The sequence below is a fragment of the Bubalus bubalis genome, chromosome 2, assembly GCF_019923935.1.
Source record: "Bubalus bubalis isolate 160015118507 breed Murrah chromosome 2, NDDB_SH_1, whole genome shotgun sequence".
In the NCBI taxonomy this organism is placed as follows: domain Eukaryota; kingdom Metazoa; phylum Chordata; class Mammalia; order Artiodactyla; family Bovidae; genus Bubalus; species Bubalus bubalis.
In genome coordinates this window covers 50086877-50158965 of record NC_059158.1, presented here as the reverse complement: position 1 = coordinate 50158965, position 72089 = coordinate 50086877, and positions in this window count along the sequence as shown.

Below are 72089 nucleotides of genomic sequence, written 5' to 3'. Positions count from 1 at the left end.
TTACTTAAAAGATCATAACTATAAAAGCAAATCTCTGTTACTGGAAGCTGGGACAAAAGCTGTCAGAGAACAGGATAGTAAATAGCTCTGAAATTGTTTTCTCTGCTTCATATCAAAAGCTTAGGGCTAACAATGTTTGACCTTTTACAAATGGAATAGTTTCCTGCAGGTCTTGGTGCTGCGCTGAATGCTGATGGTGGTGTGAGCTTGATGCAGTCATCAAGAATCGTGAATATGCTCACCACCGTGCAGTCTTCTGCATCAAAACATTTCTCACTTAGTGACATTTGCCGGTTCCCTCTAAGAAAAGGCAGAGTGATTCTATTTTCCCTTAAACGTTTTCCTTTAGTGTGTCTCTCAACCAAGCAGGGCAAGGAAAATTGTGTAATTGTCCAGAATGACTTCATATAACTTAGTCAGAGGGAAATAATATCAGGTTGAACAAGGAGGTATTTTATTCAGAACATCTGGCATCAACCTGCTATCAGTTTTTGCTCGTTAGTAATAGAAAACATTACAATATATTTGAGGATTATTGAGATTTGTTGCCTTTTGTCAATTTTATACTAACATAATCTTAGTCTCTGTCTTTAGACTATCTGACTTAAAGTTTCAAATATTTGGATATTGATCTATTAATGTAGGATGATCTGTGGGCCATTTTAAAAGTATCTATCAGTTCAGTTCTGTTCAGTTGCTCAGCCGTGTCCAACTCTTTTCGACCCCATGAATTGCAGCATGCCAGTCCTCCCTGTCCATCACCAACTCCCAGAGTTCACTCAGACTCACGTCCATTGAGTCAATGATGCCATCCAGCCATCTCATCCTCTGTTGTCCCCTTCTCCTCCTGCCCCCAATCCCTCCCAGCATCAGAGCCTTTTCCAGTGAGTCAACTCTTCGCATGAGGTGGCCAAAGTACTGGAGTTTCATCTTTAGCATCATTCCTTCCAAAGAAATCCCAGGGCTGATCTTCAGAATGGACTGGTTGGATCTCCTTGCAGTCCAAGGGACTCTCAAGAGTCTTCTCCAACACCACAGTTCAAAAGCATCAATTCTTCGGCGCTCAGCTTTCTTCACAGTCCAACTCTCACATCCGTACGTGACCACAGGAAAAACCATAGCCTTGACTAGATGGACCTTTGTTGGCAAAGTAATGGCTCTGCTTTTGAATATGCTACCTAGGTTGGACATAACTTTCCTTCCAAGGAGTAAGCGTCTTTTAATTTCATGGCTGCAGTCACCATCTGAAGTGATTTTGGAGCCCCAAAAAATAAAGTCTGACACTGATTCCACTGTTTCTCCATTTATTTCCCATGAAGTGATGGGACCAGATGCCATGATCTTCATTTTCTGAATGTTGAGCTTTAAGCCAACTTTTTCACTCTCCACTTTCACTTTCATCAAGAGGCTTTTGAGTTCCTCTTCACTTTCTGCCATAAGGGTGGAGTCATCTGCATATCTGAAGTTATTGATATTTCTCCCAGCAATCTTGATTACAGCTTGTGCTTCTTCCAGTCCAGCGTTTCTCATGATGTACTCTGCATGTAAATTAAATAAGCAGGGTGACAACATACAGCCTTGATGCAGTTCTTTTCCTATTTGGAACCAGTCTGTTGTTCCATGTCCAGTTCTAACTGTTGCTTCCTGACCTGCATACAGATTTCTCAAGAGGCAGGTCAGGTGGTCTGGTATTCCCATCTCTTTCAGAATTTTCCACAGTTTATTGTGATCCACACAGTCAAAGGTTTTGGCATAGTCAAGGAATATAGATTTTTCAATATTAAAAAGAAGACACTTGGAGTGACAAAATAAAGATAAGTCTGAAATCTATGTTTTATAATATCTAAGATCATATTTAGCTTCTATAGTGATATTACAGCATAATATCACTTACTTCTGAACCTCTATTATGTATTAGACCCTGTCTTATTTTAGATACACATCTGTAAGATAATGGTCATCATTTCTCTTTTTATAATTGAAGAAGCTTTGGCACACACAATACACACAATTGCCTGGGTCATATGAAATAGTAAAGAAAGTGGAGACCAGTCTTTCTGAACCCAAGCTTCCTTACAGGAATGTTTGCAACTATATAAACTTGCGTGTATGTCATTCTAAAAATGGAAGGCACATTCTTGAATTATATTTTGTCCATTTTGAAATAAGAGATTTATTAGGAGAAAATGTGTTCACAAGTTAGGATCCCTCTGAGCAGAGCCTTGGGTAACTTTCAGAGGATGATTTAATATTGAACAAGTGCTAGCAATGCACTGACCTTCATGTTAAATGCTTCTCATCCATAATCTCATTCATCCCTTTACATGAGGAGGATATGATTATAATCCCCAATTTACAGAAAGTAAAATTGATGATGAAGGAACATCTCTGTTCTCTCCAGATCTGCTGTGTACATTTTTCTGCCCCAGTCTACACCCTGACGGTCTGACCTCTCAGGACTACTTTTCTTTGTCTCCATGACCCCTTGGCTTGTTGGGTTTGGCAGTTGGAAGAACCAAGAGGGATGAAGTCTGAGAGAAGAGACCAGAATATCTGCTCACCTGCCTAAGGTTCTGGCAGAGGATGTCCTTCTCCATGATCACAGCTCAGATCACTGGTACCACCTGTGTGCCCCCCCACCCCCAAATTGTAATCTTCTATCCTCTTCTTTCCCCATCAGTCTTCAGGTGAAGACCATTTCTTGCTGTTGCCAGTGCTGGCTCTTCATTGCATTTTGCTCCTTTGGTAACTCTGCACACTCCTGTTAGGTGCTCTTCAATTGCACTCTGGATTGTGCCAATCATTGACTGCTGAAATCTTGACTGACATGAAAAAGCGAAGTAAGTTGCCTGAGGGTTTCTTGATTAGGACTTGGCAGAATTGGAGTTCAGCTCAGGCTTGTTTGATGCCAGCACCAATTACTCACAGACTAATCACCACAGGAAAGAGCCTGGATTGTGTCTCAGCCCTTAAGGACATTGCATTCATTTCAGGGTTGATGACATTGAAGACACTGATGTTCAGGGAATGTGAACAGGCCCTCCACAGGCCATCAAAAATAGCTTAAATCCTGAGGATCTAGTCAAGGAGATGGCTGTTGAGCAGGTAGACCAATCTTTTCAATGTTAAAAGGCAGCAATATTACTCTTACAGTGGTTAAAGTGATTACTGCGAGGAACCACTGATATTACAGCCATATCACAGATCCAGAAGACTCCAAAAGACGATGCGTTGACCTCAGTCCCAGATACTGTTCTGTTAATTCCTCAAGCTCCATATCACACAATTTGAGTCATTCTTTAGCTCATCAAAAATTATGCATAGAACTCCTACTATGGATTAGACACTGTGCTAACTGCAAGGCATATAAAGATGAATAAAACAAGGCTTTACACAAAACAATCACAGAGTATATATGCAGTCTCAGGCACAGTCTAGACTCCAATAGTTATCATAACTATAATTGAGGATTATATATGTTGCTGTGGAAGAAAAAGGGTATTTTTCACTCTTACCTTTTGACTAGCATCACTCAGTTTTGTCACCCAGCCACACATTGCTTTTTCCCTAATGCCTATAATTCATAACCCAAACTCTAAGCTATAAAAGTTTTGTTGGCTATAAAAGCTTTGGGGACTCACATGAAGTAATCAGCACACATACACACTGAGCACTCAACAAACCATCAGCCCTTTCTCAGTTAAATATCTCTCACAATGATGACTACATTTTGGTCATAATTAATAGAATATTCTCTGACTTTTTTTTTTCACCCTCTAAGTCCACATAGCAATTATTTAGACAATATTTTTCCTTATCCTTTTTAATTTTTTTTTCATTTTCTAATTAATGTTTTGGATCATAGTTACTTTACAATGTTGTCTTAGTTTCTGCTGTATGACAAAGTCAATCAGCTATATGTATACATATATTCCTTTTTTTCCTTTCTTCTGATTTCCTTTCCATTTAGGTCATTACAGAGCATTGGGTAGAACTCCCTGTACTATAGAGTAGGTCCCATTAGTTACCTATTTTATATTTACTAGTGTATGTATGTCACTTTCAGTATCCCAATTAATCTCCCTCCTTTCCCACCTTGATGTCCATATGTTTGTTCTCTATGTCTGTACCTCTATTTCTGCTTTGCAAATAAGATCATCTATACCATCCTTCTAGATTTCACGTATATGTATTAATATATGATATCTGTTTTCCTTTTTCTGACCTACTTCACTCTGTATGACACTCTCTACATCCATCTACATCTCTACAAAGGACCCAATTTCATTCCATTTTAAGGCTGAGTAGTATTCCATTGTGTGTGTGTATACACCACATCTTCTTTTGCCATTGCTCTGTTGATGGACATTTAGATTGCATCCATGACCTGGCTACTATACCCAGAGACAACCATAATTCAAAAAGACACATGTACCCTAAATGTGTATTGCAACATTATTTACAATAAAAATATTTTAAATAATAGATGACTAATCTTGAAGTTTATTTAAAATATTTTTATTGTAAATAAAAGTTGGAGAAGGAAATGGCACCCCACTCCAGTACTCTTACCTGGAAAATCCCATGGACGGAGGCCCTGGTGGGCTGTACTCCATGGGATCACTAAGAGTCGGACACGACTGAGTGACTTCACTTTTACTTTTCACTTTCATGCATTGGAGAAGGAAATGGCAACCCACTCCAGTGTTCTTGCCTGGAGAATCCCAGGGATGGGGAAGCCTGGTGGGCCACCGTCTATGGGGTCTCACAGAGTCAGACATGACTGAAGCAACTTAGCAGCAGCAGTCTTGAAGTTCTGGCCAAGAGGAGCAACACCACCTCCAAAGAGCGGTGGCTGCATGAACGCAGGAGGGCCAAGAGGAGCTATGCCACGTTCAAGGTCAGGAGGGGTGGTTGTGAGGAGATAACCCTCGTCCAAGGTAAGGAGCAGCAGCTGTGCTTTGCTGGAGCAGCCGTGAAGAGATACCCCATGCCCAAGGTAAGCGAAACCCAAGTAAGATTGTAGGTGTTGCGAGAGGCATTAGAGGGCAGACACAAAAACCATAATCACAGAAATCCAGTCAATCTAATCACATGGACCACCAGCTTGTCTAACTCAATGAAACTAAGCCATGCCGTGTGGGGCCCAACCAAGAGGGACACATCAAGGTGAGGAGGTCTAACAGAATGTGGTCCACTGGAGAAGGGAATGGCAAACCACTTCAGTATTCTTTCTTTGAGAACCCCATGAATAGTACAAAAAGGCAAAATGATAGGATACTGAAAGAGGAACTCCCCAGGTCGGTAGGTACCCAATATGCTACTGGAGATCAGTGGAGAAATAACTCCAGAAATAATGAAGGGATGGAACCAAAGCAAAAACAATACCCAGTTGTGGATGTGACTGGTGATAGAAGCAAGCTCTAATGCTGTAAAGAGCAATATTGCCTAGGAACCTGGAATGTCAGGTCCATGAATCAAGGCAGATTGGAAGTAGTCAAACAGGAGATGGCAAGAGTGAATGTCAACATTCTAGGAATCAGTGAACTAAAATGGACTAGAATGGGTAAATTTAACTCACATGACCGTTATATCTACTACTGCGGGCAGGAATGCTTTAGAAGAAATGGAGTAGCCATCATGGTCAACAAAAGAGTCTGAAATGCAGTACTTGGATGCAATCTCAAAAACGACAGAATGATCTCTGTTTGTTTCCAAGGCAAACCATTCAATATCACAGTAATCCAAGTCTATGCCCCAACCACTAATGCTGAAGAAGCTGAAGTTAAACGGTTCTATGAAGACCTACAAGACCTTCTAGAACTAACATGAAAAAAAAAAAAAAAAATCCTTTTCATTACAGGGGATTGGAATGCAAAAGTAGGAAGTCAAGAAATACCTGGGGTAACAGGCAAATTTGGCCTTGGAGTACAGAATGGAGCAGGAAAAAGGCTAATATAGTTTTGCCAAGAGAACGTACTGGTCAAAGCAAACACCCTCTTCCAACAACACAAGAAAAGACTCTACACAGGGACATCATTAGATGATTAATACTGAAATCAGATTGATTATATTCTTTACAGCCAAAGATGGAGAAGCTCTATACAGTCAGCAAAACAAGACTGGGAGTCAACTGTGGCTCAGATCATGAACTCCTTATGGCCAAATTCAGACTTGAATTGAAGAAAGAAGGGGAACTCTCTAGACCATTCAGGTATGACCTAAATCAAATCCTTTATGATTATACAGTGGAAGTGAGAAATAGATTCAAGGGATTAGATCTGATAGACAGAGTGCATGAAGAACTATTGATGGAGGTTCATGACATTGTACAGGAGATAGGGATCAAGACCATCTCCAAGAAAAAGAAATGCAAAAAAGCAGAACGGCTCTCTGAGAAGGCCTCACAGACTTAGCTGTGAAAAGAAGAGAAGTGAAAAGCAAAGGAGAAAAGTAAAGATATACCCATTTGAATGCAGAGTACCAAAGAATAGCAAGAGAGATAAAGAAAAGCCTTTCTTAGTGATCAGTGCAAAGAAATAGAGGAAAACAATAGAATGGGAAAGAGATTTATAGATATCTTCAAGAAAATTAGATACCATGGGAACATTTCTTGCAAAGATGGGCACAATACATGTCAGAAACAGCATGCACCTAACAGAAGCAGAAGATATTAAGAAGAGGTGGCAAGAATACACAGAAGAACCATACAAAAAAGATCTTCATGACCCAGATAATCACGATGGTGTGATCACTCATCTACAGCCAGACATCCTAGAATGTGAAGTCAAGTGAACCTTAGAAATCACTATGAACAAAGCTAGTGGAAGTGATGAAATTCCAGTTGAGCTATTTCAAATCCTAAAAGATGCTGTGAAAGTGCTGCATTCAATATGTCAGCAAATTAGGAAAACTCAGCAGTGGCCACAGGACTGGAAAAGGTCAGTTTTCATTCCAATCACAAAGAAAGACAATGCCAAATAAAGCTCATACTACCCCACAATTGCACTCACCTCACACGCTAGTAAGGTAATGCTCAAAATTCTCCAAGCCAGGCTTCAACAGTACATGAACCGTGAATGTTCAAATGTTCAAGCTGGTTTTAGAAAAGACAGAGGAGCCAGAGATCAAACTGCCAACATCTGTTGGATTATACAAAAAGCAAGAGAGTTCCAGAAAAAACATATATTTCTTCTTTATGGATTATGCCAAAGTGTTTGATTGTGTGGATCACCACAAACTGTGGAAAATTCTGAAAGAGATGGGAATACCAGACCACCTGACCTGCCTCTTGAGAAATCTGTATGCATGTCAGGAAGCAACAGTTAGAACTGGACATGGAACAGAAGACCGATTTCAAATAGGAAAAGGAATACATCAAGGCTGTATAATGTCACCCTGATTATTTATTTAACTTATGTGCAGAATGCATCATGAGAAACGCTGGGCTGGATGAAGCACAAGCTGGAATCAAAATTGCCAGGCAAAATATCAATAACCTCAGATATGCAGATGAGACCACCCTTATGGCAATAAGTGAAGAAGAAGTAAAGAGCCTCTTGATGAAAGGAAAGTGAAAAAGATGGCTTAAAGCTCAACATTCAGAAAACTAAGATCATGACATTTGGTCCCATCACTTCACAGCAAATAGATGGGGAAACAGTGGAAACAGTGACAGACTATTTTGGGAGGCTCCAAAATCACTGTAGATGGTGACTGCAGCCTTGACATTAAAAGACACTTACTTGTTGGGGGGAAAAAAAAAAACTATGACAAACCTAGATAGCATATGAAAAAACAGAGACATTACTTCACTGATAAAGATCTGTATAGTCAAGGCTATGGTTTTTCCATTAGTCATGTATAGATTTGAGAGTAGACTCTAAAGAATGCTGAGCGCTGATGAATTGATGCTTTTGAACTGTGGTGTTGGAGAAGACTCCGGAGAGTCCCTTGGACTACAAGGAGATCCAATGTGTCCATCCTAAAGGAAATCAGTCCTGAATATTCATTGGAAGGACTACTGCTGAAACTGTTACTCCAATACTTTGGCCACTTGATGCGAGGAGCTGACTCATTTGAAAAGACCCTGATGCTGGGAAAGATTGTAGGCAGGAAGAGAAGGGCACGACAGAGGATGAGATGGTTGGATGGCATCACCGACTCAATGGATGTAAGTTTGAGTAAACTACGGGAGTTGGTGGTGGACAGGGAGGCCTGACGTGCTGCAGTCCATGCAGTCACAAAGAGTTGGACACGACTGAGTGACTGAACTGAACTGGACTGAAATTGAACTAACAATAGAATGGTCTTACCAGACCCAGGTTCACAGGGTACATTTTAAGAGAACAGGATTAGTCAGAATTTTCTAAAGAAGGAGATATTTGTCCTTGACCAAGATACATTGTAGATATATAATTATTAGTACAGAGTTTAAGGAAAAACATACCCTTGAGCAAGATGAGTTGTTTTCTTGTGGTAATCATTAGTTCTTGGCTTAAAGAAAGAAGGTTTTATGTGACTAAGGAATGTAGAAAAAAATGTTTGTCCCTTTCTCCTCCCTCACAGTCCTGTGCTTCTTTCTCTGTGAGGGCCCTGGACTCCTTATAAATCTATGTAACAATTACCTCTCTCACTATCCAGGGTCCAGATACTGGGTGAGGCTAGTTGAAATATACCAAGAAATAGCCACCCAGTTGAAAGATACTGGGGAAGGAGAGCTGGTTGAAAGATACCAGTTTGCTCAGTTGTAGGAGACTGACTTCTTGGCTGAGCGGTTCGGTGAGAGACTCATCTCATGTTTTTCTCCAGTTCATCTGCCTTAATAGAATTTGTTGGGGAAAAAAAGTGAAGATATTACATGAGAGTTTTGCTCTGAAGAGCCAAGACTCCTTCTAGGCAGTTATGGTTTTCTCAGCTGAGAAATTTATGGGAGTGATGGAGACAAAGTCCTCATACTGTGCGGTGATCCCACAGGGACCACTCATTAATTAAAACACTTGCTCACTAGGAGCAAGTAAGAATTGACTATTCAGTGATCTGAGCACCTGTGGTGGTCTTAGATTGCCAGAGGGAGAAACTGAGACACATAAGAAGACTTGAAATGATACTGGGGTGACGCCTGGAGGAGTTAAGCTCACAAGTAGCACACAGGCCCATCACACAATTTCACTAGTAAATTTTATCCCTGACAAATTCAACTTAAAATGAGAAATGCTGCTGCTGCTATTGCTAAGTCGCATCATTTGTGTCCTACTCTGTGCGACCCCATAGACCGCAGACCAACAGGCTCCTCTGCCCCTGGGATTCTCCAGGCAAGAATACTGGAGTGGGTTGCCACCTCCTTCTCCAGTGCATGAAAGTGAAAAGTGAAAGTGAAGTCATTCAGTCGTGTCCAACTCTTGGCGACCCCATGGACTTAGCCTACCAGGCTCCTCCGTCCATGGGATTCTCCAAGTAAGAGTACTGGAGTGGGTTGCCATTGCCTTCTCCAAATGGGAAATAGAATCTCTCAGAAGCAGAAATGAAGGGTGACAAAAAGCCAGCAGGTGACTAATACCCCATCCAGATTCAGGTACAATACAAATAGAGTGCATATTTGCAAGTATACAGTTAATTGAGGGAGTGTATACTAAAGGTGATCCCAATCTAAAATGGCCAAATTTAGGTTATTTAGATATTTCAAAATTGATATTTTTGCACACACAATTATAAAAAGCTGGCTGTAAGATTAAACAGGCTGAATGTAATGCTTACTTTGGTATCTAGAAGCTTCTAAAAGAGAAAATGATAAAGTAACTTTTCTGCAGGAAACCAACAAGCAAGTGCTTGAAACTATATCAGAGCTAAACAAGGCCACTAGCACTGACTGTTTCTCCCTCTGCTTCCCCTCGTATCCTCTTTGATATGAACTGCCTGGCACAGCAGCTTTGTCCTTTAAGTCTTCTCCTGCTCCCCCTTCCCCAGCAAAGGAAGACAAAAAATCAAAAGTGACTATAGGTCTCTTTAGGATTAAAAAAACAAAACAAAACAAACAAACAAACAAACAAAAAAACTATTACAAGGAAAGGCAAACTACACTCAGTGCTCACCTGTATACCCTGGACCTGAATAGAACTTAGAGCCTTGGCTAAAGAATTTCTGACCCAAGTCAGGAACCATTGGGGATTTGAATTAACCATATGGACCTACAAGCCTAAATTTTTAGATCTATATCAACTGATATAGCAATCAGTCTCTGAAAGCAAAGCAAGGGAATGGATAAAGAAAGCAGGATGGAAATGCCCCTTAATGGACTTTGATCACATAGTCTAGAGGCTTACATTGAATGAAAGGAATTAGATCAGAAATTACTTCATCTTTTCCCAGAGGATTTTCCTAAAACCATAGACTGGACAAAGATTCAACAATTTAAGCAGAAATTGGATGAATTAATTCTGGACTATTATGAGAGATCTGAAAAAACTTTTAAGCCATATTCTGGTTTGACACCTGAATCATTCTCTAACCATAAAGATGACCCTCTGCTCAACTCCACCTTTTTAGAACATTCAGGTGAGTATTTGGCCACTCTGGTCAAAAAACACAATCTAGATTGGCCTGCATTGCATACCAATGTCCTTTTTTACACTGGCAAATCAACTTTTCAAAAGCATTAAGAAGAAAGAGAAGGGGATATCTACCAAAATCATGAACCTTCAACTGTGCCAATTAAGCACCCAACATTACTCGAAGGTCAACTGACCCCCCAGTTTAATTATTAACTGAGAGCAAAACAAAAAATTTGCTTTTACTGCAGAAAACCCAGGCATCAGAAAATGAACTCTAAGAAGCCTAGATGGAGAACTGAATTTTAGACCAGAATTTTGAGTTAAACAAAACATGACTGCTTCAAGGAAACCTCGAGGGTCTTTCCCATTTATCCTCTCTAATGACTTGGGGGAAGTAGAAATGATTATACAAGGAGAAACAATTAAAGCCCTAATAGACACAGTGGCACATTTTCAGTTTTGAACCCTACAAAAACTAAAGGCTCTCTCCTTCAAAGTATATTACTTAGTACAGATGATAAGGATTTCTAATGCACTATTAAGGCTCTTGGGATTCCCAGGTGGTGCTAGCAGTAAAGAACCTGCCTGCCAATGCAGGAGACATAAGAGACATGGGTTCAGTCCCTGGGTTGGGAAGATCCCCTGGAGGAGGACATGGCAACCCACTCCAGTATTCTTGCCTGGAGAATCCCACGAACAGAAGAGCCTGATGGGCTATAAGTCCAAAGGGTCTCAAAGAGTCAGACATGACTGAAGTGACTTAGCATGTGTGCACAAACACACACACACCCACATACATGCATGCATTAAGGCTCTTAAATCATTACCTTTAGAATTCTATTTAGGTGAACTTAAAGAAAGGCATCCCTTTATCCTAGTACAAAGTGTTCCTGCTCCTCTGAAAGGTAGAGACCTATTAGAAGCTTATGAAGTCCATATTTCCTTTAATCCTAGGACAGAAATGTTTCTAGATACAAAGGATTATATTAAATGTTTGTGATTTAAGGATTACATTAAATGTTTGTAACTCATAATGAGGATGACACTTGACAAATTGCTAGGCTTGGTACCAAAAGAATTATGGGTACTTGATTCTACTGACATGGGAAGAATACATTCTGCATCCTTTATCAAAATTAGATAAGGATAAGCCACTGTCCAGTATTCATCAGTATCCATTAAGGCAGGAGACCATAGAAGGAATAAAACCTCATTAGAGGTTTTATTAATATTAATTAAGTTAATTAATTCATATTAATTAACTTACATTGAGAAACAACTTATTGTGCCTTGCACCAGACTTCATAACACTCCCATTTTGTAGGTTAAAAAAATGTCAAGGGTTGGAGGTTTGTATAGGACTTGACATCCCTGGTGACTCAGATGATAAAGAATCTGCCTGCAACGCAGAGGACCTGGGTTCAATCTCTGGGTTGGGAAGATCCCCTGGAGAAGGGAATGGAAACCCCACTCCAATATTCTTGCCTGGAGAATTCCATGGATAGAAGGCTACAGTCTATGTAGTTGTAAATTGTCAGAGAAGACTGAGCGACTAACGCTATACTACACTATAATATCTATCAATGCTATTATTATCCCTCAACATTCTGTAGTTCCAAATCCTCATACCTTACTCTCTTAAATTCCCAAAACAGTGAGTTCTTTTCTGTGAAAGATCTCTGCAATGCAGTTTTTAGTATCCCTGTACATACAGATGATTGGTATCTTTTTGTCTTTGCTTGGAATGAATGGCAATATACACGAACTGTAATGCCACAGGGTTATACTGAAAGCCCTGTTTACTTCTCACAGATATTAAAATCCAGATGATCTGGGTTTTCCTGATAGGTGAGTTTTAAAATAATATGTAGATAATCTGTTACTGTGTTCAAATTTCTTGAATAACAGTCAGCAAGACACCCTATATTTACTTCAGAAGCTAACCTTAAAGGGATATAAAAAGTCCAAAGAAAAATTGCAGTTCTATAAAACTAGTGTAAAATGTTTAAGACATAGGATCTCTAAAGGAGTACTTTTACTTGATCTAGATAGAATGAAAGACATTCTAATGCCTTTATCCCTGTCCCAAAGATAAAAAGACAAAGGAAGTTTTAGGACTTTCAGGCTACTGTAGGAATTGGACTCCAAATTTTTCCTTAATTACACACCCAGTATATAATCTCAAACAAGGCCAACTGGAATTTCTTTGCTGAAATACAGAACATTCTGAAGCCATGGAGACCTTAAGAAAATTCCCACCAATTTCCCAATCCCAGGGCATCCAAATTATAATCTCTTCTCCTTTGTTCATAAAATAAAGGGTCTGTACTAGGAGTACTTACCCAGCAACATAGTGGTTTCTACTGACCAATAGGATATTATAACCAGTTAGATCCAATTGCTTAGGGCCTCCGCTCTTGCCTCCAGCCTGTCATGGTGACAGAGGTGCTACATCAGACCATAGGAGAGATAGTCATGAGTCACCCTTTTACTTTTTATGCTCCTCATTCTGTGGAAGCATTACTAAACTCTCATCACACATAACATTATTCCGCAAGTCAGTTAACTGTCCATGAGATTGTCTTGCTTTCACCAAACATAACTCTTTGCAGATGCAACAAGCTTGATACAGACACCTTGTTAACAGAAGAATCAGATGTCAGTGATGGAAAACATGATTGTATTGTTTTAATTGACAATTTTTTTTTTATCTCCCATGATTGATCTCCAAGAAAGCCCTATGGATAATCCTGATCTTATATTATTTACTAATAATTCATATCTGAGAGGACTTCATGTACCAGGCTGGTTATGCTATCATTTCTCCAGTATCAACCCTTGAGTATGGTCTCTTATCTAACATCTCATCTGCCCAACATGCTGAATTGATAGCACTAACAAGAGCCTGCCAATTGGCAAAATGGAAATCTGCTAACATTTATATTTATATAAGCTATGCTTTTGGGGTAGCACTTGATTTTAGCATACTTTGGAAAAAAAGAGGATTTCTAGCATTCTCAGGGCAGCCTATTAAAAATGGAAGACAAGTTGTAGAATTACTGGATATAATTCTGTTGTCAAGTGCATTAGCTATCATTGAGATATCAGGGAATTTAAAAGTTAACACCTCAGAAGCTAAAAGGAACTCCTTAGCTGATCACACCACCAAAGCAGCAGCTCTGCAAAATGATAACAATCAACTAACAACTACTTTCTCTTTTCAGCCTCCTAGTAACCTTACTGACACTCTGTTAAATTTTCACGAAATGGCACCAAGTGGAGAAAAGGATATCTGGAAATAAAAAGGAAGAATACTTGATTCTAATGAAGAGCTGTGGATAGGTAATGGAAAACTTATCCATCTGTTTGGAACTCAATACCCCATTTTACAATATATTCATTAGTTAACTCATAGGAACCCAGATACTATGGTACTGTGGGGAAAACAATATTTTTGGAAGCCTTCCTTCACTGTAGCTCAGAAAGTTCACTCTACACACACCACCTGACTGAAATAAAACCCAGGAAACCCATTACATAGATCTCAGGGAAGCTTTCCATTACCTGTTGGCCTTTTGAAATTGGGTAAATTGATTTTGTCCAAATGCTCCCCTCTCAAGGTTACCCGTATGTACTTGTTATGATTTGAAAGTTTTCATATTGGGTTGAGGTATTCCCATGCAGAAGGGCCACTGAACTGCACAGTCAGTAGGCAAATTAATATTAGAAAGGGTGATCCTTATTTTGGAATTCCTCTAGAAATATATAGTGATGGGGAACACATTTTACTGAAGAAATTGTCAAAGAAATTTGCAAAATCTGGCCAATTATACAGCATTTCAATTGTGCTACCATCCCCAGTCCTCTGGGCTAGTAGAAAGAACAAAGAATGTGAATGTGAAAATTGTTCAGTCATGTCCAACACTTTGAGACCCCATGGACTGTCTGCCCCCATGGACCCTTGACAGGTTCCTCTGTCCATGGAATTCTTTAGGCAAGAGTACCAGAGTGGGTAGCCATTCCTTTCCCCAAGAGATCTTCTTGACATAGAGAACAAATCCAGGTCTCCTGCCTTGCAGGCAGATTCTTTACCATCTGAGTCACCAGGGAAGACCAGAAAGAACAAATGAAACCTGTGGCAGATTCATGTTGATATATGGCAAAACCAATACAATAGTGTAAAGTTAAAAATAATAATAATAATAAAGTAATAAAAAATAAAATAAAATTAAAAAAGTAAACAAACAAAAAAAATCCATTGGTTAAAATTGTAGATGTTTATTCCTTACTCTGGACAAAAACCCATCCATTGGCCCTCCTCAACCTAAAATCTATTCCCTTTGGGAAACATCACTTGCTCCTTTTGAAATTATAACTAGGAGACCAATGAGACTAGATGAATAATTGTACAAACATATTATTAAAAGTGGACATGATACATCATTGCAAAAGCTTAATAAAACTCTTAAAAGAGCATTCAAAGCTTGTTTCTGAAGTTTATGGTAGTAATCTATCTCTGAATGAAAATCAGATATCACATAATCTGCAACCATATGTCCATTGAAAAAGACATCGATTAAAGGACTCAGTACAACCCAGATGGAAAGGTCTTCATCAGTTCAGTTCAGTTCAGTTCAGTCGCTCAGTCGTGTCCGACTCTTTGCGACCCCATGAATCGCAGCACACCAGGCCTCCCTGTCCATCGCCAACTCCCAGAGTTCACTCAGATTCACGTCCATCGAGTCAGTGATGTCATCTAGCCATCTCATCCTCTGTCGTCCCCTTCTCCTCCTGCCCCCAATCCCTCCCAGCATCAGAGTCTTTTCCAATGAATCAACTCTTTGCATGAGGTGGCCAAAGTACTGGAGTTTCAGCTTTAGCATCATTCCTTCCAAAGAAATCCCAGGGCTGATCTCCTTCAGAATGGACTGGTTGGATCTCCTTGCTGTCCAAGGGACTCTCAGGAGTCTTCTCCAACACCACAGTTCAAAAGCATCAATCCTTCAGCACTCAGCTTTCTTCACAGTCCAACTCTCGCATTCACACATGACCACTGGAAAAACCATAGCCTTGACTAGATGGACTTTGTTGGCAAAGTAATGTCTCTGGTTTTCAATATGCTATCTAGGTTAGTCATAACTTTGCTTCCAAGGAGTAAGTGTCTTTTAATTTCATGGCTGCAGTCACAAGCTGCAGTGATTTTGGAGCCCCAAAAAATAAAGTCTGACACTGTTTCCACTGTTTCCCCATCTATTTCCCATGAAGTGATGGGACTGGATGCCATGATCTTCGTTTTCTGAACATTGAGCTTTAAGCCAACTTTTTTACTCTCCACTTTCACTTTCATCAAGAGGCTTTTGAGTTCCTCTTCACTTTCTGCCATAAGGGTGGTGTCATCTGCATATCTGAGGTTATTGATATTTCTCCTGGCAATCTTGATTCCAGCCCTCATCAGGTATTCTAAACAAGTTCATCTGCAACAAAATTAGTGAATTGACTCTTGGATTCATATTTCCCACTTTCAAAGAGCCCCTGCACCAGACTTGTCTGTAAAAAGAACTGATGACCCCAAACTCACCTTAAAACAATGCACAAAAAGAGGAGGAACTACACTCGTACCAGGACAAGGAGACAGCATCAGAAGTAGCCAGCTTACCCAAAATGCTGGACCTGACTTGTATGATCGTTTGTAATGTTTTCCTGACTTCTTAGAACTTTGCATATGAATCAAATGTTTTTGTATTACAGTCAGGATCCTATGTTAATTTTAAAAATCAATCCAGTTGTTGGAGTTGTGTCCAATTATCTTTGTTTGGAGAAGGAAATGGCAACCCACTCCAGTATTCTCACCTGGAGAATCCCATGGACAGGAGTCTGGGATCACGAGAGTCTGACACGACTTAGCGACTAAACCACAACCAACCACCACCTTTGTCTAGCTAGCACTTCTGGGTTACCTTGGTGGATACTCCCCTCCAAGATTAGATAGCCCTGAGGAAATTTATTTTAGAAAAGAGAAAGTTTAGTCTTGTCCAAACTACTCATGATATTACTAGATGGGATCGTCTCACTTTGCCAACTAATAATACCTGCTCTGACCCTGGCCATAGATTTAAATTTTATTTTAGGGTCACTAGAGCTCAATCAAAATGACAAGCCTAGAATCAGTCAAAAACTGCAACCTTTTGTTTGTTAAAAGGAAACCTCCTACAATCATGGGATGGAGTAAATGGTTAACACCAGGCTATTATTTAAGTGAAAAAATTCCTCTATGGTGGAAACAATTAAATCATACCAATCAGTGTAGTAGTATTATGAAACTAGGCTGTGTACAGCCTATGTACAATGTTTATATGTTATTATCCTTAGAGACAGTGTTTGGTCTGGAACTGACTGAGTCAGATGACCAGAGATTCACTGGGTTGCACCTAATGGAACTCAATATATTTGTATTACTAATTTGTTGCTTTGGCTTCTGCCAGGATGGACAGGATGTGTACACAGGAAGTTGCATGGACTCAAGGTCAATTTTGTAACAATTTAGGGATGATCCCAGTCAACCCATAATTGGTGTGAGCCCAGTGTGTCAAGACATCTGTGCTCCACTTATACGACCATTTAGCAGCCATTTTTGCCCCTTCATTAGGATTGGAGAATATAATCACTCATATTGAAGACAACAACTTTTACTCAATAGGCTTTAAATGTTAGTAATCAGGCTATTTGTTTATTTAATTCTGAAATCTCTATGACGAGAAAAGCAGTATTCAGTTCAGTTAAGTCATTCAGTCATGTCTGACTCTTTGCGACCCCATGGGCTGTAACATGCCAGGCTTCCCAGTCACAACTTTTGGAGCTTGCTCAAATTCATGTTCATTGAGTCAGTGATGCCATCCAACCATCTTATCCTCTGTCATTCCCTTCTCCCCCTGCCTTCAGTTTTTCCAGCATCAAGGTCTATCCCAATGAGTCGACTCTCTGCATCAGGTGGCCAAAGTATTGGAGCTTCAGCTTAAGCATCAGTCCATCCAATGAATATTCAGGACTCATTTCCTATAGGATTGACAGGCTTGATTTCCTTGCAGAACAAGGGACTCTAAAGATTCTTCTCCATTACCACAGTTCAAAACCATCAGTTATTCAGTGTTCGGCTTTCTTTATGATCCACTCTCAGATCCATACATGACCACAGGAAAAACAATAACTTTGGCTATACGAACCATTGTTGGCAAAGTAATGTCTCTGCTTTTTAATATGCTGTCTAGGTTTTGCATAGCTTTTCTTCCAAGAAGAATTTGAATTTCATGGCTTCAGTCACCATATTCAGTGATTTTAGAGCCCAAGAAAATAAAGTCAGCCACTGTTTCCACTGTTTCCCCATCTATTTGCCATGAAGTGATGGGACCAGATGCCATGATTTTTGCTTTCTGAATGTTGAGTTTTAGCCAGCTTTTTCACTCTCGTCTTTCACTTGCATCAAGAGGCTCTTTAGTTCCTCTTCTCTTTCTGCCATAATGGTGGTATCATCTGCATATCTGAGGTTATTGATATTTCTCCTGGCAATCTTGATTTCAGCTTGTGCTTCATCCAGACCAGCATTTCTCATGATGTACTCTGCATAGAAGTTAAATAAGCAGGATGACAATATACAGCCTTGACATACTTCTTTCCCAATTTGGAACCAGTCCATTTTCCATGTCAGGTTTCTAACTTTGTTTCTTGACAAGCAAACAGATTTTCTCAGGAGATAGTTAAGGTGGCTTGTATTCCCATCTCTTTAAGACTTTTCCATAGTTTGTTGTGATTCATACAGTCAAAGGTTTTAGCATAGTCAGTGAAGCAGAAATAGATATTTTCCTGGAAATTTCTTGTTGTTTTTTTTTTGTTTGTTTTTTGTTTTTTTAATCCAGTGGATGTTGGCAATTTGATCTCTGATTTTTCTGCCTTTTCTAAATTCAGCTTGAATATCTGGAAGCTCTCAGTTTATGTACTGTTGAAGCTTCACTTGGAGAATTTTGAGCATTACTTTGCTAGCATGTGAGATGAGTGCAATTGTGTCATAGTTTGGACATTCTTTGGCAGTGCCTTTCTTTGGGATTGGAATGAAAACTGACCTTTTCTTGTCCTGTGGCCACTGCTGAGTTTTCCAAATTTGCTGGCATATTGAGTGCAGCACTTTCACAGCATCATCTTTTAGGATTTGAAATAGCTCAATTGGAATTCCATCCTCACCACTAGCTTTGTTCATAGGGATGCTTCTTAAGGCCCACTTGACTTCACACTCCACCAAGGAAACCAGAATTGAAAGAGACACGTGTACCCCAATGTTCATCGCAGCACTGTTTATAATAGCCAGGACATGGAAGCAACCTAGATGTCCATCAGCAGATGAATGGATAAGAAAGCTGTGATACATATACACAATGGAGTATTACTCAGCCATTAAAAAGAATACATTTGAATCAGTTCTAATGAGGTGGATGAAACTAGAGCCTATTATACACAGTGAAGTAAGCCAGAAAGAAAAACACCAATACAGTATACTAATGCAGATATATGGAATTTAGAAAGATGGTAATGATAACCCTGTATGTGAGACAGCAAAAGAGACAGAGATGTATAGAACAGTCTTTTGGACTCTGTGGGAGAGGGACAGGCTGGGATGATTTAGAGGAATGGCATGGAAACATGTATAATATCATATAAGAAACAAATTGCCAGTCCAGGTTCCATACAGGATCCTTGGGGCTGGTGTACTGGGATGACCCGGAGGGATGGTACGGGGAGGGAGATGGGAGGGGGTTCAGGACGGGGAACACGTGTACGCCCATGGTGGATTCATGTTGATGTGTGGCAGAACCAATACAATATTGTAAAGTAATTAGCCTCCAATTAAAATAAATAAATTTAAATTAAAAAAAAAAAAGAATGTCTGGCTCTAGGTGAGTGATCACACCATTGTGGTTATCTGGTTCATTAAAATCTTTTCTGTGTATTCTGGCCACCTCTTCTTAGTATCTTCTCTTTCTGTTAGGTCCATAATGTTTCTGTCCTTTATTGTGCCCATCTTTGCATGAAATGCTCATTTTGTATGTCTAAGTTTCTTAAAGAGATCTCTAGTCTTTCCCATTCTATTATTTTCCTCTATTTCTTTGCACTGATCACTTAGGAATGTTTCTTATCTCACCTTGCTTTTCTTTGGAACTGTGCATTCAGGTGGATATATCTTTCCTTTTCTCTTTGCTTTTTGCTTCTCTTCTTTTCTCAGCTATTTGCAAAGCCTCCTCAGACAATCATTTTGCCTTTTTGCTTTCCTTCTCTTGGAATGGTTTTGATCACTGTCTCCTGCACAACGCAAGGAACCTCCATCCATATTTCTTCAGAAACTGTCTACCAGATCTTGTCCCTTGAATCTATTTGTCACATCTCCTGTATAATTATAAGTGATTTTATTTAGGTCATACCTGAATTGTCGAAGTTTGAATTTTGCAATAAGAAATTTATGATATGAGCCATAGTCAGGTCCTGGTCTTGGTTTTGCTGACTGTATAGGGCTTCTCCATCTTCAGCTGCAAAGAATATTCTCTGAGTTCTCTGTTAGTCACTCAGTTGTGTCTAACTCTTTGCGACCCCATAGACTGTAGCTTGCCAAGCTCCTCGGTCCATGGTACTTTCCAGGCTAGAATATTCAAATGGGTTGCCATTTCCTTCTCCAGCAGATCTTCCCAACCCAGGGATTGAACCTGGTTTTTCTGCATTGCAGACAGACTCTTTATCGTCTGAGACAACAAGGAAGCCAAAGAATTTAACAATCTGATTTCAGTATTGATCCATCTGGTGATAACCATCTGTAGAATCATCTTTTGTGTTTGCTAAGACCAGTGTGTTCTCTTGGCAAAACTCTCTGTTAACCTTTGCCCTGCTTTATTTTGTACTCCAAAGCCAAACTTGCCTGTTACTCCAGGTATATCTTGACTTCCTACTTTTGCATTCCAGTCCCCTATGATGAAAATGACATCAGTTTTGGTGTTAGTTTCAGAAGATCTTGTAGGTCCTCATAGAGCCATTCAACATCATCTTCTTTGACATTAGTGGTAGGGGCATAGACTTGGATTACTGTGATATTGAATGTTTTGCCTTGGAAATGAACAGAGATCATTCTGTCAGTTTTGAGATCACACCCAAGTACTGCATTTCAGACTCTTTTGTTGACTATGAAGACTGCTCCATTTCTTTTAAAGTATTCTTGCCCACAACAGTAGATACAATGGTCATCTGAATTACATTCACCCATTCCAGTTCATTTTAATTCACTGATTGCTAAAATTTGACCTTCACTCTTGCCATTTACTGTTTGATCACTTCCAATTTTCCTTGATTCATGGACCTAACATTCCAGGTTCCTATGCAATATTGTCCTTTACAGCATCAGACTTTACTTCCATTACCAGTCACATCCAAAACTGGTCGTTGTTTTCACTTTGGCTCTGTCTCTTCATTCTTTATGGAGTTATTTCCCCACTCTTCTCCAGTAGTATATTGGCACCTACTGACCTGGGGAGCTCATCTTTCAGTGTCATATCTTTTTGCCTTTTCATACTACAAAATCGCATAACCCTTGATATCCTTACAGCATCTCAGGGAGGCACTTATGCCACACTCAAACTGAATGCTGTATTTTTATACCCAATGAATATTCTAATATAACATGTTTAATGAACCATATGAAAAGTTGTATTTCTGCCTTTAAGTGACCCACTCCCTATTCTTAATTACCTCTTAAAAAATGTGCAACTTGGGAATCTGTTGGCTTAAATATTTATTCATAACTCCATTAATGTTATTTGTGTTTTGACTATGTTATTTGTATTTTGCCTATTCTACAAGACTATTGTTTCTTATATTACAAAATGTGTGACTGAACCTCCAAAGAAAACAATGATGACTAAGTGACTTGAGGGCTTCCAGGTGGTGACGTGGTAAATAATCTGCCTGCCAATGCAAGAAATGCAGGTTCAGTCCCTGGGTTGATAAGATACCCTGGGGAAGGAAATGGAAATCTGTTCCAGTATTCTTGCGTGGAAAATTCCATGGACAGAGGAGCCTAGCAGGCTGCAGTCCATGGGGTCCCAAAGAGTTGGACACAACTAAAGACACACATGCTCACAGGTAACTTGAAGCAATTGATTAAATATATAGTTCTGTATGTGATCAATGTCTGTAATAGTGTAACTCTAGATATGGGAAGATACAATAAGAAGGAAAATTTCCTGGTCCATCACAAATTGACTAAGACTGGTTGGTCCAGAGCCCTTTGATTATTGTTGATAAGACCTGGTCCAGTAAGAGTATATTGAGTGGCTTATCGACAAAATCTTCGCCAGACCTAAGAATGAGCCTTCCTGCACCATGCAATGAAACGGTTATAAAATGCCTCCCAAAGTATGGTCAAGTTTATAACCATGAGGCATACCTGTCAACAACAAATTGACGCTTGCCATGTGTGCTTGACATCTACCTCTGCATCATGTGCTACTGCAGCTCTGACCTTTAACATTCCCTGAAATGTATTCAGGGTAAAGAGAAGAGATGAGGCACTCTGTGCTCAGGGAAAAACTGGCAGGATATGTCTTCAGATAGTTAGATATTCTCATGAGCTGATTTTATGAGCCCAATTCTTATATTTCTTCACTTTTAGAAAAGTGCTAAAATCCTTAATAGTGATGACTGTTACCCTGACTTGAAGAAAGTTTCAGGAGGCCAGCAGAAAATTTCTGGAAAAATATGTGCTTGATTAAATGTATTCTCCCTTCATGAAAAAAAAATGCATATGTAATGCCTTGCCCCTACCTCTTTGATGTAGTTTCTCAGAGCTGTGTGAGGTGCTGTCTCCTGGGCTGCAGTCCTTATTTTGTCACAAATAAAACTTAACTCACAACTCTAACATTGTGAACATTTTTTAAGTAACGAATATTATAGCTTAAATTGTTTTAGCAAAGAAGGGGAAAGTTTTTGTTCCAAAATCCTTCCAAAAGTTGTATTATTTTGAATGAGAACCCAGTTTCTGGTGCTTGTTATCATAGTGCTGGGAGCTACAGTGTGTTTCTTTCCTACCATGAATTCGGTCATCTGGAGTGTACTCATTGGTACACATAGTTCTCTTTCACAATTATTAAAGCAACTCTTTGACTTATAAATGAATAAAACTAAAGCTTTTCTTGTGTAAAAAATAGTAAAATAAGCTATGTGGTTTTCAAAAGTCAGTTTGAATGCTTAGTCGCTCAATCACATCCAACTCTTTGTGACCTCATGGACTATAGCCTGCCAGGCTCCTTTGTCAATGGGATTTCCCAGGCAGGAATACTGGAGTGGATTGACATTTCCTCCTTGAGGGAATCTTCTAGACCCTAGGATTGAAACTGCATCTCCTGTGTCTCCTGCACTACAGGCAGAGTCCTTACTGCTGAGCCATTCAAACAGACACAAACTACAAATACTATGTACGCATACAAATTTTCACACGCTTTTGCTATGAAATGCTAGTTTCTACAGATAGGAGAAGATCTTAGTCTAGGAACCTTGAAGTGAAATCTCTCAGTCCTGATTTTAGCTCTTTTTCTGTTGTCCTTATTAAACATTGACCTGCCAACCTCTTCTGGTCGCTGTGCCAATTCACACCCACCCACTTTCTCCTGGGATCTGAGTGGGCAGGTCAGCTGCCAAGAAACACATTTAGCTTTGTAATTATAATAGTTACAAATTTAAAGTCACTTAGAGTTACATTCCAAATGATAATTTTTTATAGTTCTAATGATTTTTATTTCTACTGTCATTGCACAAATCTTTAGAAACTTGAGAAATCAGGAAATTTATATTTAATTCTCTAATATTTGTCTTAAAAGCACCTGCCAGTTTAGCATACTGAAAGAAGTTCCTGCTAGAGCTCTAATGGATGTGATGATGTAGAATTTCATAAATCTAATGAGGAAAAATCAAGCTCTGGGCTAGCTACTGCTTTTAAATGTTGATCTATCACTATTTTCTTTACTATATAAATGAGTGACTTAATAGTCTCCTCAACAGTGCAGTAGCTGTTGATGAAATTATCCATTTGTCTCCTTCCTGTTTCTATTCTTTTTTAATCCTCTATACAATATTTTAATCCCAGTTTGTATGCTATACATGTGATTTATGTTATTGAATTAAAACCCAAAAAAAGGGCGTTTTTTTAAAGAAAAATAAAGGTCATTATATTGTTAATGTGTGCTCTCTTTCTCTCTCTCCAGCTTTCCTTAACGTTGGAATAGAGAAGAGGGTGTTCTGCACTGTCATAGGACTTCACTAATGGTTCAGTGGTTAAGAGTCCACCTTGCAATTCAGGGGATACAGGTTTGATTCTGGTTCAGGAAGATCCCACATGACACAGGGAAATAAGCCTATGCACTGCAACTACTGAAACCCGAGTACCTAGAGTCCATGCTCCAGAAAAGAAAAGTCACCACAATGAGAAGCCCATGCACCACAACTAGAGAATAGCCACTGCTCACTGCAACTAGAAAGCTCACACAGAGTTTGCCTAATGCAGTCAAAAATAAATTTTAAAATTTAAGTCTTATATTTTTAGAACATTAAGCTGCTAGCTATTGATAGCTTTTTGTTGTTGTTTAGTTCTTAAGGCGTGTTTGACTCTTTTGCAACCCCATGGACTGTAGCCCACCAGGCTCCTCTGTCCATGGGGATTTCCCCAGTCAAGAATACTATAGTGGATTACCATTTCCTTCTCCAGGGGTTCTTCCCGACCTAAGGATTGAACCTGTGTCTCCTTCTTGGCAGATGGATTCTTAACCATTGAGCCACCAGGTAAGCCCAGCTAGAGCTTAGACTCTTAGATTAAAAAAAAAACATATATTCTCACAATTTTCATACATTCTTTCTAGGTTCATTGTTAGAGTTAGCTAATCTGTTTCTTTTAACCACAAAACTAAACTCTCAATAGGGAGAAGTTCAACTGTCTATGAAGATCTCTTGTGGTCTCTTCAGCAAATAAAGGAGAGCTCCAACATGAGTAAGCCTTAAAGCTTAAAGTCCTGTGATGCAATTAAATGGGGAAAACAAGCGGACCATAATTTTCCTTTTGTGTTAGGGGCCAATATCTGAAAATGTGCCATGTGTTTAAAGAGGAAAAAATAAAAAGCAAGAACACACAAAAGCATTATCAGTTCCCAGGAGACCTTCAAAGTTTTCTGAAACTAATAAATTTAAAAATCAAATTGTTAATGGAGCATGATTGAAATGCTCTATGATTTCCCACATTATTTGTCTTAAATGTAAGGACAACTTTACTCTCCTTTAAATTACCCAAAAGTTAAACCTCAAAATACAAATGTTTAGAGCTACAAAGCAAGTAGTTTTGAGATTGCCATTATGACATTCTTTACAATAATGTGCTATTTAGATGAAGACCATGCAGTGGTTAATTTTACATGTCCATTTGACTGAGCTGTGGAGTGGCCAGATATTACCAGATATTGGGGCCACGTATTTGATCATACTTTTTCTGAATGTTTCTCTGAAGGCATTTTTGGAGGAGATTAACATTTGAATCAGTAGACTGAGTAAAGCAGATTGCTCTCTCCAATGTGGTTGGGCCTCTTTCAATAAGTGAAAGGCCTGAGTAGAACAGAAAGGCTGACCCTCCCACAAGTAAAGAAGAGTTCTTCCTGCCTGACCCCATGGGCAAGAACATCATTTTTTTTTTTCTACAGAGTGTTAGTCATTCAGTCATGTCCAACTCTGTGATCCCATGGACTGTAGCCTGCCAGACTCCTTTGCACATGGAATTCTCCAGGCAAGAATACTGCAGTGGTTTGCCATTCCCTTCTCCAGAGGATCTTCCCAACCCAGGAATTGAACCTGTGTTTCCAGCATTGCAGGCAGATTCTTTCCTATCTGACCCACCTTCAGACTCAAATTGAAATGCTACCTCTTCTAGAGTCACAAGCCTGCTAGTTTTCACAATAGGCCTATGCTAAATTTCTGTCTGCCAACAAGAGATCTTGGGGCCTCTTGATAGCTTATGTTGAAAGGTGTCAGAGTCTTGATCCCCAAAGAAGACCAGGGAACAGGGACTAGGGACAAGGCTTGATCACTCAAGAGCTTCTGCATAGCAGAGTTTTATCAAAGTATGAAAAGGGGCAGAGAAAGCTTCTGACATGGACATCAAAAGAGGGTCGGAGACTGCCCACCATTCCTAGTCTTAGCAAGGGAATTATACATTTTTTAATTGGTTATTACAATCAAAAGAAAGCCTCAAAGTTGTAAAGATCTTACTAGACCCACTTCAAAGTACTGCATTTCGAACTCTTTTGCTGACCATGATGGCTTCTCCATTTCTTCTAAGGGATTCCTGCCTGCAGTAGTAGATATAATGGTCATCTGAGTTAAATTCACCCATTCCAGTCCATTGTAGTTCGCTGATTCCTAGAATGTCAACGTTCACTCTTGCCATCTCTTGTTTGACCACTTCCAGTTTGCCTTGATTCATAGACCTGACATTCCAGGTTCCTATGCAATATTGCTCTTTACAGCATCGGACCTTGCTACTACCACCAGTCACATCCATAACTGGGTGTTGTTTTTGCTTTGGCTCCATCCCTTCATCCTTTCTGGAGTTATTTCTCCACTGATCTCCAGTAGCATATTGGGCACTTACTGACCTAGGGAGTTCCTCTTTCGGTATCCTATCATTTTGCCTTTTCATACTGTTCATGGGGTTCTCAAGGCAAGAATACTGAAGTGCTTTGCCATTCCCTTCTACAGTGAACCACATTCTGTCAGACCTCTCCACAAACCATTCAATATCAGAGTAATCCAAGTCTATGTCCCAACCGGTAACACTGAAGAAGCTGAAGTTGAACTATTCTATGAAGACCTACAAGACCTTTTAGAACCTACACCCCAAAAAGATGTCCTTTTCATTATAGGGGACTGGAATGCAAAAGTAGGAAGTCAAGAAACACCTGGAGTAACAGGCAAATTGGCCTTGGTATACGGAATGAAGCAGGGCAAAAACTAAAAGAGTTACACTGGTCATAGCAAACACCCACTTCAAACAACACAAGAGAAGACTCTACACATGGATATCACCAGATGGTCAACACCAAAATCAGATGGCTATTTGGAGAAGCTTCTCCAAAGATGGAGAAGCTCTATACAGTCAGCAAAAACAATACTAGGAGTTGACTGTGGCTTAGATCATGAACTCCTTATTGCCAAATTCAGACTGAAATTGAAGAAAATAGGGAAAACCACCAGACCATTCAGGTATGACCTAAATCAAATCCCTTATGATTATACAGTAGAAGTGAGAAATAGATGTAAGGGACTAGATCTGATAGACAGAGTCCCTGATGAACTATGGACTGAGGTTCCTGACATTGTACAGGAGACAGGGATCAAGACCATCCCCATGGAAAAGAAATGCAAAAAAGCAAAACGGCTGTCTGGGGAGGCCTTACAAACAGCTGTGAAAAGAAGAGACGAAAAAAAAAAAAAAAAAAGAAGAGACGCAAAAACCAAAGGAGAAAAGGAAAGATATAAGCATCTGAATGCAGAGTTCCAAAGAATAGAAAGAAGAGATAAGAAAGCCTTCCTCAGTGATCAATGCAAAGAAATAGAGGAAAACGACAGAATGGGAAAGACTAGAGATCTCGTCAAGAAAATTAGAGATACCAAGGGAACATTTCATGAAAAGATGGGCTCGAAAAAGGACAGAAATGGTATGGACCTAACAGAAGCAGAAGATATTAAGAAGAGGTGGCAAGAATACACAGAAGAACTGTACAAAAAAGATCTTCATGACCCAGATAATCACGATGGTGTGATCACTTACCTAGAGCTAGACACCCTGGAATGTGAAGTCAAGTGGGCCTTAGAAAGCATCTCTACAAACAAAGCTAGTGGAGGTGATGGCATTCCAGGTGAGCTATTTCAAATCCTGAAAGATGATGCTGTGAAAGTGCTGCACTCAATATGTCAGCACATTTGGAAAACTCAGCAGTGGCCACAGGACTGGAAAAGGTCAGTTTTCATTCCAATCCCAAAGAAAGGCAATGCCAAAGAATGCTCAAAGTACCGCACAATTTCACTCATTTTACATGCTAGTAAAATAATGCTCAAATTCTCCAAGCCAGGCTTCAGCAACATGTGAACCGTGAACTTCCTGATGTTCAAGCTGGTTTTAGAAAAGGTGGAGGAACCAGAGGTCAAATTGCCAACATCTGCTGGATCATCAAAAAAGCAATAGAGTTCTAGAAAAATATGCATTTCTGCTTTTTTGACTATGCCAAAGTGTTTGACTGTGTGGACCACAATAAACTGTGGAAATTTCTGAAAGAGATGGGAATACCAGACCACCTGACCTGCCTCTTGAGAAACCTAGATGCAGGTCAGGAAGCAATAGTTAGAACTGGACATGGAAAAACAGACTGATTCCAAATAGGAAAAGGAGTACATCAAGGCTGTATATTGTCACCCTGTTTATTTAACTTCTATGCAGAGTACATCATGAGAAATGCTGGGCTAGAAGAAGCACAAGCTGGAATCCAGATTGCTGAGAGAAATATCAATAACTTCAGATATGCACCTCAGATGACACCACCCTTATGGCAGAAAGTGAAGAGGAACTCAAAAGCCTCTTGATGACTGGGAAAGAGGAGAGTGAAAAAGTTGACTTAAAGCTCAACATTCAGAAAACGAAGATCATGGCATCTGGTCCCATCTCTTCATGTGAAATTGATGGGGAAACAGTGGAAACAGTGCCAGACTTTATTTTGGGGGGCTTCAAAATCACTGCAGATGGTGACTGCAGCCATGAAATATAAAGACGCTTACTCCTTGGAAGCAAAGTTATGACTAACCTAGATAGCATATTGAAAACCAGAGACATTACTTTGCCAACAAAGTCCATGTAGTCAAGGCTATGGTTTTTCCTGTGGTCATGTATGGATGTTAGAGTTGGACTGTGAAGAAAGCTGAGTGCTGAAGGATTGATGCTTTTGAACTGTGGTGTTGGAGAAGACTCCTGAGAGTCCCTTGGACAGCAAGGAGATCCAACCAGTCCATTCTGAAGGAGATCAGCCCTGGGATTTCTTTGGAAGGAATGACGCTAAAGCTGAAACTCCAGTACTTTGGCCACCTCATGTGAAGAGTTGACTCATTGGAAAAGACTCTGATGCTAGGAGGGACTGGGTGCAGGAGAAGGGGACGACAGAGGATGAAATGGCTGGATGGCATCACGGACTCGATGAACGTGAGTCTCAGTGAACTCCGGAAGTTGGTGATGGACAGGGAGGCCTGGCGTGCTGCGATTCATGGGGTCGCAAAGAGTCAGACAGGACTGAGCGACTGAACTGAACTGAACTGAGACCCACTTCCATAATTTACATTTTAAGATAACAGGATTAGCCAAAAGGTTTTCAGGAAGGAGACGGTATCCTGCTTGAGACCTGCCCTCTAGCGGGATACCTTTATGTTATATAGTCCTAAGTACAGAGTTTAATCATAAGGGATTTGATTTAGGTCATACCTGAATGGTCTAGTGGTGTACCCTACTTTCTTCAGTTTAAGTCTGAATTTAGCAATGAAGAGTTCATGATCTGAGCCACAGTCAGCTCCCAGAGTGTTTTTGCTGACTGTATAGAACTTTTCCATCTCTGGCTGCAAAGAATATAATCAATCTGATTTCAGTGTAGACCATCTGGTGATGTCCATGTGTAGAGTCTTCTCTTTTGTTGTTGGAAGAGGGTGTTTGCTATGGCCAGTGTGTTCTCTTGGGAAAACTCTATTAGCCTTTGTTCTTCTTCATTCTGTGTTCCAAGGCCAAACTTGCCTGTTACTCCAGGTGTTTCTTGACTTCCTACTTTTGCATTCCAGTCCCCTATAGTGAAAAGGACATCTTTTTTGGGTGTTAGTTCTAAAAGGTCTTGTAGGGCTTCATAGACCCGTTCAGCTTCAGCTTCTGCAGCATTACTAGTTGGGGCATAGGCTTGGATTACTGTGATATTGAATGGTTTGCCTTGGAATGAACAGAGATCATTCTGTCGTTTTTGAGATTGTATCCAAGTACTGCATTTTGGACTGTTTTGTTGACCATGATGGCTACTCCATTTTTTTCTAAGGGATTCATACCCACAGTAGTAGATATAATGGTCATGTGAGTTAAATTCACCCAATCCAGTCCATTTTAGTTCGCTGATTCCTAGAATGTCGACATTCACTCTTGTCATCTTTTCTTTGACCACTTCCAATTTGCCTTGATTCATGGACCTGACATTCCAGGTTCCTATGCAATATTGCTCTTTACAGCATTGGACCTTGCTTCTAACACCAATCGCATTCACAACTGGGTATTGTTTTTGCTTTGGCTCCATCCTTTCATTCTTCCTGGGCACCTACTGACCTGGGGGGTTCCTCTTTCAGTATCCTATCATTTTGCCTTTTCATACTGTTCATGGGGTTCTCAAGGCAAGAATACTGAAGTTCTTTGCCATTCCCTTCTCCAGTGGACCACATTCTGTAAGACCTCTCCACCATGACCCGTCTGTCTTGGGTGGCCCCTCATGGTATGGCACAGCTTCGTTGAGTTAGACAAGGCTGTGGTCCATGTGATCAGATTGGCTAGTTTTCTGTGATGATGGTTTCAGTGTGTCTGCTCCTTGATACCCTCTTGCAACACCTACCGCCTTACTTGGGTTTCTCTTACCTTGGACATGGGGTATCTCTTCATGGCAGCTCCAGCAAAGCAGAGCCACTGCTCCTTACCTTGGATATGGTCACCCCTCCTGACCTTGAATGTGGATTAGCTCCTCTCAGCCCTCCTGCACCCGTGCAGCCACTGCTCCTTGGAGGTGGTGCTGCTCCTGTCGACCATCACGTCTGACCAATGTATATTATTCAGCCATAAAAAAGGATGAAATATTGCCATTTGCAGCAACATGGACTTCCTGTTTGGCCAAAATTTCTAATCCTTCTATGTCCTTGGTCCTTTACAAGAGTGACATTGCACAGGAGATAGGGATCAAGACCATCCCCATGGAAAAGAAATACAAAAAAAGCAAAATGGCTGACTGAGGAGGCCTTACAAATAGCTGTGAAAAGAAGAGATGCAAAAAGTAAAGGAGAAAAGGAAAGATATTCCCATCTGAATGCAGAGTTCCAAAGAATAACAAGGAGACATAAGAAAGCCTTCCTCAGCGATCAATGCAAAGAAATAGAGGAAAACAACAGAATGGGAAGACTAGAGATCTCTTCAAGAAAATTAGAGATACCAAGGGAACATTTCATGCAAAGATGGGCTCGATAAAGGACAGAAATGGTATGAACCTAACAGAAGCAGAAGATATTAAGAAGAGGTGGCAAGAATACACAGAAGAACTGTACAAAAAAGATCTTCACAACCCAGATAATCATGATGGTGTGATCACTCACCTAGAGTAGGACATCCTGGAATGTGAAGTCAAGTGGGCCTTAGAAAACATCACTATGAACAAAGCTAGTGGAGGTGATGGCATTCCAGGTGAGCTATTTCAAATCCTGAAAGATGATGCTGTTGAAAGTGCTGCACTCAATATGCCAGCAAATTTGGAAAACTCAGCAGTGGCCATAGGACTGGAAAAGGTCAGTTTTCATTCCAATCCCAAAGAAAGGCAATGCCAAAGAATGCTCAAAGTACCACACAATTGCACTCATTTTACATGCTAGTAAAGTAATGCTCAAAATTCTCCAAGCCAGGCTTCAGCAATATGTGAACCATGAACTTCCAGATGTTCAAGCTGGTTTTAGAAATGGTGGAGGAACCAGAGGTCAAATTGCCAACATCTGCTGGATCATCGAAAAAGCAAAAGAGTTCCAGAAAAATATGCATTTCTGCTTTTTTGACTATGCCAAAGTGTTTGACTGTGTGGACCACAATAAACTGTGGAAATTTCTGAAAGAGATGGGAATACCAGACCACCTGACCTGCCTCTTGAGAAACCTAGATGCAGGTCAGGAAGCAATAGTTAGAACTGGACATGGAACAACAGACTGATTCCAAATAGGAAAAGGAGTACATCAAGGCTGTATATTGTCACCCTGTTTATTTAACTTCTATGCAGAGTACATCGTGAGAAACGCTGGGCTAGAAGAAGCACAAGCTGGAATCCAGATTGCTGAGAGAAATATCAATAACCTCAGATATGCACCTCAGATGACACCACCCTTATGGCAGAAAGTGAAGAGGAACTCAAAAGCCTCTTGATGACTGGGAAAGAGGAGAGTGAAAAAGTTGGCTTAAAGCTCAACATTCAGAAAATGAAGATCATGGCATCTGGTCCCATCCCTTCATGTGAAATTGATGGGGAAACAGTGGAAACAGTGTCAGATTTTTTTTTTTTTTTTTGCTCCAAAATCACTGCAGATGGTGACTGCAGTCATGAAATTTAAAGATGCTTACTCCTTGGAAGGAAAGTTATGACCAACCTAGATAGCATATTAAAAAGCAGAGATATTACTTTGCCAACCATTGTCTGTCTAGGCAAGTCTATGGTTTTTCCAATGGTCATATGGATATGAAAGTTGGACTGTGAAGAAAGCTGAGCGCCAAAGAATTGATGCCTTTGAACCATGTCATGTTGGAGCAGACTCTTGAGAATCCCTTGGCCTGCCAGTCCATTGGAAGTACTGATGCTGAGGCTGAAACTCTAATACTTTGTCCACCTCATGTCAAGCGTTGACTCATTGGAAAAGTTCCTGATGCTGGGAAAGATTGAGGGCAGGAGGAGAAGGGAAAGGCAGAGGATGAGATGACTGGATGGCATCACGACTTGATGCACATGAGTTTGAGTGAACTTGGTAGGTGGTTAAGGACAGGAAGGCCTGGCATGCTGCTATTCATGTGGTTGCAAAGAGTCGGACCCGGCTGAGCGACTGAAATGAACTGAACTGAACTTAACAGAGTTTAAACGAGTTGTTTGTTATGTAATCATTAGTTCCAGGCTTAAATTAAAAAAAAAAAAAAAATTAGATGCCTAGACTAAGGAATATAAAGAAAAAGAAAAAAAAAAAAGCCTTTGTCCTTTCCACCTCCTTGAGAATTCCAGACCCCTGTCTCCTCTTCAAGAGCCCCATAACCCCCTCTCCTTCCCAGGTACCGTGGACTTCCTATCACCTTGCCTAGGAATTGACTTCCTCACTCTCAGACTCCTTGAGCATATGAATCAATCCCTTACAGTAAATTTTGTGGATATATATATGTATATGTATATGTTTATATATAGACACACACACACACACACACACACACACACACACACATATATATATATATATATATATATATACATACATATATAGAGAGAGAGAGAGAGAAAGAGAGAAGGAGGGAGAGTGAGAGAGAGAGAGATGGTTTATTTTCTCTAAAAAGCCTCGAATAATACAGACAATACAGACTATAAAGAAAACTTTACTCAAAGACAAGACATACTTCAATTCCTCACTCTCTAAAAACAACCTGGTAAATTTATTTTAATAAAAATTAAAATAAAATAAAAGACCACTTGATAAAAAGACAAGAGAATTAATGCCTTCTATCCAGCAGGCATTGAAAGAACTATTGTTAAATAAAATGAAGACAATAAAAAATGAACATATATTTCTTCTATTCGATATTTGAATGTAAGATTAAAAATCTTTTTCGGAAAACTGAACTGTGCATTCTTAGTCCTTCAGCATTGGGAAATAATCTATGACTTTCTGTGATATATCTTCCTATCGCATATATATGACTCAGATTATGTATATACATGTATATATGTATGTATGTTGTTGCTAAGTCATGTCTGACTCTTTGAGACCCATAGACTGCAGCATGCCAGGCTTCCCTGTCCTTCACTACTCAGAGTTTGCTAAACTCATGTCCATTGAGTCCATGATGCCATCCAACCAACTGTTTCACAGAAAGCTTTCACTTTCCTCTCAGGTTTGAAAAATTTATTAGCAAAATAAGCTACTCATTATATACAAATAAATACCAGTATTTATTAGAGAATTATCTAGCTTACTTTCAATACACTAAAGAAAGAAAAGAGAGATAGAAACAACAGAGGATACATCACCAAACCGGGTTTTTACTAACATCCAGAGTTAAAAGCACTGGAAAGTCCCGTGGCACAGCACATCCCTTGGGAAAAGGTTTCCTGCAGTGTGTCTTATGGGTGAGATGTCAAAATTGCCACTCAGGGTTTTTGCTTATTGTTCCAGAAAGCAAACTGATAAAATCACCAATCTTCAAACAAATTGCAGTTCTGGTTTCATGTTAATGCTGTTTGTTTTGTCTTGTAAAACTTGGAATGTTGTTAAGCCCCAGCGTGGTCAGCCCCTGGAGGGGGCTCAATAGTCTCAGGATTTATCCCCTTATTTATCTATGTTGCTGCTAGTGTTGCACTCACAGCCAGGGCAGTTTCCAGGCAGATTAGAAGCAAGGTCAGAGGCCTACTCTATTTTATCTCTGAAGCCTAAACAAGACTATCTATTTAATTTTCCTAACACCATCTCATCCTCTGTTGTCCCTTTCTCCTCCTGTCCTCTATCTTTCAGGGCCTTTTCCAATGAGTTGCCTCTTGGCAGCAGATGGCTTAAGTATTGGAGCTTCAGCTTCAACTGAAGTATTTGCCATCTATTTCATAGCAAACTGATGGGATATATATATACACATATATATGTGTGTATACACACACACACACACACACACACACACACACACATGGACTTCCCTGGTGGCTCAGACGGTAAAGCATCTGCCTACAATGTGGGAGACCCGGGTTCAATCCCTGGGTCGGAAAGATCTCCTGGAGAAGGAAATGTTAACCCATTCCAGTATTCTTGCCTGGAAAATCCCATGGACGGAGAAGCCTGGTAGGCTACAGTCCATGGGGTCGCAAAGAGTCGGACACGACTGAGAGACTTCACTTTCACCTTCACACACACATATACATATATAAATATATACATATATACACACACATGTATATGCATCTATACACACATTATTGTTGTTGTTGAGTTGTCTAGTCATGTCTGACTCTTTGTGACCCCATGGACTGCAGCACACCAGGCCTCCATGTACCTCACCAACTCCTGGAGTTCACCCAAGTTCAGCCAAGTGCATTGGTGATGCCATCCAGCCATCTCATCCTCTGATGTCCTCTTTTCCTTCTGCCCTCAATCTTTTCCAGCATCAGGGACTTTTCCAATGAGTCATCTGTTCGAATCAGATGACCAAAATACTGGAGCTTCAGCATCAGTCCTTCCAGTGAATATTCAGGGCTGATCTCCCGCAATTGGCTGGTTTGACCTCCGTGCTGTCCAAGGGACTTTCAGGAGTCTCCTCCAACACAACAGCTTGAAGGCATTGATTTTTTAGAGTTGTGCTTTCTTTATCGTCCAGCTCTCACAACCATACGTGATCACTGGGAAGACCATAGACTTGACTTTGTGGACCTTTGTTGGCAGAGTAACGTCTCTGCTTTCCAACATACTGTCTAAGTTTGTCATCACTTTCCTGCCAAGAAGCAATTATCTTCTGATTTCACGCCTACAGTCACCATCCACAGTAATTTTGGAGCCCAAGAAGAGGAAATCTGTCATTACTTCTGTATTTTCCCCTTCTATTTACCATGCAGTAATGGGGCCGGATGCCATGATCTTATTTTTTTAATTTTTTTTTAGTATTCAGTTTTGTTTTGTTTTGTTTTTGTGGTGGATTAATGATGATATATGGAAAAACCAATACAATATTGTAAAGTTAAAAAATAAAATAATATTCAGTTTTAAGCTGGCTCTTTCACTCTACTCCTTCATCTCCCTCAAGAGGCTCTTTAGTTTCTCTTTGCTTTCTGCAATGGAGTGGTCATCCACACATCTGATATTGTTGATATCTTAATTTCAGCTTGTAACACACATTGTACATACACATATATGTGTGTATGCATATATCTAAGCTCAAATTAGAGAATGTTAGAAGTGTGAATTGTTTTAAAAGTCTATTAGAAACATGAAATTTGTCATAACTCCGCAATGCATTGTTCTAAGAGGGAATTCAATAGGACAAGAGTTATTGTTTGAAAATTATATAAAGGGCAAGTAAAATATATTACCCACAGCCATTAAAATTTGTGATGAAAAGAAAAATCCTGCCAAAAGAAGGTAAATAGCTATACATAGAACATACCAAATTCGTTAAGAAAAAAGTAAAATGGTTTTTGAGGCAATATTTCATTAAATGAGGCTTTCAGTAAATCATTTAGTCAGATTACATTTGGCAATGTCAACCACATGTACAATATTGTATACGTTGGCATTGGAAAAAAGGCTTAAACACAGATTTTATTTTAGTTATATTCATAAATCATTCTTTTATTCTACCTATTTGCAGTTTGTCCCAAGCATCAAATTCCTCAAACAGTATTTGAAGGTCATAAATATTTTCAATAGTAAAATATTAGACTCTCATATTGATTATCTTAATGATATATTTGAGTATTTAAATTACAAAAAAAAAAAAAACTAATAAATCATTGGGGAAGAAATGAAAAACCCTTGCTCTTGATGCACTGTCTGAGGAACTAAGAAAAGGGAAACCAGGACTTCACCCTGTGTGATAGATGTGAATTGTAGAACTCAGAGATCCAGGGAAAATAGTACTCTACCACTGGGTTAGACAATCCACATGCCTGAACTAACATAGCATGACTATTATGAACATATGCTGACACAAAATTTTATTAGCTTTTTATCAAGTAGTCATTACTCATTTTCTATTACTTGTTTCAAGTTAGCTTAAGGTATTTTGCATAGGTGAAGATAACATTCATATTTTAAAGTCTCATTGTTCTTTTGGTGTTTTGACATGGTGATTATTTTCTGAGATAAAATAATTCAACATTTATAAAATGTTTACCTTCAAATATCATAATATCTAAAAAAATTAAGTGAGCCATATACCTTTAAGGATTAAGCAGTCATTTTTGCAAATATACATTTAAAAATCTTTGAACTTAATTTATCATCTTTATAGTCTCTTCATCAAGACAAGCCCCAAATTTTTTTACTTCGTGTATTATTTGCTCATTTTGCCTTGCAAGATATTTGGGATCCATTTCATATGACACAATGGAAATTCTTGATTTCATAGTACTCCCTATACTTGTACAATTTAGTTATTTTCCTTGAACAAATAAATACAAAATTATAATTCTCTTTTAATACACACTCTGAAATCTACAAGTATAGTAGTCAGGAAAAAATAGATTTACAGTGGATTCTCATTCTTGACTTCTATAGATTTTTATTTTATTATATGAAAAAAAATCATGAGAAATACAAAACTTTCTACAAAAAAAAAAAAATATTTCTTACATGTTTTCCAAGTGTTTTTATTATACAAAACTTACTTTACTTGAATGTAAACATAGTATAAGCATACTTATTAAATTTGCTGTTTTCTATCAATATCAAATGAAAGTATGTGGCTCATGTTATTGACATTTTCACACTTACCCTTTGAAGAACAAATTAAGATACTAAAAGAACAATGTCAAAAATGAAGTTACAACAAAGCTCATATATTTGGCCTTCTTTATCAATTTTCTGCCCAAATGACCCACCAAGTACAATTCAGAAATTTTAATATGACTATGGATGTTAGGGAGGGAATTTCTCTGCAACTCTGGTGGAGAATGTGTGTGGGATGAAACTTGATCACAGTATCAAAGTGTTTATTTAGCGCTATTTGCCCAAAACCCTTGAAAAGACAGGGAATAAATAAAACTTTATTTCTTCTTTGCCTTCCCCAACCTTGCAGAAATCAATTAGCATCCTCTAATCAGGAATAAATGTTAGAGTTGGCCCCACTAAATATCTGAGTTTGGAGTCAATGGTGCAAGAATAAGCTGTTTGCAATCAATATACTCTGCCAGGATGCTGGGTGGATAACCCATGCAGAGAAACAAGAGCACAAAGATTGGTTCCCCTTGAGGTGGGCAGGCCTCAGCTGTGTCCAAAAATACATGAAAGCAAGATTGCTTCTGGATAAAGTTCTGTAATCTCTGATATAATACTGTTTAAATACCAATAGATATCATCTTTTGTAAACATATGAAAGTAAAGTGAAAAGAAATACAAGAAGATTCATTAGGTCAAATGAAAGGGACATAAATAGGACAAACATTTTGTCATTATAAGCAATGGAAACAGTGACAGACTTTATTATTTTGGGCTCCAAAATCACTGCAGATGGTGACTGCAGCCATGAAATTAAAAGATGCTTGCTCCTTGGAAGAAAAGCTATGACCAATCTAGACAGTATATTAAAAAGTAGAGACATTACTTTGCCAACAAATGTTCATCTAGCCAAAGCTATGGTTTTTCCAGTAGTCATGTATAGATGTGAGAGTTGGACTCTAAAGAAAGCTGAGCACCGAAGAATTGATGCTTTTGAACTGTGGTGTTGGAGAAGACTCTTGAGAGTCCCTTGGACTGCAAGGAGATCCAACCAGTCCATCCCAAAGAAATCAGTCCTGAATATTCATTGGAAGGACTGATGCTGAAGCTGAAACTCCAATACTTTGGCCACCTGATGCAAAGAACTGACTCACTGGAAAAGACCCTGATGCTGGGAAAGATTGGAGGCAGGAGAAGGGGACTAGAGAAGATGAGATGGTTGAGACAGCATCACCAACTCAATGGACATGAGTTTGAGTAAACTCCAGAAGTTGGTGATGGACAGGGAGGTCTGGCATGCTGCTGTCTATGGTGTTGAAAACAGTTGAACGCAACTGAGTGACTGAACTGAACTGATTGAAATTTCAAAGATTCATAGGTTTATATTTTCCACTTTGCCTATGGGTGAAGAGGAAAGGGCCATGAGCTTCTACCCCTCTGACAAAGAAAACTCAGTATCCAAATAATTTAGCTATTTAATGTTGATAAATAGATTAAAACACACAGTCAGATAAGAATCAATCTTCCTAACATTTTTTCACAGATTGTAGCAAGAATTTCAAAGGTCTTAGGAGACTTAAAAGACAAAAATAGCCCTCTGTTCAAATGACATTGTCATAGGTACATGTATTTAACAGAACAGAACAAGTTAATAATAGCGATGAATATTCACGTATGTCTCCATTTTACAGAAAAGAATAAAATTTATATTCTTGGGAAAGTTCTCATTTTAGCACCTGACTATATGAGATTATTTATACAAGTTTTATTATGCAAAAGAATATCTCTCCCCCAATCTGCAGGAATAGAATGCATCTCCTTCAAAAATTTTTCAGACTCCTTTTGTTGGTTATGTGAACCTAAAGCTTTATGGGAAAGGTCTGGAATTTGATTATGTAGCATTAAAGAAAACAATCTTTCTATAGGGTTCTGTTTTACCAGAGGAAATTGAGAAAAGGCTAAATAACATTTTAAGGATTTTACTGAGTTGCATAAAGCAAAACCATTTTGTCATACAATTGTATGGATTTGAAATTTAGGCATAAGCTAATCTTTACCCGAGATGATGAAGTCTTCAACAATGGCAGATTGAAAGCTAGAGATGGTTTTGAAGGCTTGACTAGGACTATACATTTGAAGCCCTTAATCTAGATCGGAGAAGGCAATGGCAACCCACTCCAGTACTTTTGCCTGGAAAATCCCATGGATGGAGGAGCCTCATAGGCTGCAGTCCATGGGGTCGCTAAGAGCCAGACACGACTGAGCGACTTCACTTTCACTTTTCACTTTCATGCATTGGAGAAGGAAATGGCAACCCACTCCAGTGTTCTTACCTGGAGAATCCCAGGGACAGGGGACCCTGGTGGGCTGCCGTCTATGGATTTGCACAGAGTCGGACTCAACTGAAACGACTTAGCAGCAGTAGCAGCAGTCTGGATGCAGTTAATGTTTCTGCCCTTCTTCATTTTGCATCTATTGGGGCTGGTGTATATGACACAACATCTTCTTTCATGTATCTGCTTGTGGCTGGTAGGGCTGTGGGGTCGATTGGGGGACTGTCTCTCTCGATGACCTCTCCTTGACCTCCTCACAGCATGTGCTCTCAGGGTAGGTGGATTTCTTATGTGGTAGCTTGGCCTTACCTAAAAGGAGCTTTTACAAAAAGGCCTGGATAGAAGCTACAAGTTTTCTTATGATCTAGCCTCAGAAGTTCCATCATTTTTGCATGTTCTCTTCTTTAAATAAATAACTACAGCAAAATAGTTTCAAAGATAATTAGACAAACAATTCTTAATGGAGGAAGTAACTAATATTCTGTGCTTATTTTTATTCTATCACAGAAACCTTTATTGTTTCATAGCAAGAATAATTAATTTATTCTAGAAAAAAATCTGAATTTGAAGATTAAGAGATCATTCTACAAATATCTAATGAATAAAAATCTAAACATTCAAGGGAAAGAAAATACTTTCTGCTTTAGATACCTTTCCCACAAGAAAAAAAAATGATAGAACATAATTAATTATGGTAACTGAGTTTTAAAGTAACAGTATTAGGAAGCAAAGTTTTTATACACTGCCAAACATTTTTTAATGTAAGATTTTTTAAAAAAACATAATATTCACAAATTTACAAAAGATGTCAAACAAAATAATTTTTCTTAAATTGTGATCAATGAACCTTGATTTCAAAGTTAAATCTAAGTGATTATTAATGGGGATGTGAAGATTAATATAAACATCAATAAAGTAGTATTTAAGAATATTAATCATGCTGTAAATAATGGCAACAATATAGACTTAAAATTTAGACTGTTTTAACAAATCTGGCAAATAGATAGGGAAACAATGGAAATAGTAACAGACTTTATTTTCTTGGGATCCAAAATCACTGAAGATGGTGACTGCAGCCATGAAATTAAAAGATGCTTGCTCCTTGGAAGAAAAGCTATGACCAATCTAGATAGCATATAGAAAAGCAGAGACATTACTTTGCCAACAAAGGTCCATCTAATTAAAGCAATGATATTCCCAGATGTCATGTATGGATGTGAGAGATGGACTCTAAAGAAAGCTGAGCACCAGAGAATTGATGCTTTTGAACTGTGGTGTTGGAGAAGACTCTTGAAAGTCCCTTGGACTCCAAGGAGATCCAACCAGTCCATCCCAAAAGAAATCAGTCCTGAATATTCATTGGAATGACTGATGCTGAAGCTGAAACTCCAATACTTTGGCCACTTGATGCAAAGAACTGACTCACTGGAAAAGACCCTGATGCTGGGAAAGATTGGAGGCAGGAGGAGAAGGACATGTCAGAGGATGAAATGATTGGATGTCATCACCAACTTAATGGACATGAGTTTGAGTAAGCTCCTGGAGTTGGTAATGGGCAGGGAGGCCTGGCGTGCTTCAGTCCATGCGGTCACAAAGAGTTGGACACAACTCAGCGAATGAACTCAACTGAACAATCTGGGAAGGGGGACAAGGCAAGATATAGAAAATTTTATTATGGAGATATTATTTCAATATCATGCTACTTAATTTTTATTCTGAGTTGCATATGTGTTCAATTTTTTTCTAGTTTTTCTAGTTCACATATTTCTCTTTTTTGTCACTTTATTTATTTTTTTAATTTAAGGATAATTGATTTAAATTTTTCTAGTTTTATTGAAGTTTTCTCCACTAGAACATATATATGAAGTAAATCCTAAAGAAAATGGAACCAGAAACAACTTGATTAATGTTTCAAATAACATAAAATACAAAGATAGCTTTAGGATAAGTAAACACACAATTTACAAAACATTACAGCATGAACTGAGAAACCAAACTTTTAGTTAACTTGATAATAAGAATAGGTTAATAGGCCCAAATTATCAGGTATAAGCTAATTACATGAGGGACACAAAATAATATCACACATAAGATTGAAAAGCAAAGAATTAAATTCAGTTTGAAAGGAGGCAAAGAGACAACACTATCCAAAGAAAAGAAATAAAGACAAAAAATATTACAAGCCAATGTTCATCGCAGCACTGTTTATAATAGCCAGGACATGGAAGCAACCTAGATGTCCATCAGCAGATGAATGGATAAGAAAGCTATGGTACATATACACAATGGAGTATTATTCAGCCATTAAAAAGAATACATTTGAATCAGTTCTGATGAGGTGGATGAAACTGGAGCCTATTATACAGAGTGAAGTAAGCCAGAAAGAAAAACACCAATACAGTATACTAACGCATATATATGGAATTTAGAAAGATGGTAACAATAATCCTGTGTACGAGACAGCAAAAGAGACACTGATGTATAGCATAGTCTTTTGGACTCTGTGGGAGAGGGAGAGGGTGGGAGGATTTGGGAGAATGGCATTGAAACATGTAAAATATCATATATGAAACGAGTTGCCAGTCCAGGTTCGATGCACGATACTGGATGCTTGGGGCTAGTGCACCGGGACAGCCCAGAGGGATGGTATGGGGAGGGAGGAGGGAGGAGGGTTCAGGGTGGGGAACACATGTATACCTGTGGCAGATTCATTTTGATGTTTGGCAAAACTAATACAATTATGTAAAGTTTAAAAATAAAATAAAATAAATTAAAAAAATATTACAAGACAAAAAGCAATTGTTCTTCATTGATTACAATACAAATGAAAGTATAAAATCATATCAAATATATTTACATACCAAAATGCATAGAATGGAAACTCTTATTTTTTTTTTATTTTTTTTTAAATTTTATTTTATTTTTAAACTTTACATAACTGTATTAGTTTAAAAAAGAGATTGACTCTATAATTTATGAAGTTGATTTTAAGATGTAATTTTTAGAATAAGTTATTTTCAAGTAGAAAAAGATAAAACCTACGTGTGTGTGTGTGTGTGAAAGTCACTTAGTCATGTCCAGCTCTTTGCAACCCCATGGACTATACTGTCCATGGAATTCCCCAGGCCAGAGTACTAGAGTGGGTAGACATTCCCTTCTGCACAGTAAATCTAAATAATGTAGTTTGGACTTCCCTGGTGGTCTAAAGGTTAACAATCCATCTTCCAATACAGGGAACATGGTGCAATCCCTGGTCTGGGAGGATTCCATGTGCATTGGGGCAACTAAGTCCCCACATCACAACTAATAGGTTGATGCAAAAGTAACAATGGTTTTGCATTGTTGAACTTTGAAGCTAGATATCAGAATTCATTCTTAAATAGGTGTTGTTATTTTATACATCATTTTAATGTTCATTTCTCACTTTATTTTTTTGCTAATAACTTATTACTTGCTGTTTATTTCTTATTTATTTTAGACTAGGGAAATGAAGTTAGACAAAAAGCAAATTCAAGCGATTTTCTTCAGTCCAGTTCAGTTCAGTTCAGTCACTCAGTCATGTCAGACTCTTTGCGACCCCATGAATCACAGCACGCCAGGCCTCCCTGTCCATCACCAGCTCCCGAAGTTCACTCAAACTCATGTCCTTAGAGTCGGTGATGCCATCCAGCCATCTCATCTTCTGTCGTCCCCTTCTCCTTCTGCCCCCAATCCCTCCCAGCATCAGGGTCTTTTCCAGTGAGTCAACTCTTCACATGAGGTGGCCAAAGTACTGGAGTTTCAGCTTTAGCATCAGTCCTTCCAATGAACACCCAGGACTGATCTCCTTTAGGATGGACTGGTTGGATCTCCTTGCAGTCCAAGGGGCTCTCAAGTGTCTTCTCCAACACCACAGTTCAAAAGCATCAGGTCTTCAGCACTCAGCTTTCTTCACAGTCCAACTCTCACATCCATACATGACCACTGAAAAAACCATAGCCTTGACTAGATAGACTTTTCTTGGCAAAGTTATATCTCTTCTTTTGAATATGCTATCTAGGTTGGTCATAACTTTGCTTCCAAGGAGTAAGCGTCTTTTAATTTCATGGCTGCAGTCACCATCTGCAGTGATTTTGGAGCCCCAAAAAATAAAGTCTGACACTGTTTCCCCATCTATTTCTTATTTGAGTTCAAAAACAGCTGAGACTACTCCCAACATCAACAACACATTTGGCTCGGGAATTGCTAACAAACATACAGGCAATAGTGGTTCAAGAAGTTTTGCAAAGGAGATGAGAGCAGTGAAATTGAGGAGTGCAGTGGCCAGCCATCAGAAGTGGACAATCCTGTTTGAAACGATCATCAAAATTGATCCTTTTACAACTACACAAGAAGATGACAGAATACATCAACCATTCTATGGCTGTCTGGCACTTGAAGCAAATCAGAAAAGTCAAAAAGCTTGATAAGTGGGTGTCTCATGTTGTTGTTCAATTGCTAAGTCATGTCTGATTCCTTGTGACCTCATGGACTGCAGCACACCAGGCTTCCCTGTCATTCGTTATCTCCCAGAGTTTGCTCAAACTCATGTCCATTGAATCAGTAATGCCATACAACCATCTCATCATCTGTCACCCCCTTCTCCTCTTACCTTCAATCTTCCCGGCATTAGGATATTTTCCAATGAGTTGCCTCTTTGCATCATGTGGCCATACTACTGGAGCTTTAGTTCAGTCCTTCAAAATCACTCAGGGATGATTTCCCTTAGGAATGACTGCTTTGATCTCCTTGCAGTTCAAAGGTCTCTTATGAAACTTACCTAGCACCACAGTTCTGAAAGCATCAATTCTTCAGTGCTAAGTCTTCTTTATGGTCCAAATATCACATCTGTACATGACTACTGAAAAAAAAAAAATAGTTTTGACTACTATATGGACTTTTTTCAGCAAAGTGATGTCTCTGCTTTTTAATTCCCTGTTTAGATTTGTCATAACTTTTCTTCCAAGAAGCAAGCATTCTTTAATTTCATGGCTGTAGTCACAGTCCACAGTGGTTTTGAAGTCCAAGAAAATAAAATCTGTCACTATTTCCCCTTTCCCCCCTTCTGTTTGCCATGAAGTAATGAGTTCAGTTCGGTTCAGTTCAGTTGTGTAGTCGTGCCCAACTCTTTCTGACGCCATGGACTGCAGCACGCCAGGCCTCCCTGTCCACCAACTCCCGGAGTTTATCCAAACTCATGTCCATTGAGTTGGTGATGCCATCCAACCATCTCATCCTCCATCGTCCCCTTCTCCTCCCACCTTAAATCTTCCCCAGCATCAGGGTCTTTTCCATGAATCAACTCTTAGCATCACGTGGCCAAAGTATTGGAGTTTCAGCTTCAGCATCAGTCCTTTCAATGAACACTCAGGACTGATCTCCTTTAGGATGGCCTGGTTGGATCTCCTTGCAGTCCAAGGGACTCTCAAGAGTCTTCTTCAACACCACAGTTCAAAAGTATCAATTCTTCGGTGCTCAGTTTTCTTTTATAGTCCAACTCTCACATCCATACATGACCACTGGAAAAACCATAGGCTTGACTAGATGGACCTTTGTTGGCAAAGTAATGTCTCTGCTGTCCCTGGTGGCTTGGAGGTTAAAGTGTCTGCCTACAATGCAGGAGACCCAGGTTCGATCCCTGGGTCAGGAAGATCCCCTGGAGAAGGAAATGGTAACCCATTCCAGTATTCTTGCCTGGAGAATCCCATGGACAGAGAAGCCTGGTAAGCTACAGTCCATGGGGTCGCAAAGAGTCGGACACGACTGAGAGACTTCACTTTCACTAGGTTGATCATCAGAGAAGGCGATGGCACCCCGCTCCAGTACTCTTGCCTGGAAAATCCCATGGACGGAGGAGCCCGGTAGGCTGCAGTCCATGGGGCCGCTCAGAGTCAGACAGGACTGAGCGACTTCATTTTCACTTTTCACTTTCATGCATTGGAGAAGGAAATGGCAACCCACTCCAGTATTCTTGCCTGGAGAATCCCAAGGGCAGGGGAGCCTGGTGGGCTGCCGTCTATGGGGTCGCAAAGAGTTGGACACAATTGAAGTGACTTAGCAGCAGCAGCAGCAGCAGGTTGATCATAACTTTCCTTCCAAGGAGTAAGTGTCCTTTAATTTCGTGGCTGCAGTCACCATCTGCAGTGATTTTGGAGCCCAGAAAAATAAAATCAGCCACTGTTTCCACTGTTTCTCCATCTATCTGCCATGAAGTGATGGGACCGGATGCCATGATCTTAGTTTTCTGAATGTTGAGCTTTAAGCCAACTTTTTCACTCTCCTCTTTCACTTTCATCAAGACACTTAGTTCTTCACTTTCTGCATAAGGGTGGTGCCATCTGCATATCTGAGGTTATTGATATTTCTCCTGGCAATCTTGATTCCAGCTTGTGTTTCTTCCAGTCCAGCGTTTCTCATGATATACTTTGCATATAAGTTAAATAAGCAGGCTGACAATATACAGCCTTGACGTACTCTTTTTCCATTTGGAACCAGTCTGTTGTGAATGAGAACAGATGCCATATCTTAGTTTCTGAATGTTGAGTTTCAAATCAGCTTTTTCACTCTCCTCTTTCACCCTCAGCAAGAACCTCTCTAGTTCCCCTTCACTTTCTGCCATTAGCATGGTATTATCTGCATATCTGTGGATACTGATATTTCTCCCAGCAATCTTGATCCCAGCTTGGAATTCATCCAGCACAGCATTTCGCATCATGCACTCTGTATACAAGGTAACAAGCAAGGTGACAATGCACAACCTTGTAATACTCTTATCCCAATTTTGAATCAGTCAGTTGTTCCATGTCTGGTTTTAACTGTTTCTTCTTGAGTTGCATTCAATTTTCTCAGGGGACATGTAAGGCAGTCTGGTACTCATTGCTTCAAGAATGTTTCACAGTTTTATGTGGGGTCAAAGGATTCAGCATAATCAGTGAAGCAGACATAGATGTTTTCCTGGAATTCTCTTGCTTTTTCTATGATCCAGTGTTGAAAATTTGATCTCTGATTCCTGTGCTTCTTCAAAACCTAGCTTGTACATCTGGAAGTTCTTAGCTCACATACTGCTGAAGTCTAACTTGAAGAAATTAGAGAATAACCTTGCTAGCATGTGAAATGAGTGTAATTGTATGGTAGCTGGAACATTCTTTACCACTGCCCTTCTTTGGAATTGGAATGAAGAAAAACCTTTTCCAGTCCTGTGGCCACTGTTGAGTTTTCCAAATTTGCTGACATATTGAGTAAAGCACTTTAACAGTATCATCTTTCAGGATTTTAAATACCTCAAATGGAATTCCATCACCTCCATTATCTTTGTTTGTAGTAATTCTTCCTAAAACCCACTTGACTTCATACTTCAGAATCTCTGGCTCTTGTGACTGACCTCACCATTGTGGTTATCCCAGTCATTAAGATCTATCTTATATAGTTTTTCTGTGTATACTTGCCACTTTTTCTTAATCTCTTCTGCTTCTGTTAGGTCCTTACTGTTTCTGTTCTTTATCATTCCCATCTTAGCATGAAATATTCCCTTCATACCTCCAATTTTCTTGAAGAGAAGTATAGTTTTTCCCATTCTATTGTTTTCCTCTATTTCTCTGTATTGCTCATTTAAGAAGGCCTTATTATCTCTCCTTGTTATTCTTTGGCACTCTGTATTCAGTTACATATGTTTACCTTTCTCTCTTACTTTTTGCTTCTCTTCTATCCTCAGTTATTTGAAGAGCCTCCTCAGACAACTTCTTTGCCTTGTTTTATTTCTTTTCCTTTAGGATGGTTTTTGGTCACTGCCTCCTGTACAAAGGGCTTCCCTGGTAGCTCAGTTGGTAAAGAATCAACCTGCAATGCAGGAGACCCCAGTTCAATTCCTGGGTCAGGAAGATCCACTGGAGAAGGGATAGGCTATCCACTCCAGTATTCTTGGGCTTCTCTTGTGGCTCAGTTGGGAAAGAATCTGCCTGTAATGCAGGAGACCTGGGTTCAATCCTTGAGTTGGGAAGATCCCCCAGCGAAGGGAAAGGTAAGCACTCCAGTATTCTAGCTTGGATAATTCTATGGTCTGTATCATAGGGTTGCAAAGAGTCAGACATGGCTGAGTGACTTTCACTCCTGTACAGTGTTATGAATCTCCAACAATAGTTCTTCAGGTACTCTCTTTACCAGGTCTAATTCTTTGAAAATTCTTCTCACTTCCACTGTATAATCATATGAGATTTGATTTAGGTCATACCTGAATGGTCTAGTGGTTTTTCCTACTTTCTTTTTTTTTTAAATTTTATTTTATTTTTAAACTTTACATAATTGTATTAGTTTTGCCAAGTATCTAAATGAATCCGCCACAGGTATACATGTGTTCCCCATCCTGAACCCTCCTCCCTCCTCCCTCCCCATTCCATCCCTCTGGGTCGTCCCAGTGCTTTTTTAAGTCTGAATTTTGCAATAAGGAGCTGATGATCTGAACCACAGTCAGCTCCAGGTCTTGTTTTCACTGACTGTATAGTTTCTCCTTCTTCAGCTGCAAAGAATATAATCAATCTAATTTTGTTTTTTACCATTTGGTGATGTCCATGTGTAGAGTTGTCTCTTGTGTTGTTGGGAGAGAGTGTTTTCTATGACCAATGTGTTCTATTGGAAAAACTCTGTCAGCCTTTACCCTGCTTCAGTCTGTACTCCAAGGCCAAACTTGCCTGTTACTCCAAGTATATCTCTTGACTTTCTACTCTTGTATTTCTTTCCCTATGATGAAAATGCACCTTTTTTGGTGTTAGTTCTAAAAGGTCTTGTAAGTCTTCTTAGAATGAGTCAATTTCAACTTCTTAACCAACTTCTTAGCCAGTGGTTGTGACATAGACTTGGATCCCGGTGATATTGACTGGTTTGCCTTGGAAAAAAATTGAGATCATTCTGTCACTTTGGAGATTGCATTCAAATACTGCATTTCAGGGCTTCCCAGGTGGCACTAGTGGTAAAAAATCCACCTGCCATTGCAGGAGCTGCAGTAGACTGTGGTTCAATCCCTGGGTCAGGAAGATACCCTGGAGAAGGAAATGGCTACCCACACCAGTATTCTTATCTGAAAAATACTATGGGTCAAGGAGCCTGACAGGGACAGTCCATGGGGTTTCAAAGAATCAGACAAGACTGAGCACACACACACATTGAATTTCATATTCTTCTTTTGACTATGAGGGCTACTCCATTTCTTCTAAGGCATTCTTGCCCACAGTAGTAGATATCATGGTCATCTGAACTAAATTCTCCTGTTCTTGTCCATTTTAGTTCACTGATTCCCAAGATGTTGACGTGTAATCTTGCCATCTCCTGCTTAACCATGTCCAATTTGCCTTGATTTATGGACCTAACATTTCAAGTTCCTATGCTTTATTATTCTTTACAGCACCAGATTTTACTTTCACCACCAGACACATCCACAACTGAGCATTGTTGACTCTTTTTTGCCCAGTCACTTCATTTTTTCTGGGGCCATCAGCAGTTGCCCTCCTCTCTTTCCCAGTAGCATATTGGACACCTTCTGACCTGTTTTGCTCATCTTCTGATGTCATATCTTTTTGCCTTTTTGTATTGTCCATGAGGTTTTCCATGCATGAATACTGGAATGGGTTGCCATTTCCTATGACCCATCCATCTTAGGTGATCCTGCATGGTATGACACATACCTTCATTGCCTTATGCAAGCCCCTCCACCATGACAAGGCTGTGATCCATGAATACGATGTGACACAGAAAACCAAGAATATAAAATGGGGGAAAGACTGTCTCTCCAATAAGTGATGTTGGGGAAACTGGACATCTTATATGCAAAAGAGTTATACTGAACTTCTCTCTTACACCATGCACAAAAGTAAATCCAAAATGTATTAGATATTTAAATGTAAATTTTGAAACCGAAAAATTTCTAGAAAGTACCATAGGTAATGTACTCTCTTACATTGCTCTGCAAAAGGTTTAAGATATGATTTTCTCAGGCAAGATAAAAAAAAGCTAAAGCAAGTAGGACTACATCAAAATAAAAAGCTGTGTACAGTGAAGGAAACTACCAACAAAATGAAAACCCACCTACCAAATGGAAGAAGATATTTGTAAATAATATATTCCATATATATATATAATATAACATTTATATTACTTATATTATATATATAAAATATATTAAAAAAACATGTAACTGAACATTATAAAACAAATAACAATTAGAAATCTCAATTAGAGATTCTAAATATAATTTTTCCAGATAAAATTTACAGATGTTCAACAAGCAAAAAATGATGTTCAGCAACACTAATCATCAAGGAGATGGGAAAAAATAAAAAAACACAGTGAAATATCACCTCACTCCCATAAAAATGTCTATTACTGAAAAGATAGCAAATGACTAGCACTGGGTATAATGTAGAGAAAAGGGAAACCCATGCACGGTTGACAGGAGTACATATTGGTGTAGCCATTGTGGAAAACAGGATGGAGAGTCCTTAAAAATTAAAAATAAAATTACCAAACAAATCTACTCCTGTGCATTTATCTGAAGATAGTATAAACATTAATTTTAAAAAATAGGAGGGGTGTTCCCAAGATGGCAGAGGAATAGGATGGGGAGATCACTTTCTCCACCACAAATTCATCAAAAGATTACTTGAATGCTGAGCAACTTCCACAAAACAACTTCTGAACACACCAGGCACCCAGAAAGGCAGCCCATTCTCTTCAAAAGGAGGTAGGACAAAATATAAAAGACAAAAATGAAACAAAAGAGTTAGGGATGGAGACCCATCCTGGGGAGGGAGTCATGCAGGAGGAGAAGTTTCCAAACAGTAGGAAACCCTGTCACAGGTGGGTCTATGGGAAATTATCTCAGAGGGCAACATAACCAGGAGAAAAATAAATAAATAAAACACAGAATACCTGCCAAACTGCAACTGCCAGTGGAGAAGTAGTCCAGATGCTCCTGTCAGCCACCAGCAAGCGGGGGCTGGACAGGAAGGCATGGGCTGCATAATCGGTGCTTAGGGTAAGGACCAAGCCTGAATGCTCTAGGACAATCGGAGGCAGCTAATGTGAGATAGCAACCCAAATTGGGATCACCAGAGAGAAAAAAAAAAAAAAAAGAGAGAGAGAGAGAATTTTTCTGTGAAAGGCTCTAATGGAAGCCTGACCGGCTCACAGAACAAAGGATTGAATGAATACCAAAAGAGAGCTAGCGGGTTGTGTATAGGCCCCTCCCCTGCACTGGAGGCAGGCTTGCGACAGCCAGAGGGAGAAGGCAAGGTGCTGATGCAATCTCATCCTCCACCAAAATGTGAGAAGGTTCCCAATTGCTAACCATGTCTTCCTGAGATCCTGTATGGTTGACATCTACCAGAAGGGTTGCAGCCTGAGATCAGCTCCCCAGAGGAGATACACAGCATACTTGAGATGGTGCTCTCACAGTGCACTGGGAAACCAAGCGGCCTGACCAGGGACAGACACATGGCCCACCTGGGACAGTGTACTTGCCAAGCACCCAGTCATCTGGGCTTCTTGAACCTGGGAAAAGCACAAAACCCATAGCCCTACCAGGTCTGTGCCCTTGTGAGAACCTGAGCAGTTTAGACCTGGGAAGTGCACAAAGCTCAGGGCCCACTTTGGACAGAGTCCCTGCAGAGCACCTTGGAGCCTGAGCAGTGTAGACCCAAGAAGCACACACCACTTTGAATTGGGGCAAACCCAGTGAGGTCCATACACTGCGAGGACTCCCCACACATGCCAATGATATCTGTTTGCAGTGTCCCTCCCTCCCCACAACACAACTGAACAAGTGAGCCTAAATAAGTGACCATCTTTGCCCCCTTGTGTCAGGGTGGAAATTAAACACGGAAGAGACTTGCAAACAGAGTAAGCCAAATAAACAAAGAAGAGGGACTCGCTCTGGAAGTGACAGGTTCAATAGATTAAAACCCTGTTGTTAACATTGACTATGCATTTGAGGGGACCTGTAGACCTTGAGGACATGTACAAGCTGGAACAAGGAACTATCTGAAACTGAACTGACCCACACTACCCACAACAGCTCTAGAGAAATTCCTAGATATATTTTTACTATGATCACTTTTCATTTTTTTCAAGTTCTTTATCACTCCTTTAATTTTCATTTTTAAAACCTACTAAGGACTAAGAATTCGCTCAGTCGTGTCCGACTCTTTGCGACCCCATGGACTCTAGCCCACCAGGCTCCTCCATCCATAGGATTCTCCAGGCAAGAGTACTGGAGTGGGTTGCCATTTCCTTATCCAACTATTAAAACCTACTATTAAACCAACTATTAAAACCTACTATTACCTTGCCAAAAAAAGACCCTATTTTTAAAGAAAATTTCATATATTATATATTTTTTAAATAATTTTTGTGATTGATTTTGTTTTGTATTTTTTATATTGTATTTTTGAGAGTCTAACCTCTACTCTAGATTTTTAATCATTGCTTTTTGGTATTTGTTATCAATTTTGTACCTTTAAGAATCTAATCTTCAGTATCCACTTTCACTTAGGGATGTGATTATTGGCTTAATTGCTCTCTCCTTTTTGACTCTTCCTTTTGTCCCTGAGGTCACCTCTATCTCCTCCCTCCCCCTTCTATTTTCTTCTTAACTCTGTGAATCTCTCTGGGTGTTCTGGGCTGTGGAGAACACTTAGGGAACTGATTACTGGCTAGCTTGGTCTCTCCCCTTTTGACTCCCCCTTTTCTTCTCCTGGTCACTTCTATCTCCTTCCTCCCTCTTCTCTTCTCCATGTAACTCTGTGAACCTCTCTGCGTGTCCCTTGTTGTGGAGAATTGTTTCACCATTAACCTGGATATTTTATCATCTTTGCTATATGGATGGAGAAGTCTTGAGGCTACTGTAAAAGAATGACTGAAAGCCAGAGGCAGGAGGCTTAACTCCAAAACTTGTGAACATAAGAGAACTCCTGAGTCCATGTAACACTAACAGACAAGAGGTCAGCCCAAAACCTCTATACCTACACTGAAACCAAGCTCCTCTCAAAAGCCAACAAGTTCTAGAGCAAGACATATCATGCTAATTCTCCAGCAAGCAGGAACACAGCCCTTAACATTAAAAGGCAGGCTACCCAAAGCCATGCCAAACACATAGACATCCCAAAACTCACTACTGGACACTTCATTGTTCTTCAGAGAGAAGAGATCCCACTCCACCAACCAAAACACACGATGCAAGCTCCCCTAATCAGGAAATCTTGATAAACCACTAGTCTAACCCCACTTACAGGGAGCAAGCTCCACAATAAAGAGGAACCACAAACTTCCAGCCTACAGAAAGGGCACCCCAAGCACAACAATCTAAACAAAACAAAAAGGCAGAGAAATATTCAGCAGGTAAAGTAACATGATAAATGCCCACCATACCAAACAAAAGAGGAGGAGATAGGGAATCTACTTGAAAAAGAATTCAGAATAATGATAATAAAGAAGATCCAAAATCTTGAAAACAAAATGGAGTTACAGATAAACAGACTAGAGACAAGGATTGAGAAGATGCAAGAAAGGTTTAACAAGGACCTAGAAGAAATAAAGAAGAGTCAATCAATAATGAATAATGCAATAACTGAGATAAAAAGCACTCTGGAGGGAAGCATCAGTAGAATAACTGAAGCAGAAGATAGGATAAGTGGGGTGAAAGAATAGTGGAAATAAAGCAGAGAGGAAAAAATTAAAAGAAATGAGGACAAACTCAGAGACCTCTGGGACAATGTTAAACACCCCAACATTCAAATCATAGGAGTCCCAGAAGAAGACAAAAAGAAAGGCCATGAGAAATACCTGAAGAGATAATAGTTGAAAACTTCCCTAAAATGGGGAAAGAAATAGCCACCCAAGTCCAAGAAACACAGAGAGTCCCAAACAAGATAAACCCAAGGTTAAACACCCCAAGACACATAGTAAACAAACTAATGAACATCGGTCATGAGGAGAAAATATTAAAACAGCAAGGGAAAAGCAGCAAATAACACACAAGGGGCTCCCCATAAGGATAACAGCTGATCTTTCAATAGAAACTCTTCAGGACAGAAGGGAATGGAAGGACATACTTAAAATGATGAAAGAGAAAAACCTACAACCAAGATTACTATACCCAGCAATGATTTCATTCAAATATGAAGGAGAAATAAAAAACTTTACAGACAAGCAAAAGCTGTGAGAATTCAGCACCACCAAACCAGCTCTTCAACACATGCTAAAGGATCCTTGCTAGAAAGGAAACACTGGAAAGGTTTATAAACTCGAACCCAAAATAACAAAGTTAATGGCAATGGGATCATACTTATCAATAATTACCTTAAATATAAATGGGTTGAATACCCCAAACAAAAGACAAACACTGGCTGAATGGATACAAAAATAAGATGCCTATATATACTGTCTACAGGAGACCCACTTCAAACAAAAAGACACATACAGACTGAAAGTGAAGGTCTGGAAAAAGATATTTCATGAAAGAAAGCAGGGGTGGTGGTGGTGGTTTAGTCACTCAGTCATGTCTGACTCTTTGCAGCCCCATGGACTGTAGCCCATCAGGCTCCTCTGTCCATGGGATTCTCCAGGCAAGAAAACTGGAGTGGGCTGCCATTTCCTTCTCCACATAATAGTAGTAGTAGTATAGTGTTAGTCACTTAGTTGCGTCTAACTCTTTGCGACCCCTGGACTGTGGCCGACCAGGCTCCTCTGGCCATGGGACTCTTCAGGCAAGAATACTGGAGTGGATTGCCATTCCCTATTCCAAAATCAGGGGTAACAATATGCATATCAGATAAAATAGACTTTGAAATAAAGGCCGTGAAAAGAAACAAACTACATAATGATTGAAGGATCAATCCAAGAAGATATAACTATAAATATATATGCATCCAACATAGGATCACTTCAATAAGTAAGGCAAATGCTAACAAGTACGAAAGGGGAAATTAACAGTAACACAATAATAGTGGGAGACTTTAATACCCCACTCACACCTATGGATAGATCAACCAAACAGAAAATTAACAAGGAAACACAAATGTTAAATGGTACAATGGACTAGTACATTTCACCCTGAAATAATGAATTTCACCTTTTTCTCAAGTTCACATGGAACATTCTCTAGGATAGATCACATCTTGTGCCATAAATCTAGCCTTGGTAAATTAAAAAAAAAAGAATTGAAATCATTTCAAGCACCTTTTCTGATCACAATGCGGTAAGATTAGATGTTAACTACAGGAGAAAAAAAAAACTATTAAAATACAAACATATGGAGGCTAAACAACACGCTTCTGAATAACCAATAAATCATGGAAGAAAACAAAAAGGAAATCAAAATATTCATTGAACCAAATGAAAATTAAAACATGACAACTCAAATCCAATGGGATTCAGTAAAATCAGTGCTAAGAGGAAGGTTCACAGCAATACAAACTTGTCTTAAGAAGCAAGAGAAAAATCAAATAAATAACCTAACTGTAAACCTAAAGCAACTAGAAAAATAAGAAATTAAGAACCCCAGGGTTAGTAGAAGGAAAGAAATCACAAAAATCAGAGCAGAAATAAGTGAAAAAGAAACAAAGGAGATCATAGCAAAAAATAAGGAAAACTAAAAGTTCCTTCTTTGAGAAGATAAATAAAATAGACAAACCAGTAGACTCATCAAGAAAAAAGGGAGAAGAATCAAATCAACAAAATTAGAAATGAAAATGGAGAAACCACAAAAGACAACACAGAAAAAAGGGGGCATCATAAAAGACTACTATCAGCAACTATATGCCAATAAAATGGACAACTTGGAAGAAATGAACATATTCTTAGAAAAGTATAACCTCCAAAACTGAACCAGAAGAAATAGAAAATCTTAACAGACACATTACAAGCATGGAAATCGAAACTGTAATAAAAAATTTTCCAACAGACAAAAACCAGGGACCAGACAGCTTCACAGCTGAATTCTACCTAAAATTTAGACAAGAGCTAACACCTATCCTACGGAATCTCTTCCAGAAAATTGCAGAGGAAGGTAAACTCCCAAACTCATTCTATGAGGCCACTATTACCCTAACACCAAAACCAGAAAAAGATGTCACAAAAGAAAACTACAGGCCAGTTTCACTGATGAACATAGGTGCAAAAATCCTTAACAAAATTCAAGCAAGGAGAATCCAACAATATATTTAAAAGATCATACATCATGACCAAGTGGACAGCAAGGATTCTTCAAAATTCACAATCAATGTGATATGCCACATTAACAAATTGAAAGATAAAACTATATGATTATCTCAATAGATTCAGAGAAAGCCTTTGACAAAATTCAACACCCATTTATGATGAAAACTCTCCAGAAAGCAGGCATAGAAGTAACATACCTCAACATAATAAAAGCCATATATGATAAACCCACAGCACACATTATCCTCAATGGTGAAAAACTGAAAGCATTTCCCCTGAAGTTAGGAATAAGACAAGGGTGCCCACTCTCACCACTACTATTTCAACATAGTTTTGGAAGATTTAGCCACAGCAGTCAGAAAGGAAAAAGAAGTAAAAGGAATCTAGATTGGAAAAGAAGAAGTAAAGCTCTCACTGTTTGCAGATGACAATGATAATCTACATAGACTACACTAAAGACACCATCAGAAAATTACTAGAGCTAATCAAGGAATATAGTAAAGTCACAAGATATGAAATTAATACACAGAAATCCCTTGCACTCCTATACACTAACAATGAGAAAACAGAAAGATAAAGAAAGGAAACAATCCCATTCACCATTGTGGCAAAAGAGTAAAATACTTAGAGATAAATCTACTTAAAGAAACAAAAGACTTGTATATAGAAAACTATAAAACACTGATGAAATAAATCAAAGATGACACAAATAAATGGAAAAATATACCATGTTCATGGATTGGAAGATTAATATAGTGAAAATGAGTATACTACAAAGTAATCTATAGATTCTATCACAGAACTAGAACAAATAATCTCACAATTTGTATTGAAACACACACACAAAAAAAAACTCGAATAGCCAAAGCAATCTTGAGAAAGAAGAATGGAACTGGAGGAATCAACCTGCCTGGCTTCAGACTATACTACAAAGTCACAGTCATCAAGACAGTATGGTACTGGCACAAAGACAGAAATATGGACTCAGTTCAGTTCAGTCACTCAGTCGTGTCCAACTCTATGCAACCCCATGAACTGCAGCACGCCAGGCCTGCCTGTCCATCACCAACTCCTGGACCCTACTCAAACTCATGTGTATTACGTCGGTGATGCCATCCAACCATCTCATCCTCTGTCATCCCCTTCTCCTCCTTCCCTCAATCTTTCCCAGCATTGGAGTCTCTTCAAATGAATCAGCACTTTGCATCAGGTGGCCAAAGTATTGGAGTTTCAGCTTCAACATCAGACCTTCGAATGAACACCCAGGACTAATCTTCTTTAGGATAGACTGGTTGGATCTCCGTGCAGTCCAAGGGACCCTCAAGAGTCTTCTCCAACACCACATTTCAAAAGCCTCAATTCTTTGGCACTAAGATTTCTTTATAGTCCAACTCTGTCATCCATACACGACTACTGGAAAAACCATAGCCTTGACTAGACAGATCTTTGTTGGTAAGGTAATGTCTCTGTTTTTTAATATGCTGTCTATTTTGGTCATAACTTTCCTTCCAAGTAATAAGCCTCTTTTAATTTAATGACTGCAATCTCCAACTGAAGTTATTTTGGAGCCAAAAAAATAAAGTCAACCACTGTTTCCATTGTTTCCCCATCTATTTGCCATGAAGTGATGGGACTGGATGCCATGACCTTAGTTTTATGAATGTTGAGCTTTAAGCCAACTCTTTCATTCTCCTCTTTCACTTTCCTCAACAGGCTTTTTAGTTCTTCTTCACTTTCTTCCATAAAGGTGGTGTCATCGGCATATCTGAGGTTATTGATATTTCTCCCGGCAATCTTGATTCCAGCTTGTGCTTCTTCCAGTCCAGTGTTTCTCATGATGTACTCTGCATATAAGTTAAATAAGCAAGGTGACAATATACAGCCTTGACATACTCCCTTTCCTATTTGGAACCAGTAAGTTGTTTAGTGTTCAATTCTAACTGTTGCTACCTGACCTGCATATAGGTTTCTCAAGAGGCAGGTCAGGTGGTCTGGTATTCCCATCTCTTTCAGAATTTTCCAGTTTATTGTGATCCACACAGTCAAAGGCTTTGGCATAGTCAATAAAGCAGAAATAGATGTCTTTCTGGAACTCTCTTGCTTTTTGATGATCCAGCGGATGTTGGCAATTTGACCTCTGGTTCCTCTGCCTTTTCTAAAACCAGCTTGAATATCTGGAAGTTCTTGATTCATGTATTGATGAAGCCTGTCTTAGCTTTACTTAATTTTGAGCATTACTTTACTAGCATGTGAGATGAGAACAATTGTGTGGTACTTTGAGCATTCTTTGGCATTGCCTTTCTTTGACAGTGAAATGAAAACTGACCTTTTCCTGTCCTGTGGCCACCGCTGAGTTTTCCAAATTTGCTGACATATTGAGTGCAGCACTTTCACAGCAACATCTTTCAGGATTTGAAATAGCTCCACTGGAATTCCATCACCTCCACTATCTTTGTTCTTAGTGATGCTTCCAAAGGCCCACTTGACTTCACATTCCACGATGTCTGGCTCTAGGTGAGTGATCATTCCATCGTGATTATCTGGGTCATTGAGATCTTTTTTGTATAGTTCTTCTCTGTATTCTTGCCACTTCTTAATATCTTCTCATTCTATTAGGTCCACACAATTCCTGTCCTTTATTGAGCTCATCATTGCATGAAATATTCCCTTGTTATCTCTAATTTTCTTGAAGAGATCTCTAGTCTTTCCCATTCTATTGTTTTCCTCTATTTCTTTGCATTGATCACTGAGGAAGACTTTCTTCTCTTCCCTTGCTATTTGTTGGAATTCTGCATTCAAACGGGTCTATCTTTCCTTTTCTCCTTTGCCTTTCACTTCTCTTCTTTTCACAGCTATTTGTAAGGCTTCCTCAGACAGCCATTTTGCTTTTTTCCATTTCTTTTTCTTGGGTTGGTCTTGATCCTTGTTTCCTCTACAATGTCATGAATCTCCATCCATAGTTCATTAGGCACTATGTCTATCAGATCTAGTCCCTTAAATCTATTTCTCACTTCCACTGTATAATCATAACGGATTTGATTTAGGTCATACCTGAATTGTTTAGTGGTTTTCCCCACTTTCTTCAATTTAACTCTGAATTTGGCAATAAGGAGTTCATGAACTGAGCCACAGAAACATAGATTAATGGAATAAAATAGAAAGCCCAGAGATAAATCAAAGCATCTATCTTTGACAAAGGAGGCAAAGATATACAATGGAGAAAAGACGATCCCCTTATAACAAGTGGTGCTGGGAAAAGTGGTGAACCACCTGTTAAAGAATGAAACTAGAACACTTTTTAACACCATACACAAAAATAAACTCAAAATCGATTAAAGATCTAAATGTAAGACCAGAAATTATACAACTCCTAGAGGAAAACATAGGCAAAACTCTCTCTGACATAAATCGCAGCAGGATCCTCTATTACCCACCTCCCAGAGTAATGGAAATATAAGCAAAAATCAAGATATGGGACCTAATTAAACTTAAAAACTGTTGCACAATGAAGGAAACTATAAGCAAGGTGAAAAGACAGCCTTCAGAATGGGGGAAGATAGATGAAGCAAATGAAGCAACTGACAAAGTATTAATCTCAAAAATATACAAGCAGCTTACGCAGCTCAATACTAGAAAATAAACCACCCAATCAAAAAATGGCCCAAAGAACTAAACAGACATTTCTCCAAAGAAGACATATATGGCTAACAAACACATGAAAAGATGCTTAATGTTACTGTTTATCAGAGAAATGCAAATCAAACCCATAATGAGGTACCTTCTCATGCCAGTCAGAATGGCTACTATCAAAAAGTCTACAAGCAATAAATGCTGGAGAGGGTGTGGAGAAAAGGGAACCTTTTACACTGTTGGTAGGAATGCAAACTAGTACAGCCACTGTGGAGAACAGTGTGGAGATCCGTTAAAAAGCTGGAAATAGAACTGCCATATGACCCAGGAATCCCACTGCTGGTCATAAACACATAGGAAACCAGAACTGAAGGAGACACGTGCACCCCCAATGTTCATCACAGCACTGTTTGCAATAGCCAAGACATGGAAGCAGCCTAGATGTCCAATGGCAGACGAATGGATAAGAAAGCTGTGGTACATATGCACAATAAAATATTACTCAGCTATTAAAAAGAATGAATTTGAATCAGTTCTAATGAGTGGATAAAACTGGAGCCTATTATATACAGCGAAGTAAGTCAGAAAGAAAAACACCAATACAGTATATTAACGCATGTATATAAAATTTAGAAAGATGGTAACAACAACCCTATATGGAGACAGCAAAAGAGACACAGATGTAAAGAACAGACTTTTGGACTCTGTGGGAGAAGGCAAGGGTGGGATGATTTGAGAGAATACCATTAAAACATGTATATCTTTCACATATTGCCATATGTGAAAGAGATGACCAGTCCAAGTTGAATGCATGAAACAGGGCACTCAAAGCCGGTGCACTGGGACAACGCAGAGGGATGGTATGTGGACGGAAGTGGGAGGGGGGTTCAGGATGGGGACACATGTACACCCATGGCTGATTCATGTCAATGTATGGCAAAAACCACCACAATATTGTAAAGCAATTAGCCTCCAATTAGTATAAGTATATGGCAAAGCCAATACAATATTGTAAAGTTAAAAAAAAAAAAAAAAAAAAGAAAAGAAAAAAATAAATTAAAATAAAATAAAAAGATTTTTAACTACAATTTCAACTTTTGTAATGGATGTTAAGTTGTTCAGGTTATTGTTTCTTTTTGAGTAAAATCCAATAGCTTGTTCTTCTAATAAATTTATATCTTTCATCTTAAAAAAAAAAAAAAAAGATATATGCACTCTTATGTTCACTGCATAAGGACTTCCCTGGTGGCTCAGATGGTAAAGCGTCTGTCTAGAATGTGGGAGACATGAGTTTGATCCCTGGGTTGGGAAGATCACCTGGAGAAGGAAATGGCAATCCACTCCAGTACTATTGCCTGGAAAATCCCATGGTCAGACGAGCCTGGTAGGCTACAGTCCATAGGGTCGCAAAGAGTCGGACACGACTGAGTGACTTCACTTTCACTTTATGGTCACTGCAGCATTATCTGCAATAACCAAGATATGGAAACAACCATAATGTCCATGAACAGATGAATAAATTAAAAGGTTGTGGTATATATATATATATATTATGCTATGCTAAGTCACTTCAGTCATGTCCGACTCTGTGCGACCCTATAGACGGCAGCCCACCAGGCTCCCCCGTCCCTGGGATTCTCCAGGCAAGAACACTGGAGTGGGTTGCCATTTCCTTCTCCAATGCATGAAAGTGAAAAGAGAAAGTGAAGTCGCTCAGTCGTATCCAACTCTTAGCGACCCCATGGAGTGCAACCTACCAGGCTCCTCCGTCCATGGAATTTTCCAGGCAAGAGTACTGGAGTGGGGTGCCATTGCCTTATATATATATATATATATATATATATATATATACACATACACACACACACACACACATATATATATATATGTATATACACTAAATAGCACTAATAAAGAAAGAACCCGCCTGCCAATTCAGAAGATGGGAGAGAGAAAGGATCAGTCCCTGGGTTGAGAAGATCCCCTGGAGAAGGAAATGGCAACCCACTCCAATATTCTTGCTGGAAGAACCTCGTGGACAGAGGAGTCTGGTGGGCTATAGTCCATGGGATCACAAAGAGTCAGATATGACTGAAGCAACATAGCACACAGCAGACATATACATACATACACACATAATCCAGAACTACTTAGCCAAAAATGAAATCTTGACATTTGCAACAACAAGGATGGATGTGGAGGACATTATTCTAACTAAATAAATCAGACAGTGAAGAAAAATACTGTATGATTTCACTCAAATGTGGAATTCTAAAAACAAATCAAATGAAGAGACATAGCAAAACAGAAAGTTACAGGTAAAGAGAACAAGCAAGAACAGAAGTGGTGGGGGGGGAGAAAACTAGGTGAGAGAGGTTAAGAGGTACAAAATTCCAGCTGCAAAATAAATGAAATGGTTCATGTATGTAAAAGAGTAGAACACGACTGAGTGACTAAGCACACAGACACACACATAATAATTAGATATCAGAATCTTACAATAATAAAGGTAGATGATTTGTTCAAATGTATTTTTAATATTTATAGGGCAATAATTCATCTTTTGTGTTAAATATTTGCATTCAAATTTGGAGATCAAACATTTTTCCATAAAAATCTTTAAGGCAATGTAAATTTTTCTGGAAAGTATGGTTAGTGAATCAAATATCCTGGAAAATTGAAGAGAAAAAATAAGTAATGAGGATATTAAAAAATGCAGTGCTCTGCTTACATATGTTACACAGAGTGTTTTTCTCTACCAAAGCAATTGTTTGAGTAATTTAAGAATTGTGGGGAGAAGTGTAGTTAACTTTTATTTCATTAATCTTATAATGTAATTATTGTATATAAAATGATAAATGAACCTCTGTGTGTATGTGTGTGGGGTGGGAGGATGTTTGTGTATGAAAGAGAAAGCATGATATTGAGTGAAGTGAAGTCGCTCAGCCGTGTCGACTCTTTGTGACCCCATGGACTGTAGCCCACCAGGCTCCTCCGTCCATGGGATTCTCCAGACAAGAATACTGGAGTGGGTTGCCATTTCCTTCTCCAGGGGATCTTTCCGACCCAGGAATCGAACCCAGGTCTCCCGCATTGCAGGCAGACACTTTAACCTCTGAGCTACCAGGGAAGCCCTGATGATATTGAGAGCAAATTTTAAATTAACTGGAAAAATACTGCATTCATTCATGTTTTCTCACAAAATGACAGCAAGTTTATTTCAAAAACACTGTTTGGTTTCAATGACAAGAATATAATAATAATATTTCTAATATTCAAAAATAAATTTTGAATATATTTCAAATATATTCTTAAAATGATATCTCTGATACAAATTATCTAATGCTTCTGTCCATTTTAATTTAGAGAGACACATTTTAAATTACACTCATTTTACTTTTACCCTGTGTAAAAAGAACATCTTCCTCTTCTAAGGTTTATGATAATGATTGTTTTCTCAATTCAAAATGAATTTTATATTCAATTTTAATATCAATTTTACCTGGAATGCTCATGGAGTGGAAAAAATTTGATAAATTTGACAAATTGCTTCTTACCACTTCTGTATTGTTTTCATACTGTTTATTTATTAAATTATATGTACATTTGTGGATTTTTTTTGTGTAATTTTAAGAATTTCTGAAGCATAATATTTTCTCAGAAGATTTCCTCACTCCCATAAGAACTACTGTTTCCCTACAATGCTAGGTGATATGTAACATATCAAAATTATATATCTATTTTTCCATTATGGACATAATATAGATAAATCAATTCAAATAAAACATTTTATAAATAACTATTAAGTGTGAGGCCTTATTTGGACATGGCAGAAACTTCTGATCTCAGGGCCAATGTTCAATAGAAGTTCCCAGTCCGGATACTATTAACTTACTTTCTTCCCTTTACTCCCTACCTTCCTTTCTTTCTCCCTCCCTTCCTTCCTCCTTCCATCCCTAACTTCCTTTCTCACTCTTCTTTTTATCTTTTTTTTGAAAATATAAGCCTATAAATAGGACAAGCACTTCTGGGGAACTTTTTTATTTGTGCTTCAAAATATAAAACAAATTTTAAAGCTATTTATCACGGTGGTCTCAGTACAACCTTACCGGAGGAGATAGTCTTAGTTCCACTTAACAATTGAGTAAATGAGACCCAAAGAGAGAAGTAACATTAAGAACACTCACAGAGCAAATAGTACCAAGGGAATAACAAGCAAATATAAAGGGAACATTTAATGCAAAGATGGGCACAATAAGGGACAGAAATGCTATGGACCTAAAAGAAGCAGAAGATATTAAGAGGAGGTGGCAAGAACACACAGAAGAACTATACAAAAAAGATCTCAATGACTCGGATAGTCATGGTATTGTGATCACCCACGTAGAGCCAGAAATTCTGGAGTGCAAAGTCAAGTGGGCCTCAGGAAGCATCACTACGAACAAAGCTAGAGGAGGTGATGCAATTCCAGTTGAGCTGTTTCAAATCCTAAAAGATGATGCTGTGAAAGTGCTGCACTTAATATGCCAGCAAATTTGGAAAACTCAGCAGTGGCCACAGGACTGGAAAAGGTGAGTTTTCATTCTAATTGCAACAATGCCAAAGAATGCTCAGACTATCACACAGTTGCATTCATTACACACACTAGCAAAGTAATGCTCAAAATTCTCCAAGTGAGTCTTTAAAAGTATGTGAACCAAGAATTTCTAGATGTTCAAGCTGCATTTAGAAAAGACAGAAGAACCAGAGATTAAATTGCCAACATCCAATGGATCATCAAAAAAGCAACACACTTCCATAAAAGCATCTACTTCTGCTTTATTGACTATGCCAAAGTCTTTGACTGTGTGGATCATCACAAACTGTGGAAAATTCTGAAAGAGATGGGAATACCAGACCACCTTATCTGCCTCTTGAAAAACCTGTTTGTATGTCAAGAAGCAACAGTTAGAACCACACCTGGAATAATGAACTGGATCCAAATTGGAAAAGGAGTGTGCCAAGGCTGTATATTGTCACCCTGCTTATTTAACTTATATGCAATGTACATCATATGGAATGCCAGGCTGGATGAAGCACAAGCCAGAATCAGGATTGCCAGGGGAAATATCAATAACCTCAGATATGCAGATGACACCACCCTTATGGCAAAAAGTGAAGAAGAATTATAGAGACTCTTGTTGCAAGCAAAGAGAAGAGTGGAAAAACTGGCTAAAACTCAACAGTCAGAAAATTAAGATCATGGCATCTGGTCCCATCACTTCATGGCAAATAGATGGGGAAACAGTGGAAACAGTGACAGACTTTATTTTTGGGTGCTCCAAAAATCACTGTAGATGGTGACTGCAGCCATGAAATTAAAAGACACTTGCTTGTTGGAAGAAAAACTATGGCCAACCTGGACAGAGTATTGAAAAAGCAGAGACATTACTTTGCCAACAAAGGTCCATCTAGTCAAAGCTATGATTTTTCCAATAGTCATGTATGGATGTGAGAGTTGGACCATAAAGAAAGCTGAAAACTGAAAAATTGATACTTTTGAACTGTGTTGTTGGAGAAGACTCTTGAGAGTCCCTTGGACTGCAAGGAGATCATACCCGTCAATCCTAAAGGAAATCAGTCCTGAATATTCATTGGAAGGACTGATGCTTTGGCCACCTGATGAGAAGAACTGACTGAATGGAAAAGACCCTGATACTGGGGAAAGATTGAAGGCAGGAGGAGAAAGGAATGACAGAGGATGAGATGGCTGGATGTCATCACCAACTGGATGGACATGAGTTTGAGAAAGCTCAGTTGTTTGGTGTTGGACAGGGAAGCCTTGCATGCTGCAGCAAAAAAAACAACAACAACAAAAAAAAAAAAACGGGACACTACTGAGTGACTGAACTAAACTGATTACTTTCACCACACCATGTTGAAAGTACTACCCAGTGTAATATTGGGTTTGTAGTTATTGTTCAGTCACTCAATCATGTGCAACTCTTAATTACCTGATGAACTGTAGCATGCCAGGCTTTCCTGTCCATTGTCTCTGAGAGTTTGCTCAAATTCGTGTCCTTTGAGTGGATGATGCCATAAAACTATCTCACACTCTGCCTCTGTCTTCTCCTGCCCTCAGTCTTCCTCAGCATTGGTGTTTACCTCCATGAGTCAGCTTTTCACACCAGGTGGCCAAAGTATTGGGGCTTCGCTTTCAGCATCAGTCTTTCCAGTGAATGTTCAGGGTTGATTTCCTTTAGGAATGACTGGTTTGATCTCTTATCATCCAAGGGGCTCTCAAGAGTCTTCTCCAGCACCACAGCCCAAAAGCATCAATTCTTCAGCACTCAGCCTCCTTTCAGTCCAACTCTCACATCCTTACATGACTAATATAGCTTTGACTATAGCTTTGACTATACAGATATTCATCAGCAAAGTAATGACTCTGCTTTTTAATACACTGTCTAGGTTTGTCATAGCTTTACTTCCAAGAAGCAAGCGTCTTTTAATTTCATTGTTAAATAAGCAGGGTAACAATATACAGCTTTGATACAATCCTTTCTCTATTTGTGACCAGTCCATTGTTCCATGTCTGATACTAACTGTTGATTCTTGACCTGCATACAAGTTTCTCAGGAGACAGGTAAGGTGGTCTGGTATTCCCATCTCTTTCAGAATTTTCCACAGTTTGTTGTGATCCACCTAATCTAAGTCTTTAGCATAGTCAATGAATGAAACAGAAGTAGATATTTTTCTGGAAGTCTGTTGAATTTTTTATGATCCAACGGATGTTGGCAATTTGATCTCTGCCTTTTCTTTTTTTTTTTTTTTTGGTTTTTATTTATTTATTTATTTATTTATTTTTAGACTTTACATAACTGTATTAGTTTTGCCAAATATCAAAATGAATCCACCACAGGTATACATGTGTTCCCCATTCTGAACCCTCCTCCCTCCTCCCTCCCTATTCCCTCCCTCTGGGTCGTCCCAGTGCACCAGCCCCAAGCATCCAGTATCGTGCATCGAACCTGGACTGGCAACTCATTTCATACATGATATTTTACATGTTTCAATGCCATTCTCCCAAATCTTCCTACCCTCTCCCTCTCCCACAGAGTCCATAAGACTGTTCTATACATCAGTGTCTCTTTTGCTGTCTCATACACAGGGTTATTGTTACCATCTTTCTAAATTCCATATATATGTGTTAGTATACTGTATTGGTGTTTTTCTTTCTGGCTTACTTCACTCTGTATAATAGGCTCCAGTTTCATCCACCTCATTAGAACTGATTCATATGTATTCTTTTTAATGGCTGAGTAATACTCCATTGTGTATATGTACCACAGCTTTCTTATCCATTCATCTGCTGATGGACATCTAGGTTGCTTCCATGTCCTGGCTATTATAAACAGTGCTGCGATGAACATTTGGGTACTCGTGTCTCTTTCCCTTCTGGTTTCCTCAGTGTGTATGCCCAGCAGTGGGATTGCTGGATCATAAGGCAGGTCTATTTCCAGTTTTTTAAGGAATCTCCACACTGTTCTCCATAGTGGCTGTACTAGTTTGCATTCCCACCAACAGTGTAAGAGGGTTCCCTTTTCTCCACACCCTCTCCAGCATTTATTACTTGTCGACTTTTGGATCGCAGCCATTCTGACTGGTGTGAAATGGTACCTCATAGTGGTTTTGATTTGCATTTCTCTGATAATGAGTGATGTTGAGCATCTTTTCATGTTTGTTAGCCATCTGTATGTCTTCTTTGGAGAAATGTCTATTTAGTTCTTTGGCCCATTTTTTGATTGGGTCATTTATTTTTCTGGAGTTGAGCTGTAGGAGTTGCTTGTATATTCTCGAGATTAGTTGTTTGTCAGTTGCTTCATTTGCTATTATCTTCTCCCATTCTGAAAGAGAAATTAAGGAAACAATTCCATTCACCATTGCAACGGAAAGAATAAAATACTTAGGAATATATCTACCTAAAGAATCTAAAGACCTATATATAGAAAACTATAAAACACTGGTGAAAGAAATCAAAGAGGACACTAACAGATGGAGAAATATACCATGTTCGTGGATTGGAAGAATCAATATAGTGAAAATGAGTATACTACCCAAAGCAATCTATAGATTCAATGCAGTCCCTATCAAGCTACCAACAGCATTCTTCACAGAGCTAGAACAAATAATTTCACAATTTGTATGGAAAAACAAAAAACCTCGAATAGCCAAAGCGATCTTGAGAAAGAAGAATGGAACTGGAGGAATCAACCTAAATGACTTCAGGCTCTACTACAAAGCCACAGTTATCAAGACAGTATGGTACTGGCACAAAGACAGAAATATAGATCAATGGAACAAAATAGAAAGCCCAGAGATAAATCCATGCACATATGGACACCTTATCTTTGACAAAGGAGGCAAGAATATACAATGGATTAAAGACAATCTCTTTAACAAGTGGTGCTGGGAACTCTGGTCAACCACTTGTAAAAGAATGAAACTAGAACACTTTCTAACACCATACACAAAAATAAACTCAAAATGGATTAAAGATCTAAACGTAAGACCAGAAACTATAAAACTCCTAGAGGAGAACATAGGCAAAACACTCTCAGACATACATCACAGCAGGATCCTCTATGACCCACCTCCCAGAATATTGGAAATAAAAGCAAAAATAAACAAATGGGACCTAATTAACCTTAAAAGCTTCTGCACATCAAAGGAAACTATTAGCAAGGTGAAAAGACAGCCTTCAGAATGGGAGATGATCTCTGCCTTTTCTAAATCCAACTTTTCCATCTGGAAGTTCTCATTCATGTACTATTGAAGCCTTGCTTGAAGGATTTTGAGTATTAATATCAGGTTAGGCAGTTAATTAATAAATTCTTTTTAGGGAATAATAAAGGTCTGCATCATTCAGTTTTTCTTAATGTCTAAATATATGTTACAATATTCCACTTTTTGATAAAAACCAACAATTCAAAATATAAGTAATGCTCTGAGCTGTCTTCATTTTAGTCCTCTTTACAATTGATAAAAGTCTCTGGCTAGAAAAAGACTACTAAATGACATACATACTTGACTCTAATTGATTTAGACTCTTTAAATGAAAATTTAAAAATTCACAATCAAACATGGAAGTAAAGTACATGCGGTTTATGTTGAAGCCATGCTGTCAATATACAAGTAGTTATTTGGCAATATTTTTCTTCTTGGTACAGCAAAGTAAGGTTGATATCCAATAAAAGAAAATAAATGTAAAATACAGGGCCCAGAGTTGTGAGTGGAATGTTTCCAAAGCTCTGCAAAAACTATCTGGAAAATCATACACCTGAATAAACACATTGGAATTCAGAAGATACTCTTACAAGGTTAAAAGCAAAAATTTAATTTCCTCACATAAAGAAAAATATCTGAAATAGCAGTAAGTGCAGTTGGTCCCCAGCGAATTACAAAGAAATATTTCTAGACTCCTTTTTCTGGAAAGGTAGGAAGATGCAAAGAGTGACATAAAGCATCCTTTATGTTAACACAGAAATTTATTTCTGTAGAGCCTCATCCCTATGTGTGTAAGGTTTAACAGGCTTTGAAACCAGAGGAGAGATCTGAGTTATAGATCTCAGCTATAGAAGAGATCTTTCCCAATAGGTATAGAACTACATTTGCTTATGAAGTATGTGATAATAATGCAAGTACTACTCTGATCATTGCAGCTGCTCAGTGTTTTTGAGATTCCCTGTTGTAACTCCATGGAGCATTTTCTCTGTCTATAATGTAAGGTGAAATCTAAGGCTCTGAGAAGACAGTAATAAAAAGTATGTGGGACTTTTTATTCCTACATCATCCTGTTTACACGTGATGAATTTCAAGTGGATATTTTAACATAAATTTCTTTTTCACAGATAAGAACAAACATTTAAATATTTAAAAAAAAAAACACCTCCCACATTCTTCTTTATCAGTGTTCTCAGATCCAGTTGTTAGTTTTTCTCCAGTTTCTCTAGAAAGAAAGCCCATGGCAAGCTGTACTCCTTAAAAAAAGAGCTTTGGGAGAATGACATTGAAATATGTAGAATATCATATATGAAACAAGTCACCAGTCCAGGTTCGATGCACGATACTGGATGCTTGGGGCTGGTGCACTGGGACGACCCAGAAGGATGGTATGGGGAGGGAGGAGGGAGGAGGGTTCAGGATGGGGAACACATGTATACCTGTGGCAGATTCATTTTGATATATGGCAACAACCAATACAATATTGTAAAGTTAAAATTTTAAAAAAAAAAAAGAAAAAAAAAGAGCTTTCATCATTTATTAATAACTGCTCTGAAGTTCAGGTTCCATATTTCTGGAGAAGCAACTGGACTTTAGAACTATATCTCAGATTTATCTTAGCTGCAGCATAATTGAAGGTTCTGTGCTAATAATGACAGTGTTGTTTCTCTTAATATATCTTTACATACATCATCTTTCTTATGTCTATGCATGTAACATTTTAACTGGAGAATAGGAACTGAATACTCCTCCATGTGTGATGGAATTCTGACGTTGAACCTGGCACAGACAAGCTCATATGCTTCTTTACACTTCATTTCAATAGAATTGTAAAAGCAGAAGACTCAACAGAAGTCATCTAGCTTAATCCCTAAGTCTATGGTTTCAGGAAGGTAAAGTCTATAGAAGTGAGATGATTTACCCAAGGTCATATGGTTAATTAGTGACAGAGCTAGAATAAAAACTTTTATTGCATTGTGAGACACTGACTTTTACGGTTTGAAAACTAGCTGCACATAAAGATCCCTTAAAGCTGTGGAGGTATTTCAAAGTGTTCTTATGATCATTATTCTCAAATATAAGGGCATATAGGTATCATCATGGAAGTTTGTTTAAAAATGTAGTCTCCCTGGGTACTACAGACACATATCCTGAGTCAGAAAAACTTCTGAGATAAAACTTCTATTCTAAGGCACATGACCAGGGCACTCCCCTTTTCAAAGCAGCACATGTGAACAAATAATAATATGCTGTGATGCCTCTCACAGCCCTCAGTAAAGATCAGGAAACTCAGGTTCAACATGTTAGTAACAGATCCATTAACAGTAAGCAGTGTACTCAGGACACAGTAAACATTTTACCATTGAGATGAAAATTTCTGTTATTTTAAATATTTCTCAAATGGCAGGTCACCATCATCAAATTCTTCACGGTTTATGTAGTTCTATCTATGAATTACTTAAGACTGTGTATAATTCATATAAAGTTTTTATTGATACTTTGTATTTGCATTATATGAATAATCCTATATAGCCCTTGATGTTTTACTCCAAGAAAGGCAAATTCTCTACTTATAATTATCTTTTCCATAGAAAATAAATTTAATTCACCCAATAAGAAATGAAAATATTTCAAAGAGTCACTCAAAGACATAATTCAAATCCTGTTATATGTTCATTTTTTAATGAATAAACTATAATTGCTTTTTTGAAAGTTATATAGAGACTAGTTAGAATTGAAATATTAATACAATCAAGTGTGTCTTACGTGAAAAATCATAATTCTTCACTAAAATCTAAAATTTACAGGCATCACCTAGAAATCATCTGAAAAAACAAATGCCAGCAACTAGTTATTACTTTTAGCTAAATATTATGCTCTGTCAGGTTGTTATGTGTTCCCTAAATCAACATGGCAAAGATTATTGTACTGAATGCGTGTTTGTTCTATATTATTCTAAATCCTCACTATCCAACAATTTTCACATAATTAAAATATAAATTTCTATGTGGAGAATAAGAAAATAATGTGGTTTTAGTCAGTGTTTCTTAAGAAATATTTTATAGTTTTTCTGCTGGTTTTCATCTCTTAAGCAAAATGAAAACATCATCCCAGAGTAGAACTGAAAAACATAACCCCTTACAATGTACAGAAGATTTACTGAAAGTATTTTTAACCAGAATAACTAAGTCGTAAAAGAGATAATATGATAGTTAACTTACCATGAGATTACTGATATTATATATGAAAAGCAAAGACACTTAACTGACATTTTCTCTTGTTCAGGTTTTTGGTCCAAAAGGATAAATGTTTGAATATCTGATGTAGTAAATAGTTCTGGGACTACTAGAACCCTATGCTTTACTTGACATTTTTGCCAACTTTCTTACAAACAGTAGCATTATTTTAGATAATTTTTCACTTTCTATAATGAATTTTATGGCACAGTGTGATGACTCTAGTAATCAGTGTTGAAGCTCTAATGCAGCTTTATGGTTAAATCAAGAGGCTACATATCTTTCAAAAATCTTCTGTTTGGGAGAAAATATTAAATTTAAATTACTTTCCTAAATTTTTCACTGCCTTTTAGTCTCTGTATTGAAATACAAGTGATGTTCTGTATGTTGATATTTTATACAGCCAACTTACACTTTTTATTATTTCTAACAAATTCTCTGGGAATTATTTAGAGTCTTTTAGAACTGATAATTGTCTTATTGATAAAGGTTACTCTCTTTTTTCCCCTTTTGCTGGAAAATTTTAAATATCTGATTTATTCAAAACTAGAAAACAGAATTAAAAATTCCTGCATATCTATAAATCATGAACAACAATCAATTCAAATATGGTCTTATTTCAAAGCACATCACAATACTATTATCACACCTAAATATTGTTAAGATGATTTCTTATTATCATCAACTATCCAACCAATATTTAAATGTCCTTCACTGTCACAAATACGTTTGTATTTTTATAACAACTTTATTGGCATACAATTCACATGCAGTAAAACCCACCAGTTTAAAGTGTACAGTTCAGTCAATGTTATGGA